This window comes from Chiloscyllium plagiosum, unplaced genomic scaffold (genome assembly GCF_037043375.1).
Source record: "Chiloscyllium plagiosum isolate Xiang-an unplaced genomic scaffold, Cpla_swu_hap1 HiC_scaffold_35, whole genome shotgun sequence".
Lineage (NCBI taxonomy): Eukaryota > Metazoa > Chordata > Chondrichthyes > Orectolobiformes > Hemiscylliidae > Chiloscyllium > Chiloscyllium plagiosum.
The window spans coordinates 21,599,194-21,671,282 of record NW_028270173.1 but is presented as its reverse complement, the minus strand read 5'-3'; the positions used below and the strand labels follow the sequence as shown (position 1 = coordinate 21,671,282).

The window sequence follows — 72,089 nt, the reverse complement described above, 5'->3', positions numbered from 1 at the left end:
AGAGATTGGTGGACATGCGCACCCATGAATTGTTGCACCTCCTAACCTCCCAATGTATTGTCATTCAGGTAATATTCTGCCTTCCTGTTTTTGTTATTAAAGTGGATACAGTCACATTTATCCTTCTGTCATGTTCATCTGCTGTGCATTTGGCCATGAAAACAAATTTTTCAAATTACGCTGAAACATCTGTGTATCCACATCTGTCCAAATGTCTTGCAAAATGGTGTCATTGTACTCAGCTCTCCATTTCCTCTGACTGTTCGTTCTATATGAACATCACCCTCTGTGTGAAAAATATACCCCTCAGGTCCCACTAAAATGTTTGCCTTTTTATCCTAATATCTATGCCCTTATGTTTTAAAATTCCATATCCTGGGGAAAAGACCTTGGCTATTCACTTTATCTATGCCCAGCCATGATTTTATAAACCTCTATGAGATCATCCCTATGGTCCAAAGATTAAGAAGTGTCACGACATATCCAGCCGCTGCTAATCGTCTTCCCTCCAATCTCAGTAATATCTTTACAATTGTTTTCTATGCCAATTCCAGTTCAATAACATCCTACCTATAGCAGGACTAACCGAATTGTATTCAGAACGCCAAATGTAGCTGTAATAATGATCTGCTCTGCCGCAACAAGATGTCCCAATTTTATACTCAATTTCTAACCAATGAAAGCAAGCATTCGAAACGTCTCCTTAATCACCCGTCTACCAATGTGCAACTTTGAAGAAACTATGCACCTGCCTCCCGAGGTCACTCCGCTCGACAACACTCACCAGTTCCCAACCATTAACCCTGCAATTCCTACCTTGGTCTGTGTCACATAAATGTATTAGCTCACATCTATCCAAAGTAGACCCCCTCTTCCGCTATATGCTCATATGTAGCAAGACACGCACAGTATTGATGCACCATCTAATGCCTTTAACATCCGATCCGTGTGCCAACGCACATATGCAGCAATGTGTACCCTACATAAGATGCAATTCAACAACTTATCCAGGCTCCTGGCATAACATCTTCCCAGCTTGTGATGTCTACCATTTAGATGGACATGACAGCATACACAATGGAACGCTACCACCGCTGGTCCCCATTCAAACCACACATCACCGTGACTTGGAAATATATTGCTAATACTTCACTGTCACTGTGTCAAGAAGTCTCCTTGTCACAGACTAAGGCCGTTGTTCAATATTGGCCTGGACGCTGCTGTCGTCAGTACCCATGAAAAAGCCATCTGTAGTTTTGATGGACATGGGTCACAAAGTTGTTGTGAATTCATCCAGTAGTACTTCCATCTCCTCTCTACATCGATCTCCAGTCCTCTGGACTTACTAACCATTGTATCTATCCACTTGGTCCAACCCTTCAGCGTTCTAACTGTTTATATCAATTCAGAATGAAAAAAGTAGAATATCAGGTTCGAACCTCCTAAAATATTTCACGAAGGTCGCCCATACTCTAACTCTTCCAGTTGTTTTAGGCAGATGTAAGGTACATATTCCAGCTTTGATGCACCTGGTAAAACCACTTGGCTTCAAATAAAACAATTTATTTACACACCACTGAATGAAACACAAATTGAAATATAATTGGACAACCGAACCAACACGACAAACCCCACAACTTAACAAAGGAGCGGTTCCAATTTGCTGCAACAACCCCATAAACACAGTCCTTGGAAAAAACGTTTAGTTCAAACTACAGGTTCTTACGGGAGAGATGTTAGAGAGAGGCATCTGTCGAATCAAGGAAGCCTTTTATTTTCCTCACAGCGTTCTTTGACCAGAATTGTGCAGCCTGTGAGCTGATACCTAAAACCAAACTAGAACAAAACCACCCTGAGCTGGTAGAACTGGCCACTCCCCTTTCATTGGACAAGTGTTTTTTTAAAACCAAAAGACCTTTTCCCTGATTATTGCTTGAGGCAGTATCTGTTAGCCATAATCAAAGTGGCCTAAACAGAGACAATTCAGAACCTCTGCCTTACACAATCCCTTTTGAAAAAAAAATACAATTATGACAGAACCCTGTTAAGGCAGCAGTATCATCACGAAAGACACAGTAAAATATCGGTCACTTGATGAATAATGACGTATTTTATTTTGTTCATTCCAGAACGTGGGCATCCCTGCCAAGGTTGGCATTTTCCCAAAGGGCAGCTAAGACTCAATCCTAATGCTCTGAGATCGACATGGCTGTGGATCGTACATCACATATACGATGGATATGCTTAAAAGCCGTCAGAGGTTCTTGCCGAAAGACAATCAGTTTTTGAAGACAATTAATTTTCCCGCATGTTAATCATGAATGGCGACATAATCAACATTAGGCTCGCGCTATTTGCATAGAAAATGCATCATTTGCCAGTGTGGAATTTCAACCTATGTCCCCAGGATATGAGTTTGGGTTTTAGAATGCTGGCCCAGTGAGGTTATCATTCAACCACCAACTCCCCCCATCAATATAAATTATTTTCATAACTTTCTGAGGAGAACATAAGGAGATTTCAGCAAGTTCTTCACCTCCTCTCTGAATCTCCTCTGGGTCAGTGCATAAATACAAGTGTTTGTGCAGGAGCTGGTGCACATCAGCAGGAACGCTGCCCTGATTGCCACATAGAGTGAGTTTGAAACTTGGAGAGACGTAATGTGGGCAAAGCTGACGCAGATATGGATGACAGTGATGGGGCCTGACAGCACCATGAAGCAGCCGGAGATGGTAAAGAGCAGAATGATGGAGGTCTTCCTGCTCTTCAGCTCGGGGTCTCTGCCCATTTCCCCAGCACCACCTCTGCTGTCCTTCAGAGCCCGGCGAACTCTGCTGGCTGCTAGGATATGGCCAGCGGTGAGAGTGTTCAACAGCAGGAGCAGGGGAATAGGAAGAAACATGTTTGAGATGTTGGTGAGCCATCGGTGAGCTGCCCAGGCCGGTGAAGTGAGGTAACCGGTGACGGTGCGGCAGCCCCACTGTACATTGTTCAGAACATGAGTGGGCTCATAGCGAAAAGACAAGGGAATGTTGACCATGACGTTAAGAGAACTCACGATGAATATGACCACGTTAGCCATTCTTTCAGTGCAATACATCCCCTTCAATTTGTTGCAGCAAATTGCTACAAAGCGGTCAAAGGTGAAGGCGATGGTAAACCAGATGGAGAGTTGGATGCTGAACCCTTGCAGGAAGGCACTGAGCCGGCAGGCGGGGGTGTAGTTCAGCAGGGAATCCGGGAAATGATACTTGAAGATCTGGCTCACAATCACGTTGAAGACAAGGACCATCATATCTCCTGTTGCCATGGCAATCATGTAGTGAGTGATTCCTTTGGAAAGGCCGCAATTCCCTTGGGAAAGAATCAACACTGTCATCACGTTTGCTGTAAGGAAAATCAAATCGTGAGATGTATCCAAACACCCAGAGATGTGCAGCGAGAAGGCCTTGGGTTAGACAAGACTGATGTGCTGCTGGCAATTTTAGACTTGAACTTCAATGGAAAACAGTGAAATCTCATTCGCAATACATTGTCTGTGTCATGGAAATAATCAAAGGGTAATTTCTGGACTGGTATATTCAATTGGTCATCACTTTGCACCGTTTGCTCTCCTGATTTCAAGGAAACAAATAGCATTATTTGAGAAGTCACTCAGAGAAGGACCACTTGCCACATTCCTGCGATTAAGGTCTTGTTGGCTAAAGTGAGGTTATGCCCATCTCCATTCGAGTCTGGAAGAATATAAGGCGATCTCATTGAAACATATAAGATCTTGCGGGGACGAGACAAAGTGGAACACAAAAAGAGATATTTTCTTTCGACTACAGTGATTAAGACTAGGGGACACGGTATCAGAATAAACTGTTTCCTTTTTCAAACAAACGTTAGAAATGTATTATTCTCCGAGAAAGTGGTTGGAGAGTGCAATTCTGTTCCCTTGAAGGTAATGGGATGTTGGCGTATAAGATTGTGTCAGACAGATTTGGATACACAAAGGAGTGGAAGGCTCTGGTTTCCAGGCAGAATAACTGTCAGCCATTGATGACTCATTTTAATGATTACAAGGATGAGATCGAGAATTTCTGTTCCAATTGTTTATGATCCCATTTTCTGCTTAAGCAGAAACAGCCAAAGCACTCTTCCATGAGGGGAACATCGTCTTAGCATTTACCCTGTCAAGATCCTTATGAATCTGATATGTCTCAATTGGATCACTGTTCATTCTTCTAAACTCCAGACAGTAGACTCCAAAACTGTTGAATTTATGACCATAAGACAGTCTTTCCATTCCTATGATCATCCTAATTGTACTCGTATGAATTGTGCCACAGGAAAATTTATTTCCTTTGTGACAGGACGAAATTGCTCACAGTGTTCCAAATCAATTCTCAGAGCTGCTTGGAACTTGCAGTAAGACGTCCCTATTGTTGTACTGCAACCCTCTTGAAATAAGAGTCCAGAATTCCACACGCCTTCATTATCACAACGTGTTCCTGTTTGCTAATTATCTGTGTTTTTGTATTTCTGAAGGCCCCATTTCCCTTTGTGTACCTGCTTCCTGATGCGTGTCACCATTTAAATAAAACTCGATTGCTTTTTCTCCCTTTTCAAATGAACAACTTGACATCTTCCTACATTTTACAGCATTTGCAAGATTTTGCCCATTTACTTTATCTATCAATATCTGCCTGAAAACACGTTTGTATCCCTCTCAAAATGTGCCTTTCCATACAGTTTGCTATCGTCTGCAAAATTCATCTTGATGACATTAAGATTTTCTGAATGTTCTGTTATCCCATCGTAATTACCCGATTCCAATGCTTTTTCAATTGATCTAGCTACCCGCATTTTGCTATCCTTCCTTTTGAATAGGATGATGCATTGACAGTTTTTTCATGCCTGTGCAACTTCTCCACAATAATAATGCAGACATTATTTCTGCACCTACCTATTTCAGAATGCAAGGTCGCAAGTCATCAGAGGCAGGAACGTTATTTGCCAAAAATATATCAATTCGTGAAATACTCCTCTTTAAATGGTGGTCTTCTGACTTACTCCCTCTACCTCATTCCTCGTAATTTTGGGATCTTCAAAGTTTCATCCAACGTCAAGACTGATGGAAAATAAACGTTTAACTCCTCTACCGTTTAATTTCGTTCCTTCAAACATAGTTGTTTCCAATTCAGTCAGCTAGGACAGGACAAACTGGACTCAAACCGAAATCAATGGTAATTAAAAGAAAGGAAAACTTAGCAGAAACCAAGTGTTCAATTCGGAGTGAATATCAAATTGCAAAGATTCAATTTAAAACAGAAGAGGTAAGCAAAATGTCACAGCAGCTTCTAATCACTTACCTGGAATTCCAAAAATTGCAAGAACAGGAAAGAGAATTTCTATTAGAAGCGCCTGCACTCGCATTTTCAGGTGTAAGCAGACAGAGTCCAAATGAGTTAATGCACTGAAACACACGTAATTTATACACAAGCCAATCCTCCAGTGAAACAGTAAACAGATCTCATTAAACATGCTATTTCTAACGAACAAGTTAACATCTCGCTAAACTGCGCAGCATTTACAGTGAGTTGTATTATCCCCCCTGGATCAGGACCAGTTCTCTCAGGCTCCACAGCTCTTAATTCTCAGGAGGTCATTCAAGACCTGAATGCTTCAGCTCAACTTTTACCAGGCACGGAGAGGTGGTTAGTTCAAGAGGAGGATGCAAATCACCAAGTTTTAGACTTTTAAATCAACCTGTGCTACGTCACGGCTCTGGACAAAGTCAGAGTTGAATCCAGGCCTTCTAACCCATCCAGAGTGATCCTACAAATGTGCGACGTGAGCCCTTAGTTACACATTTCTAGTCTCACCATAGTCTTTCTCTTTTTAGTTATTGCATTCTGTGAAAAATGAAAAAAAAAAACCTCTTTTTACAGCCATTTTCATTTTCGAACAGAAAGATTGTTTTAAACGTGATTTCGATGGTATTCATCGACAGCAGTGATAACATATACAATATACAGTTATACATTACAATGGTTGACATATAAAACACATTTTACTTAAGTCTGTTTAGACTAGGAGATCTAAACTCACATTGTCAGCAACAAAATCGATTTAAAACGAAGTTTCTATTGGAATATTGTTCTCTCAGGCAAATAAATTATTTTATGCAAGACAGCTCAAGTTTTAAAGTCCCAAAAATTCATTTCGTTCCCCACAATATCTCACCAGAAGAAAAATAATGCTTTAAACATTCCTGTGTTCATTCAATGTTTTTTTTTCCCTTTGTTCAATACATTTCAGGAAGGAGCCACTGCAGTTCTGCAGTTCCGAATCAACTACTGATAAAATATATTCACGTCAACATATCACCGGATTTTGCATTTCGCCTTAGGGACTAAGAAAACCATATTCATTTCATCTATTACTAAATAACAATCTGCCAACATCATTCTTAAATTCACTCAATGTTCCAGCATCCAACACACATTCCATAGAATCATGACCGTTGCAGGAAGAAATTTCTCCTGATCTCTGTTTTAAATTTTCTACTACAAATCAGAAAGCAGTTATCTCTCCACCCAGATTTCCCCATGTGAGGAAACATCCGCCATATGTCGATTTTGTCAAGTGTCAAGTCAAGTCTCAAAGACCCAAGATGCTGGAGTTTTGACGGAAGCCAATGATGTCTGGTATTTGGACTTGGTCATGAGGGGAATTCAGAAGGAGATTGGAGGGATAGAATACCTTGGGTTGGAAGGACCTTTCTGGAGCAAATGGGAGAATGCAAAAGTCATAAAGCTCCTGATCTTAAAATTATGTGAAGAAACTAACATCTATCCATTGAAATGATGCTAGGAACAGAACATCTCATTTTTTTAACATTCAGTGGGATATCGATTGTAGTGTTGAAATGTCTGAGGAATTCTCAGAATTCAGCGCATCTGGAAAGGAAATGGGTATTAAAACCATAATTGATACGGATTTGTTATTCTACCTCAACTCTTGATAAAGATGTTCACAAGAATGAAGGCTTTGATTCTTTATTTCAAAAGGAGCTGATTGTCTTTATTTTTCAAATGAAAAACACCTGAAATGATAGAAAAAAGACATTGGATATTGGATGGCACGGCTGGAGTGATCCAATAACGACGAAAGGAGTAACCTGGTGGCTTCAGGGAAGACGGGGAGGAAGAGGACACGAAGAGAAATATCGTGAGTGCGACAAGGTCCTCTACTTTCCAGGAATTGGTGATAATTACTAGTCTACACTTGAAAAGGTATGCCACTGTAAGGTCAGAGAAAGGTGATTCAGGCTGAACCACACCATTTATATTCTCTTGAACAGCTCTCAGGGGTTTCCACCAGCAGTCCATTATTTTGGAAAACTCTGTGCTGATGAAACTTGGTTTGTTTGGGAGATGCCGCAAAGTGAGAATTGGTGCCTTTGTCCTCCAAGAAATGTCGAGAATTCTACTCGAGGTAGTTTACAGCCGTGGAGGATCTTGTCGCTAGTTGTTGTGCCCCGAATGCTGAGTAGATTGCTACATTGTTCAATTCTCCCATTTCACGCAACACTGCCCCAACTCTCCCATTCAGTGCAACACTGCCCCAATTCTTCCATTCAGTGCAACTCTTCCCCAACTCTCCCATTCCGTGCTACATTTCCCCAACTCTCCCATTCAGTGCAACACTGCCCCAACTTTCCCATTTAGTGCTACTCTGCCCAAAGAGTCCCATTTAGAGTGAAACTGCACTAATTCTCCCCTTTAATGCTACACTGATCCATTTAGTGCTACACTGCCACAATTTTCCCACTTAGCGTGACACTGTCTTAATTCTGCCATTTCGCGGGACACTGTCCCAGTTCTCCCATTCAGTTGCTACATTGAACCAAATCTCAGTATTGAGTATTGTCTTGCACAAATTCTGTCCTTTACTCTGATACACATCTTCAACACAATGGTGCCCAGCTCAATGGTTTATTTTCCATTTTGTGGTGCCCTACGTAGAGTAAAATGGTGCAACTTTCAAACATTCCTCCGGCTTACAGATTCTCAGACTGTATTCTCCCATTTACATGTGCTGGTATTGTCACTCTGCAAGAATTCTCTTATTTACTGATGCCATGCACTAATTCTCCAATTCCCTGTTGTCCAACACCAACTTACCCATTTCCTGATGTCATGAACAGGTTCTCCACTCAGTGTTGCCCGACACTAAATATTAGTGATGCCCGAGCACAATTGTCCCGTTTAGGGATGCCCTACTCTAAATCTCGCATTCAGTAATGACCTTCCTCAATTCTCCCATTTCGTGCTGCACTGAACCCATTCTCCCATTTCAACCTATTCTGAGCCAATTCTCCCATTTAATGCTAAACGACCCAATTATCCCTTTAAGTTCTACTTTGCCCCAATTCCCGCATTTAGTGTCAGAATTCTCTAATTTTGGCGTCACCAATATCGAATTCCGAAAACTGATCCTGCACAAATCCCGCCTTTTGTGGTGAACTGTATCAACTGTCCCATTTACTTATTCCATGACACACACTTTCCACATAATGGTGCCTTGCTCAATTGGTTTTCATTTCGTGGTGCCCTGCATCGAATCTCGACTTTACCGCTACTTTGCAAAATGTCTCCGTCTTACGATTCCATGCGTGAGTTCTCCCATTTGTGTGTGTTCTTATTAGTACTCTGCACCAATTCTCTTATTTACTGATGTCATGAACCAATTCTCCAATTCACTTTTTCTCAACATCAATTTCACCGTTTCCTGATGTCCTGAACAAGTTCTCCACTCAGTGTTGCCCTGCACTAAATGCTAGTAATGGCCCAGCCCATTGTCCCATTTAGGGGTGCGCTACTCCAATTCTCCCATTCAGTATTTACCTTACCCAATTTTCCTGTTTAGTGCTACATTGCAGTCATTCTCCCCATTCACCCTATTCTGCACCAATGCTGCAATTTAGGGCTGGACTGCCTCAATTCTCCCATTTAATGCCACAATGCCCAAATTCTCCCATTTAGAGCTAAACTGCACCATTTCTCCCAGTTATTGCTACACTGCCACACATCCTCTATTTAGTGCGACATTGCTCCAATTTTCCCATTTAGAGTGACACTGTTCTAATTCGCCGATTTTGTGCGCCTCTTAGACTCCACGATTGAAGTCTCCCATTTAGTGCGACACCGCCCCAATTCTCCCATTTTGTGCTGTAATGCACCAATTCTCCCATTTGGGTAATACTGCCCCAGTTATCCCTTTTAGTGAGTCACTGCGAAAATGTCCCGATTTAGTGCGAAATGGCAACAACCGTCAGTATTAAGTATTGTCTTGCTGATGTGTTCTCTTTTACTCTGGTATACATCCTGAACAAAATGATGCTCTGCTCAACGTTTCTGTTTTCATTTAATGGTGCCCTGCATGGAGTGCTCATTTGCAACATTTCTCTGACTTACGGATACGATGCCTGTGTTCTTCCATTTATCTGTGCTGTTATTACCACCCTGCACCATTTTTTCTCATTTACTGATGCCATGTACCAGTTCTCCAATTTTCCAATATGCAGTAAAGTGGAGACTCAATACAGGGCACCACCAAATGAAAACAATTTCAGCAGGGCACCATTACGTGGAAAATGTGTGTCAGGGAATACCCAAATGGAAGAGCTGGTACAGTTCACCTCAAAAGATGGAATTTGGGCAGGATCATTATTGGGAATTTTATATATGTAACATTAAAATGAGAAAATTCTGACACTAACTGCGAGAATTGATGTAGATTAGGATAAAATGGGAGAATGGGTGCAGTGTAGCACTAAATGGGAGAATTGGGGAATATCAATCATGAATGGGAGAATGAGAGTAGGCCACACCGAAATGAAGCAATTGGGCTGGGGCATCACTAATATATGATGTAGGCAACACCGAGTCAAGAACTTGTTCAGGACTTCAGGAAATTGGGGAATTGGTGTTGGCAACAGGGATTTGGAGAATTAGTGCATGGCATCAGTCAATGAGAAAATTGGTGCAGGGTGGTAATAAGAGCACAGATAAATTGGAGAACACAGGCTGGATTCCGTGAGATGGAGAAATCTTGCAAAGAAGCACCACTTTACTCCATGTACCGCACCACTGAATGAAAAAAAAACATTGAGCAGGGCACCATTGTGTTGAAGATGTGTATCAGAGTAAAAGAGAGAATGTGGGTAAAACAATATTGAATACTGAGACTTGATGCAATGTAGCACTAAATGGGATAATTGGGGCAGTGTCATGCAAAATGGGAGAATTGGAGCAATGTGGCACGAAATGGGTAACTTTGAACATGTAGCTATAAATGGGAGAATCGGGGTGGCGTAGCACGAAGTGGGTGAAGTCGGGTGTTATCGCACAAAATGGGAGAAATGGGGCAGTGTTGCACTAAATGGGACAATTGTTGCTGTCTCGCCCTAAATGGGAGAATTGATGCAGAGTAGGATGAATTGGGAGAATTAGTGCAGTGTGGTACTAAATAGGAGAATTGGGGTAGGTTGATACTGAATGGGAGAATTAGACTAGGGCACCCCTAAATGGGACAGTTGGGCTGGGGCATCACTAATATTCGGTATAGGACAACACTGAGTGGAGAACTTGTTCAGGACATCAGGAAATGAGGGAATTGGTGTAGAGCAACGGTGAATTGGAGAATTGGTATATGCTGTCAGTAAATAAGAGAATTGGTGCAGGGTAGTAATAAGAGCACATGTAAAAGGAGTACACATGCATGGATTCCGTGAGTCGGAGAAATGTTGCAAAGGATCAGTAAAGTGGAGATTCGATGCAGGGCACCACTAAATGAGGCAATTTGTGCAGGGCACCATTATACAGAAAATGTGTGACAGGGAATAACTAAATGGGAGAGTTGGTACAATTCACCAAAAAAGGAAGGATTTGTAGGTTCCATTATTTGCAAATTTGATATAGGTGACGCTAAAATTAGAGAATTCTGGCACTAAGTGGGAGAATTGCTGCAGGGAAATACGAATTGGAAAAACTGGCGCACAGTGGAACTAAACTGGAGAGTTGGGACATGCCACCAGTAAATGGGAGAATTAGAGTAGGGCACTCCCAAGTTACAGAATTGTTCTAGGCATCAGTAAATGGAAGAATAGGGGTATGAATAAATGGGAGAATTATTGGGCATCAGTAAATGGGAGATTTTGAACATTGTTCACATTCGAAGATTGCTGGGTTTGATAATATATTAAAGAATTGGATCAGAGCGTGGGAGGATGGGAGCACAGAATCAATGCAAAGGAGAAATGTTGGAACCATCTTTAAATTGGAGATTCTGTTCAGCTCACCACTAAAGGAAAAAAGTATATGCATTGTATCAGGGAACAACTAAATGAGAGAATTGATACGGGGTCTCAATAATTGATGCCAGTGCCAGTAAATTAGAGAATTGGTGCATCAAGTTAGAGAACTGGAGCAGGATAATATTCAATAGAAGAGTTGAGAACGAAAAGAGGATCTATGCAAGAGTGGTAAATGGAGAAATGATGCAGGGATATGGAGCCCTAAATGGGAGAACAGGAGATGCCTGCACTACCAGCCCCAGGCCCCTCGCCTGAATTACTGTCTGTGTTCGAATTTGTGTGTTTAATGATATGTGTTCACACTCTCCCTGAGGATGGAGACTTGTGTATAAATTGAGTGTATTTAAATGCGTTGCCTCATTTTGACTGTTTCTGCTTTCACCAAAAAATGGGACCACAGGCGCTTCCACTTGAAATTCTCTTTCCCATTCTTGCCGTCTTTGGAATTCCTGGTAAGTGATTTGAAGCCGCTCTGACATTTTTCTTGTGTGTTCTGATTTGATTTGGGTATCTGCAATTTTATCCAGTATCCCCCAAATGGAATTCCTGCTTATTGCTGAGTTTGCCATCTCTTCATTACCTTTGGTTTCAGCCTCAGTTGATCAGTCCTGTCCCAGATGACTGAGGGTTGGAAACAACTGTGTTTCACTTAAATAAAGAAAACAACAAATGGCAAATGATTTAAATCAACGTTTTGCATCAATCTTTACGGTGGAGAATATTTCGAACATCTCATGAATGCTCAAGGATATGGTAGAGCAATCATGTCATTTCATCATCACTGGGAGAGGAGTATTCGAAAAACTAATGGGGCTCAAGGCAAAAAAGGTTTCTGACATTGACGACTTGCATCCCAGCAACCTAAAAGAGTTAGCTACAGAGATAGTAGAGGCAAAGAACAAAGGCAATTTACAGCCCCCAGGCCCTCCAAGCTCTCCAAGCCTGTCTAAATCTGCCAGTCCATTTCTGAGCATCTGTATCTCTCTGCTCCCCACATACTCATGCATTTGTCCAGACGCACCGCAAATGAATCTACCGTGCCTGCCTCTGCCACCTCTGCTGGCAACACGTTTCAAATGCCCACCACCCTCTGTGTGAAGCACGTACCGCATGTATCCCTCTTAAACGTTCCACCTCTCACCTTGAAAGCGTGACCTCTCGTTAGTGAATCCTTCACCCTGGGAAAAAGCTTGTCTCTATCCACTCTGTCGACACCCTCCATGATTTTGTAAACCACAACGTTGCCTGTAATTCGCAAAAACATCTTGGCGTGTCCAGAAATGCCAGAGATTTAGAAAACTGACAACGTGACACTCATGTTGAAAAAGTGAGGGAGGCATAAAGTGAATAAACATATGTATGGTTGAAAAAATATTGGAATGAATTAATAAGGTTGGGATAACAGCACATTTGTAAAACAAATATTTTATCAAGCAGAGTCAGCACAGCTTCATGAAAGGGAACTCGTGTCTAATGCATTGCTTGAAATTTCTGAGGATGTCTCAACCAGATTGGATGGAGTGCAAACAGGAGATGCGTTGGATTTGGACAATGAAACAGCACTCAATGATGTACCTCACAAACGGTTAAGTTATAAGATAACATTATACTGTATTGAAGGCAGCATAATAGTATGGATAGAGAAATGGCTGATGGAAAGGAAACAATGAATGGGGTAAAGGATTCGTCCGGTTCTGCAGGGTTAGTAATTATACAAATATATTAAGTATGTGCAGGAAGGAAGTGAATGTTCTATGGCCAAATTTGCAGGTGATACCAAACATAAGTGAAAAAGGCAGATTAAGAGAAGAATACAAGCAGTTTACCGAAAGATGTTGATCAGTTAAGTAAGTGGGGAAAGTGTCAGAAACTGGAGTATAACGTAGATCAAAGTGAAGTTGTTCATTTTGGAAGGGAGAACAAAGGACACAATTTTATTTTAACGGAGAAGAGTTGCAGAAAGCGGGAATTCAAAGCATCTTGGTTTTACTTCAGAATGAAGCATATAAAGTTAATACACAGGTAAATCTTAGTGTGGAAGTCTATTCACTGGAATCTAGAAGAATTAAAGTTGATCTCATTGAGACATATCGGATTTCTAAGGCAATTGACAGGGTGAATGGTGAGAGAATGCTTTCCTCTCATCGGAGTGTGCTTTGGCTTCACCAGAAATTAGGACAACAAACATTTCGAATAGAAATGTTCAATTTCATCATGAAAATCCTTGAAATGTTTGGGAAGTGCTTGAAAGATGTTGCGACATTTTCCTTGCCTGTTCAATGTTGAAATGTCCCAGAGGGGACAGTCTCAGCATAAAGGAGTGTCAACTTAATTCGTAGATGAGGAGAATTTTCTTCTCGCTAGAGGATTGTGAATGTTTGGAACCCCTTGCCATAGAGAGACATGTGGGGGCAGAGTCCACATGTACTTTTCAGGCCTGACATAGAGATATTCTTGATGGTAGTGCCATACATATAAGACACCTCAGAAATACGACTTCTTTGACGAAAGTTAGCCAAAGGAGAGGAATACAGATACCTATGAGTTCGGAACAGAAATAGGTAATGTGGCCCTTTGACACCTTTCCAAATTTCAGGAGGAGTACTATTGATGAGAATAAGATCCAGACTTCTGCCTGCATTCCATAGCCTTTGAATGCCTTGTGTGATCAAAACAATCCAACTCAGTCCTTCCGACACAGTCCCACTACCTTCAGAGGAAGAGCATTCCAAATACGAAACACCCTTTAAGAGAATAGAAATGTCCTTATCTCTATTTGATAAGGGGAACTAATTATTACTAAACTGTACCCCCAAGTGTCCCATGAAGAGGAGTATATTTCCAGTGATCCACCTTATCCTGTCTGCTTAATAACTTACATGGATGAAGCATAACCTTTCTTCACAGCAACATATTTTAATCCCTGGAATAAGGTAAATGAACCTTCTCCAAGCTTCTAAAGCAGCATTATTTATTTGCTTGGAATAGGCAGGCCAAGGTGTGCAAAGTGACAGTGAGTTCTATTCTACTCCTGAAATCACCTTCAGAATACTTGTATGAGAGAGATAATGTGTTGCCACTAAGATGTCAGTTTTGTTCATTGATGTACAAGTCTAGCACCACCAGGAAGCAGCCCACTATCTTGCAGAACCCTCCTTCTGTAATTCCAGGCCTTGTCTTTGCCCATTTCTGATCGGCATTTTGATACATGTGATAATTGGGATTCTATTTTTTCAGCAAACCTGATGACAGTGTTGATTCTTTCCCAAGGGAAGTGTGGCCTTTCCAAAGGAATCATTCACTACATGACCGCCATGGCAACAGGAGATCTGATGGTCCTTGTCTTCAATGTGATTGTGAGCCAGATCTTCAGGTATAATTTACTGAGCTCGCTGCTGAACTACACTCCTGCGTGCCGACTCACTGCTCTCCTGCAACGTCTGAGTCTCCAGCTTACCATCTGGTTTACCATGGCCTTCACCTTTGACCGTTTTGTAGCAATTTGCTGCAACAAGTTGAATGCGAGATGTTGCACTGAAAGAATAGCCAGCGTAGTCATGTCCATTGTGAGCGCTCGTAACATTATGGTCAACATTCCCTTGCCTTTTCGCTATGAGCCCACTCACGCTCTGAACAATATACAGTGGGGCTGCTGCACAGTCACTGGTTATCTCAATTCACCGGCCTGGCCAGCTCATCGGTGCCTCACCAACATCTCAAACATGATTCTTCCAATTCCCCTGATGCTGCTGTTGAATTCTCTCACTGCCCGGCAAGAGTGAGTGTCAATTGTCATTGAAGAATTAATGTCCTTTTGGGAAAAAAAATTCTTAATGCCAACATAGCCAGTGATGCCCATTTACCCCACTGAACAAAATACGAGATGCTAATTTCAATAGAGCGACTGACGTTGAACATTGTCCTTTTTTCTTGAAATTTTCGGTGCAATCCACAAAGGATTTGAATAAATTGAAGTGAGGTGGGGGAGGCGATGTACAGGGTATGCAGTAAATATGAAGATAAGGGTCAAGTGGTGCACTGGTAGTGCCCCTGACTCTGCTCAATAAAATTTGTGCCAAGACCTTTCTGTTTCAGAAGTGTGTTATAACACAAGTTACCATCATGGTTCAAATATCAAAAATGGTGGGACTAATAGTGAACCAGTCATTAGTGAGACCACAACTGTAGAGTTTTCTATGGACTTCGGAGCCACATTGGCAGGTTAGGTTTAATTCTGAGGGTGCAGAAGACATGCATTCAGATAATGCCAGGTTAAAAAAAAATCCATGTAACTTCGAACCAGAAACGGAAACAATGAGGTCATTTTCATTGTGTGCTGATAGAGGCAGTTAGAATGATAAAGGATTTGCGCAGAATGTACTGTAACAATTTTTGATGGTTTGAGATGTGGAAGAAATCGACTTAGAGATGTTCTGCTGAAAACAGAGGCAATTGATGACCTTTCACTATCCAAAAGTGCGGGATGGTTTTTCAGAATCACTGAAGGAAGCAGCGACCAGACCAATTTTGAAGAATAGGCTGAGACAAACGAAATTCTTGACGAAGTGACATTGAAGGAATAGCAGTACATTTCCAGGTCAGGAAGGCTTGTGCTTTGAAAAGAAACTTGCACTGATGGTATTCCCATGTATATGCTGTCCTGGAACTTTCAGCTAGTGGAGATCACAGGTCTGGCAAATGCTGCCCTAGGGGACTTACTAAGTTGTTGCGACCTATCTTATAGAGATTACACATAGCAGCATGTGCGTTTTGTTTTGTGTTTTATTCCTTTAGCAGCAAATTCCAAAATTCCATTTGGTTTCCTTGTTAAAACAAGGCGACATGCTCTGAACAGACCACTATCTGTGTCCCATTAAGCTACAGGTTCAAGTGAAAGAGCTTCAGAACCTGCTTGATTATTGTCGGTCCTAAATGGCTTTCCCTTACTCTGAAACTCTATCCCTTGGTTCTGCGAGGGGAAACCTCTATCCTGTGACCGTTCATAGAATTTTGTAAGCTGAAACAAGATTCCCTGTCATTTTCCCAAGCTTTAGAGGACGCAAGATTAGTGTCTTCATCAGGAGGGTTTTTGCCTGAAACGTTAATTTTCCCACTCCTCGGATGCTGCCTGACCTTCCATGCTTTACCAGCACCACTCCAATCGAGACTCTCATCTCTGACATTTGCAGTACTCACTTTCGCCTATTGTGGAGGATACAATCCTGGTTTTTGCAAATCCTCCACACAGGAATTTGTAATATTCCAGAAAACAGTCTGGGGAATCAACCTGCGACCCTCTTTGGGAAGATATGTTATTTCTCCTTTGTTGAGAGTACCAAAATGGTACAAAGTATTCCAAGTGGTCTCGCCAATGTTCTACATTACTGATGCACAACTTCCTTATTCCTGCACGTCCATCATCTTATGTTAAAGTCCAACAAACCATTTGCCTTCCAAATTGTTTGTGGAGCCTGTATGCTAGTTTTCAGTGACTTACAAACAAGAGCACCTATTGCCCTTTCGACATCAGACTTTTGTAATCTTTGGCCTTTTTATAAATAATCCACACCTCGATCATTGCTAACAAAGTGGACAACCTCACACGAACTGAAATGACATTCTCTTGGGATATTGTTAGCTATTCATTCAGTCTGTGGAATTCCTTTTGCAGCCTCTTGATTATCCTGACAGCACACATCCCCACCTCGTATTCTGTGATCCACACAACTGTAAATATTAGGTCTGTTCCCAAATTGTGATGCGGAGATTATGAACAGCTCAGGCTCAAGCAATGTTCTTGTGGTGCTCAACCAGTCACGGCCTGCTAACCTGAGAATGTCCCATGCATTTCTCCTGTCTGTGTTGTTTCTGCTGACCATTCCTCAATCCACCTCCTTCAACCAAGTGCTTCAATTTAGTTTAATTACCTTATCTGCGCAACTATATCAAGTGCCTTTTTAAAATCAGAGGACATGTCAATGACTTTTTTTAAATTCATTCATTCTCAGGATATGAGTGTGACTGTCTAGGCCAGCATTTATTCTCCATCCCTAATTGCCCAGAGGACACTTATGCATCAACCCCATCTGGAATTGCATGTAGGCCAGACCAGGTAAACCAGTCAGGTACTTCCCTAAAGGCCATTAGTGAATCACACAGCATCTTCTCACTATTGGCAAAGGATTCAATGTCATCAGTCGACTCCTAATTTCAGATTTTTAAATTCTCTCATCGGCTGTAGCAATATTTGAACCCAGGTCATCAAACTTTTTCTGTTTCTTTGGAATGATAGAGCAGAAACAGTATCACGAAGGCATTGACTTCACCACCTCATCTATACTGCCAGCAACAGACTCAGATAGCTCCAAAACTTTGCTGAACATTATTTCCATTTCATTGACCTCAGCCCAATCAGACCATCATTTTCTATCTGTCCAATTATACTTTTTTCAGAATATATTGTCGACCAGGATTTTCCCTACCAGTCATATCAGGCTAACAAGTTTGGCATTCTGTGTTTTCTCACTTCATTCTTTTTTCAACAAGGGTTCACATTTGCAATCTTGTAAATCTGTATTCCAGAAACCAGTTTCCAAGATGATCAGCACTGTGTCCAGAAACTGTTTAAACATCACTTTTGAAACACTGGGATGCATAATTTCAGATGTCAGAGATTTGTTAACCTTCTGCTTCATTGATTTGTACAGGAGTTTTTCTTAAATTGCTTTCAGTTCTTCATTCTCATTGATAGTTGTCATTTCTCTGAGATTTCTTGTAACATTTTCTGAGCAGCCAGACACACAGTAATTATTTTAATTCTAGCATTTCTCTGTTTGTTGTGATAAATAATCCCGTAACCAATTTTGTCTCTGCTAACCATTTACTTTTTATTACATGTTGAAGGTTTCACAACTTTTTTGTGTCCTGCTTTTTTAAATCAATATTCGACTCTTTTTTTATTGCTTCTTGGGCATCCTTTGCTCAATTCTGAAGTGCACCTAATCTTTAGGATTACAAGTTTTCATCACCTTTGTGATGTATTGATCAAATGCAATATTTGACTTAACTAGAAACAGAAACTGCTGGAGAAATTGAACAGGCCTAACTGCAACGTTGGAAAGAGAAATAGATTTAATGTTTTCAGTTCAATTCTACTTTCTAATATTTAAATTCCTTTGCTGCTTTCACTGACCTCACTTTCCCTCTTGTGTCTTTTTACTTTAAAGGAATGCATACTTGCTCAAAGCCATATGTTAATGATGTTAGCACGAGATCTTGCTCTTCCATCAGTGTAGCTTTTAATTTAACTCTTGAATAGTCATTATTGTTAAATATAGCATTTTACAACAAGATTAATAGTTGACTCTTTCTCATCGTTTAATGTGAGGCGTAAAATTGGAAAATAAACCCTTCCTTGATTGATTCCTCAACAAACGGCTCCAGAAAATCCATCTCAGCATGTTCTGGAGAAGAAAATAGCAGAGTGGTGGTAAAATCCTCAGACTAGTAACACTGGCTCCCATATTAATGTTCTGGGATCAGCAATTCTTATCCAAAGATGGCAGATGTTACCATTTCATTTCAATAAATATCAACCTAATACCAACCTTGTCATCTTTGCTGTTATTTGTAAAATCCCATCTGGATCACTGGTATCCTTTAGGTACCTGATCTGGCATACCTGTGACTCTGGACTAACAGCAAAATGGCTGAATCTGCATTGGTCTATTAAACTGGTCAGTTCATGGGCAGTTATGGACAGGCAATAAATCTGAACCAGCAAGCAATCCAGAAAAGAAATAAAGCAAGGTTATGTCAATCATATTGGTATGCATCAACTTTTCCCAGGTTATATAACATTATAATCACCTAAAAGGATTGCTTTTGCATTGTTAAATGCACTTCTCATTTCCGAATTAATATCCTTCCAAACAAACATTGCGAGTGTGTAGTCTATGAACAGCTCCAATTAATTATTGTTGCCCTTTATATTGCTGTTGTATTCATACTCTTCATCTTGACACTCTGTTCCAAGATCCTCAGTTTCCACAATTAGTCACCCTGAAACCATGTCTCTATAAAGGCAATTATATCCTTCCCACTTATTCCATTTGTGCCACCAATTCACATTGTTTATTGGAAATATCACAATACTTCATTTAATTAAGTAGGCAACATATTTTCACGGCATTTGGTGACAGACCCTCCTTCAAGAAAGATGTTGATTGTTGCTCAAAAAAAGCAAAATGATGTTGAAGATGGAAAGCTTTTAGTTCTAGATTGATGTATGTATTATCAGATTGTCACCGTGGAGTGTAGGAAGGACTGCGGGAAGAAATTATTTCAAAGGATGCTTTGGTAAAGCCAATAATTAGTTTTGATGCTACCAGAACATTTGGGCTTCAGACTTACTGAAAGCCTTGACTGAGATATGGATGACAGAATGGAAATCAACTGAGGCATTGTCATGAGTCACGTGCAAAAGTGAACTGATACATAAATCCTTCCATTTCCAGGCTGACACTAACATTAAAGGTTTAATAAATGACTAAATAGTCCTCAGTTTCCTTTTCTGACAAACTCAGGGCAACAGAACCCACTGACCAGGTTTTTGTACGTAATACAAAAGTACTAATCATTGCAGAATAATCAACTCTAACCACAGGTAAACTAAATATGATCTACCGACTTGTGAGTTTATTGGTTGGAACTTTCAGTGATAGTTTCACTTCTTTCATGTGTAAATCACAAAAACTTTTTTTTTAAAGTTGCTTTCTCGGGTTAGCTTTTAACAATGGTGATAGCTAGACAATATGTTGAAGCTAAGCCGAGAATGCAACTTTTAAAAAAATAGGTTTCAATCTTTAATCCAACTCTGTGTGCTGGAACTGAATGAAATCTGCATGCTTGCCTCAAAATCAGATTTCACTCATTCAGCAGGTATATAATCAGTCAACGTTAGTGACAGACTTGCTCCTGATGTTTCACCTAGCAGTTTGGGGAATACAATAAAATCGACTCCTTTTAAAATAAAAGATGCAAAGCCTGTATTCTTCTGATTCATTTTATCAAGAGTTGAGGAGGAATGTGCCCTGCACTGCACAACTAATTTTTGAATAGCCATTTCCTTTCCAGATTCACTCCACTCTGAGGACAAGCCCACAACTACAATTGGTATCCCACCTAAAGAGGTATTCTATGTCTAATATTACTTCAATGGATGCATGTAGGAATGTCGAAGATGCTTCCTCGAGCCGGACAGTGTGGAATGAAGTGTCATCGTTTTTGGAAATGTGGTAGCAGATATAATACAGGGATGAAGTGAAATTTCTTCCCACAAGAAGCATGAATCTGAGCAATGTGCGCTGGATGCTTCAACATTCACAGGAAATAGACAGATATTTAGTTATCAATATCTTAAATGGTATTTCATCTTGTGCCTAAGACGAAATGGAAAATTCTGTGATATGGACGAGTTCTTTCAGAAGTTCATTCTAAATTTCAGCAATAAAGTGGCACCTTCCAGAATTTTTTGACAGAAAAGAAAACCACTTGATTGGACACAGGAGAGTGAGAGGGGTTATGACAACTTGAAAGTTATGCCGACAATTGCATTTAGTTTTAGCAATAAACCAAGTTTTGTGAAGCCTTGCAAACTGACTGCGGATGCCAGAAAAATTGATATGGTGTCATTTTACTGCAAGAATATGAGGTGTGGGTTGAGCTTGTGAACATGGACGCAAAACTCAGCCATTCAGCACTTTGAATTTGCTCTGCCATTCAATAAGCTATTGGCTGATTTGATTTGAACATGAAGTCTACGTTCCAGCATGTTCTTGATGATCTTCATCCCAGTGATAATCAAAAATATATCTACTTACAGGTTAAAAAAAACGTAAGAATTCTACATTACATATTTTTTGAGGCACGGCATTTCCAAACTTGCATTCCTTTCAGAGAAATCAGTTCTCACCATCACTGTCTAAATGAACCACACCTTATTTTGCAACCCTTGCTCTAATATTCGGATCAGGGTAGGGTAGGGCTCCTCTGTTATTTTTCCAAAATAAGGCTGTTTTTCAATAATGTCTGCAGCGTGCAAAGAGACACCGAGGCTTGTGGTGTCTCTGCACAGATTCGAAATGTGCACAAGCAAATTTCTTAAGGTCTCATTGCCTAAATGAATTTTGACAGACTTATATTGACGACAATCCTTTCGTGCTTTCTTTGCTTTAGGAAAACCTGTGTGTAAAATGAAATGAAGTTTCTGGGAGTTTAATAATGCAGCTGTATAATATAAAAGCCATTCATTTTGCTGGAAAGAATAACATTTTAATAGATATTTTGGTAAAAGCTAATGTGAATTAAACCAATGTGTTATAACGTCCTGATTGAAGCAGCTTTAAGTGTAATATCACTGCTCTGGCAATCAATGTATTTCATTTCATTAACTTTGGTGAGCCATAGAAATCATGTCGAAAAGTTCTTTCGAATACTATGTCAAACTGCCTCTTAAGAATGCCTTTCCATTGTTCAACAGATGCATTAGATCACTAGAGAAAGAGAAGGGTAAGATTAGAAAGTTACAACTGAGGGCTGACATGACACTGTTGTACAATCTCTCACGCTGGGCGAGTTGGCCTGGTTCCAATTCTGTTTCTCCACAGCCCTCTCCTTGCACACGTTGATTTAAACGGCGGAAACGTGATGCTTTGTAGCTACCTGACAGAATAACTTACTCTCCGCATCGAATTAAAGTTAAGCCAAAATAATTGGGTCTCTCGTGTTTCTCTCAGAGATTAGTGCCTCTGGAAGCTGGGAGTCATTGTCCCTGATTCTCCCTGGATCACAGAGCTCACTTTAAATGCTGCACAGTGACTTGTTTGTTAGGAATAGTGTGTTTAATGAGATCTGCTCACTCCCTCACCAGAGGATTGGCTTCTATATAAGTCAAGTGCCTTTCAATGCTTTGCCTCATTTTGAATGCTTCCGCTTTCACCTGAAAATAGGATCACAGGCACTTCCGATGGAAATTCTCTTTCCCATTCTTGCAATCGTTGGAATTCCTGGTAAGTGGTTAAACGTTCTGTGACATTTTTATTGCTGGTTCTGCGTTGAATTTCGTTTCAGCAATTTGCAGCTGTACCCCACGAATTCATCTCCTGCATATTTGCTGCGTTTACCTGCTCTTCATTAACATCAGTTTCAATTTGAGTGCAGTTTGTCCTAACACATCCTCTGGTTTGGAAACACCTGTGTTTAGCCTGAACAAAGAGGATTGCAATGAAATGAAATAGATTTAGCTACAGTAAACTGGGTGGATAGATTCACAGAAATGCTTGCAATGGCAGACATTTAATGGACTAATTCATGACTCTTGGCAAAAACAAAATATATCCCAGTAAGGAGGAAAGATTCCACAAGTGCGATAAACCCGACATGTTAAACAAAGGAAGGTCAGAGCATATTGAGTTGAAAGATAAAGCACACACAGATGCAGCAATCAGGCCTGCAAACTGAGGTAAATTCAGAAGTCAGCAAAGGAGGACTGAAAAGAGAGAGAAAATAAACTGAGAGCCAGCTACAAGGAATATAAACACTGACTGTAAGAGCTTTTTTAAATATGTAAAAAGGAAGAGAGTGATCAGAGTGAAAATGAACTGGGGAGATAATCACAAGGTACCAGGAACTGGCAGAGCGCTTATACAGATATTTTGCATCACACTTTACAGTGGATGGTACTTCGAACATGTCATTGATTCTAAAGAATATAGTGGAGAAACTGATGCTCACCTCAATCACTAAAGAAGGAGGATGAGACAACCTAATGATGTTAAAGACAAATAAGTTCCCTAGCCCTGATGGTTTGCAGCCTCGGATGAAAAAGAGGTATGTATATAAATAATGGATGCATGAGATGAGATTCCCTACAGTATGGAAAGAGGCTCTTTGACCCAACACGTCCACGCTGACCCTCCAAAGAGTAACTCATCCCCTTAAGTTTACCACTGACTAATGCACCTAACACTATGGGCAATTGAGCATGGCCAATTCACTTGAACTTCATACCATTGGATTGAAAGAGGAGACCTGCATAGACACGGGGAGAATCTGCAAACGCCAGTCATGCAGTCACCTGAAGTGGGATTTGAAACCAGGTCCGTGGCGCTGTGAGGTTGCAGTGCTAGCCTATGAGCCACCATGCCGCATTGTGTGTAATTTCCCCAAATCCTTGGAATTGGAATAGCACCAGAATTAACGGTTTCATGCCAGCTGTATTCAAAAAGGCGGGGGGAGGTGTGAGCAAAGAATAACTATATCTATCGTAGAAAATGTATTGGAATCAATTACTAAAGATAGGATAGCATTATATTTGAAAAATATTAATCTCATCCAGCAGACAGGACAGCTTTATGAAAGTGAAATTTTGTTTGACAAATTGATTTGATTGTTTTAAGGAAGACTCAACCAGTATAGATATAGCGGCAACTGGAGATGTGTTCTACTTGATGTTTCAGAATCCCCTCAACAAGGTAGCCACCGAAGGTTCAACCATTAAATAAGATCCCCATGCTATTGGAGGTCGTGCATTGTTCTGGATAGAGAATTGGCCACACGCAAAGAAGTAATGATTGAGGATAAGGGTTTTTATTGAGTTTGGCGTTCTATGAACATTGGGTTCCACAGGGATCTGGGACTGCAACTCTTTACAGTATCCATTAATGGCTTGAAGGAAGAAAGTGAATGCATGATAGCCAAATTTGCAGATGACCCCAAACAGAAGTGGAAAGGCAGATTATGAGAGGTACGTCAGCAGTTTACAGCGAGATATTGGTGGGGATTGCGGGCAACAAGTTGGCAAATGGAGTCAAACATGCGATCAGGTGAAGATGTTCATTCTGGAAAGTAGAACAAGAGACAGAGTTTTATTTCATGAGAAAAAAACTGGAGAAATCTGGAACACAAAGGGATACTTATGCATCGAACATACAAAGCTAGCACACAGGTGCAGCCGGTAATCTGGAAGGAAATGGAATGTTAAGCCTAATTTCAAGAGTTGATTTGATTTGATTTACTTTAGTCGCATGTACATGAGTACAGTAAAAAAAAAAGTTTGTTTTGCGAGCAGTACGGACAGATCATAGCAAACAATACCATACAGATCATGGGTGTTCAGATGATCTGAAACATACAGGTTACAAATGCACAGGGATTTTACAACACAAGATCAACATTAGCAAAGTCAACATTATTTGAAGTTAGAGAGACCATTCAGCACTCGAATATTCAGAAACTTTTCTTGAACCTGTTCATACGTGTATTCATTGGAGTGTAAGAGTAGGGAAATCTTACTGCTATTGTACAAGGTATTGGTGAGACCAGATCAGGATTTCTGTGAGCAGCTTTGATTCTGTTATTGAAAGAAAGATAACATTTCAGAAAAATCAGATCAGATAGGGATTTTTAGGTCGATCACATATATGGAGGGAATGCACAATGACTAAAGGCTAAACATTTTGGGAGTCCACTAAATGGTTTTTAAAAGAACGAGAGGTGATCTCGTTTAGACATATCAGATTCTTCAGGGGCTTGTCGGGGTAAATGCTGTGAAGGTGTTTCCACTGATGGGAGAGTGCTTTCACTGTTCCTGCTTCCACCTGAAAATGGGATCAAAAGTACTTTCTGATGGAAATTGTCAATCTCACCCTTGTGATCCTTGAAATTCCTGTTAACTGGTGACGAGCTGTTGTGGCATTCTTCTTGTCTGTTCTATTTGGGGAGAGCCAAAAGGGCATAGTCTCAGAAGAAAGTTGTGTCAATTTCAGACTGAGGTGAGGAGGAACACTTGCTCTCCAGGGGTTGTGAGCACTGAGGGAGCTATGTAGGGAGAGTCCTTATGTATATTTAATGCTGAAGTCGACAGTTTATTGATGACAGTGGCAGACATTTTAAGAAGGCAACTTTTTTGACGGCCATTAACCAGAGAAAAGGAATGCTGGAACACATGGATTAGGAGTAGGAATAGACCAATTGGTCGTTTGAACACCTTCTGACTTTCGGGAGGATACTGGCTGATCTGAATGAGCTGCATCCTCCTGCCTGCATTCCATGGGGGTCGACTCACTGATGTATGCAAAATTTATCCAACTCAGTCCCGTAGGCCCAGCCCTCACGACCTTTCGAGGAAGAGGATTTCACATCATCACCATTCTCTGAGAGAAGACAAACTTCCTTATCTCTGTTTGAAAAGAGAAACTGCTCATCCTTAAACCGTGTCCCCTTCTTTATATCCTTCCTCTCAAGAAGAAACTCGCTCCTGGTATTTTAATTTTTGCATTCCCATCAAGGTTTTAGATGTTTCAGTGAGATCACAACATTCTTCTGGACTCAAACTCATATAGGCATAACCTTTCTTCGCAAAATTAGTCTTTAATCAATGGAATGAGACAAATGAATCCTCTCTGAGCTGCTTCAAAAGCAATAAGATGTGTTTTCTTGAAACGGGAGATTAAGTGGTGCAAAGTGTTAACCACTTTTATATTATTCCTGAAATCGTCTTGCAATTACTCTAACCTTATCCCTAACCTTAAGCCAATTACGCCCAGGACAGAGACCATGGATTACAAATGAAATGTCATTGTTCTTCACAGTTGTACAAGTATATAATTACATACAGCATCCCACAGTCTTGACTGTCAATCGCTGACAGTGTGCCTCCTGCTGGGCGTTTTGACACATTTCACGATTGGATTTTCTTTACAGCGAACCTGATGACAGTACTGATTCTTTCCCAAGGGAAGTGCGGCCTTTCTGAAGGAGTCACTCATGACATGACTGCCATGGCAACGGGAGATCTGATGGTCCTTGTCTTCAACGTGATCGTGAGCCAGATCATCAGGGATTTTTTCCCGGGCTCACTGCTGAAATACACTCCGGCCTGCCGACTCAATGTCTTCCTGCAAGGGTTCAGCATCCAACTCTCCATCTGGTTTACCATCGCCTTCACCTTTGATCGCTTTGTAGCAATTTGCTGCAACAAATTAAAGGTGTGTTATTGCACGAAAAGAACAGCCAATATCGTTATAATCATCATGAGCGCTCTTAACATCATGGTCAACATCCCCTTGCCTTTTCGCTATGAGCCCACTCACGTTCTGAACAATGTACAGTGGGGCTGCCGTACAGTCGCCAGCTACCACACTTCACCAGCCTGGGCAGCTCACCGGTGGCTCACCAACATCTCAAACTTGTTTGTTCCTATTCCCCTGCTGCTGCTGTTGAACTCTCTCACTGCCCACCACATCCTAGTGGCCAGCAGAGCTCGCCGGGCCCTGAAGAGCAGCAGAGGTGGTGCTGGGGAAATGGGCAGAGACCCTGAGCTGAAGAGCAGGAAGACCTCCATCATTCTGCTCTTTACCATCTCCGGCTGCTTTATGGTGCTGTCGGCACCCATCACTGTCATCCACATCTGTGTCGGTGTTTCTCAGCTTGTGGCATTCCAAGGTTCAAGCTCACTTTATGTGGCAATCAGGGTCGCGTTCCTGCTGCTGTGCATCAGCTCCTGCACAAACACCTGTATTTATGCACTGACCCAGAGGAGATTCAGGGAGGAGATGAAAAATATGCTTAAATATCCCTCCTCGCTGCTCTGTAAACCACGTTACTAATTTACATTGACATGGGGAGGTGCTGATGTAATGATAAACTCACTGGGCCCACAATCCAGAAACCAACGCTAAAATCCTGGATGCCTAGATTGAAATCACATCATTTGTGAAATTTCAATTCAATAAAAAAGCTATATTTACTGTCTGGCCATTAGTGATTGTCAAGCCTGAAAGTTAATTGCCATTTCAGAACGAAGGGATGGAATTCTGGTACCTTTACCTGGTCTGCTTACCTGTGGCATCAGGTCCATGGTCATCTGGGTTACTCATAGCTGCCCTCTCGGCAATAGATGTCAACTTCACTGGTGTTAACTGTCTCTCAAATGAACAAAACACATTTGTACCCCATCTATTTTTTGTAATTCTCAATGCAACTCATATGATCCTGAAAGCCTGGGCGAAGCCCCATCTATTTCAGAGTTGCAGAATAACACACGCACAGTCATGGAGATTAAGATTACGGAAACAGACCCTTCAGCCCAACGTGTCCATTCCAATCCGATGTCCTAACCAAATCTAGTCCCATTTGCCTGCATTTTGCCCATATCCTTCTGAACCCTTCCTATTCATAGACATATCCAAATGCCTTTTATATGCTGTTATTGTACCAGCCTCCACCACTTCCTCTGGCAGCTCATTCCATACAGGCACCGCCCTCTGTGTGAAAAAGTTGCGCCTTAGGTACCTTTTATATCTTTCCCCTCTCACCTCTAGTTAAGGACTCCCCCACCCCAGGCAAAAGACCTTGTCTATTCACCCTATCCATGCCCCTCATGATTTTATAAACCTCTATGAATTCACCCCTCAGCTTCCAGCGAAAACAGCCCCAGTCTATTCAGCCTCTCCCTTTGGCTCAAATCTTCCAAACCTAGCAACATCCTTGTAAATCTTTTCTTAACATATGACCAATTTGGTTCAACTATCTGCAAATGATGGGATGTACAGTAAATTTAAACCAGATGTTAGCAAGACCACAATTTTCAAGTTTAATGTGGTTTTTGCAGTCACATTGACAGTTTGGGGGTAATACTGATTGCATCGAAGAGATCAACTGGGATAATACCAGATACAAATTCCCTATAACTGTGAAGCAGAAATATAAGCATTGGATTTATTTCTTTGGATATAATCCATCTACCAGGTCGACTGTCAAGGAAAGGCCGCTAGAATTTTCAAAGATCCATCCTACCCCGGTCACAACTTTTCCTATCGAGGAGAAGGTAGAGAAGTCTGAACACACGCATCAGTTGGTTTTGTAACTTTTTCTACCCTACTGTTGTTAGAATACTGATTGGACTCACAAACTCTTGACATTTCCCTGTACCTGTGTTTTTGTTTTTGCTGCTTTTTACCTATTATTTACTATCTGTGCTACTTAACTCTGTGATCTGCCTGTACCGCTTGCAAGACAAAGCTTTTCACTTTGCCTCGGTACACGTGACAATAAATTCAATTCAATTCTAAATGAAAGAGACTCAATTGATAGAGGCGGTTAGAATGATGAAAGGTTGGCTCAGAGAATGCAGTAACAAACATTTACAGGTCTACATGTAGTAGGCATCAGGTTAGCGATGAGATGCAAGGACTTGCTGGCTGAAAACAGTGGAACTTGTTAACCCTTGGCTCACTGAAACTGTCAGATGTATTGTCAGAGTTGGTTGACGATGCAGCAACCAAATCAATATCAAAGAATGGATTAAGACTGACACCACGGGAATTATTGACCAGTGACAGTGAAGGAATGGTTAATATTTCCATTGCAGGATGGTGGTGCTATGAATGGGGATTGACAGTGGTATTGTTTCTTGTATCTGCTGTCCTTGTGCTTTTAAATCGGAGAGACCACCACTTTGGAGGATGCTGTCCTCGGAGCCTTCTTCAGTTGTTGCAGTGTGTCCTGAAGACAATACATGTTTGTGGGTGTGGGCATTGGGGGTGGAGTTAAATAGTTTTAATGGTTTTAGGTGGCACGTCAATGCTTGCCACTTATCAGCCAAGACCGAAGCTTGACCCGACCTTCTTACACGTGGAGTGGCAGATGGATTTTAATTTAGATAGATGTGTGGTATTGCATTTTTGTCAGACAGACCAGGGCTGGACTGAGACAGTTAATTTAGGCCCCCTGGCATTTAGTCTTGCACAGAGAGACTTTCGGGTGCAGGTATGTAATTTCTCCAAAGTGGCGTCACAGGTAGACAAAGTTGTGAAGAAGACATTAAGCATGCTTGCCTTCATTGGTCAGAACATTGCGTATTGGTGTTTGGATGTCATATTGAGACTGTACTGGATATTGGCAAGGCTGCATTTGGAGACGACATACAATTCTTCTCGCACTTCCATTAGTAGTTTGTCATTAAACTGAAAATGGTACAGGAAAGATTTACAAGAATGGTACCAAGACTAGAGGGTTTGATTTATAAGGAGATGCTGGATAAGCGTGGAAGTTTTTTTCCCCTCAAGCGTATAGAGGTTTATAAAATCATGAAGCGCGTAGATAAAGTGAACAGCCAAGTTCTTCTTCCCAGATATGGGAGTCCAAATTTAAAGGTTTCAGGTTTAAGATGAGAGGGGGGAATCACTTAAAAGGGATCTGAGGGAGGTGTGCAGAGAGATCGAGCTGTTCAAGAAAGTGGAAGAGGTGAGTACAATTACAACCATTTGAGAGATGTTTGGACAGGTACGTGAATACGAAATGTTTCGAGGGACATGGGCCAAATGCATGCCCGTGGGACGAGTTCAGTTTATGAAACTCGATCAGCATGGACATGTTGGTCCAAAGATTGTATTAATCTCTATGACTCTATGTATGTTTCAGATTCCGTGCAATTGTGAAAGGGACTGAGCATGGCTAATTGGCAAGGAACATCTCCAGTTTTCACCTCACTGTGGTGAGCAGGTAGTGATGAAAATGCTGAAGCTGCTGAATATTGATGAATCAATATTTTGTCCAATCGATTGCACAGAATTCTGAAGTTAGAGATTTGACTCTGTACTGATTGCTGACTGAACCTCCCCTAGTCTCCTGCACATTCGCCCAAAGTATGATGTTCCAATTCCTGGTGTGACTGAGGAGCATGGCCATAAACCTCAGGAGGATATCAGCAGGGCCAATGAGATGGGCAGATCTGGTAGTGGAAACCTACCCAGAAAAGTGTACTTTGTGGGACAAGGGTGACAAGGGAAGTTTTTTCCTGTTGCAGTATTGAATAATGCAACAATACGAATTATCAATCTTATAATGGATGATCCTTTGGGAAATAGTGATCATAATACAGTGGCTAGGCCAGACTGACTCAAAACATTTCACGACAGTAGCTCAGACGCAAACTTTGCTAGTTGTTTTAAATAGGTGTGACACAGATATTCCAGAAAGGATACAGCTGGTCAAGCCACTTAGTTTTAAACACAGCAGAATTTATTACCGAATGAAACACAAAGAGAACAGAATACAGAATAACAACATCCCTGAAAACCCAACAGATTATCCCAATTTAGTGAATTTGTGCGACACTGCCCCAATTCTCCCATTTAATGCGATTCTGTCCCAATTCTCCCATTCAGTGCTACACTGTTCAATTTATCCAATTAAGTGATACTCTCCCTAGATTCTCCCATTTACAGCTGAACTGCAACTATTCTGCCATTCTGATCCACACTGTCCCAATTCTCCCATTTAGCTCTACACAACCCCAATTCTCCCACTTAGTGTGACACTGCCCCAAATCTCCCATTAAGTCCTACACTGCACGCATTCTGCCATTTCATCCTGCGCAAACATTTTTTTTTCGTCGTCAACTCACCTATAAAGTATTATACTGCTCCAGCTCCCTAACGTTGTGGACCAACTCTCTAATTTACTGGCACTGGCACCAATTCCCAATTATTGAAGCCCTATTTCAATTATCTAATTTAGTTGTTCACTGATACATTTTTTATTTATTTATTAGTGAGCTGAATCCTGCCCCAGTTCTCCCACTTTATGGTACCTGCATAAATTCTCCAATTAGCGATGCCCTGCACCATTTCCTTCCATTTAGCTGGATACCAACCCAACCTCCACTCCCGGCACCTTCCCCTGCAACCGCAGGAGGTGCAAGACTTGCGCCCACACCTCCCCCCTCACTTCCCTCCAAGGCCCCAAAGGAAACTTCCATATCCGCCACAGATTCACCTGCACCTCCACACATATCATCTATTGCATCCTCTGCAACCGATGTGGCCTCCTCTATATTGGGGAGACAGGCCGGCTACTTGCGGAGCGTTTCAGAGAACACCTCTGGGACACCCGGACCAAGCAACCCAACCACCCTGTAGCTCAACATTTCAATTCCCCCTCCCACTCCACCAAGGATATGCAGGTCTTTGGACTCTTCCATCGTCAGACCACAACAAAACGACGGTTGGAGGAAGAACGCCTCATCTTCCGGCTAGGAACCCTCCAACCACAAGGGATGAACTCGGATTTCACCAGTTTCCTCATTTTTCCTCCCCCCACCCTGTCTCAGTCAAATCCATCAAATTCAGCACCGCCTTCCTAACCTTAGATCTTCTTCCCGACCTCTCCGCCCCCACCCCAGTCTGACCTATCACCCTCACCTTGACCTCTTTCCACCTATCACATTTCCGACGCCCCTCCCCCAATTCCCTCCTCCCTACCTTTTATCTTAGCCTGCTGGACAAACATTCCCCATTCCTGAAGAAGGGCTTATGCCCGAAACGTCGATTCTCCTGTTCCCTGGATGCTGCCTGACCTGCTGCGCTTTTCCAGCAACACATTTCCAGCCTGATACACTTCTGCCAAGCACTGGTGCCCTTCTGAATTATTTTCATTTAATGGTGCACTGAACCGAATCTCTAATTTAATGATGCTTGCAATATTTCTTCTTTTCACTGATTCCCAGCCTCTGCCCCCACACACACTCCAATTTAGAAATGCTCTGCTCAATTTCCCTAATAGTTTGTAACACCCACATATTTTATAATGTGTAATGACACTGTGGACCGAATCACCCATTTATTGATACCCACTAAATTTCCCATTCACTCAGACCCTCTATACAAATTCTTCCATTACTGATGTTCTGAACAAATCTTCCACTCACATTTGCCCAAGTGAATCAGCATATTGACTGATTCGCTCGCCCAATTTAGGAGTGCACTACTCTCATTCTCCCATCCAGCACTGTCCTGCTCCAATACTCTAATTTAGTGCGAAACTGTACCAATTCTCCCATTATCTGACGTGCTGTTCCAAATTCTCATATTTAGTTCAGCCTTTGCCCAGTTCTCCCATTTCGAGCTGCACTGCCCCAATTCTCCCATTTGATGCTACACTGAACCAATTTTCCTATTATCTGATGCTCTGTTTCAAATTCCAGTGGTGCACGGAACTGAGTCTCCGATTTACTGATGCTTACACCATTTCTTCAATTCTCTTCTCTTGGCAATCCTTTCTTCAAATCTCCAAATTATCCATCCTACACATATCCCGCTTTAGTGGTGAACTGCAGGGAATCTCCCATTTCCTGGTGCACTGTATTGAATCTCCACCACTAATCCTTTGCAACATTTGTCCTATTTACTGATCTACTCCCGGGTTCTCCCATGTGCAGCAATTCTCGAAGTTATCAGCAACTGCACAAGGTTTATCATTTACTGATGCCCCGCATCAATTCTTCATTTCAGTGTTCCTTACAACCATTTCACCCAATTACTGATCTCCTGAACACGTTCTCCACTCACTGTTGCCCTACACCAATCTTTATTTGATTGATGCCCTCGCCAAATTAAGGCGTGTCCTACGCTAAGTCAGACATTCTGCATTGTCCTGCTCCAATTCTCCCATGTCGTGCTACAACTGCCCCAAATCACGCATTTAGATATAAACGACACAATTTTCCCCATTATTTGATGCTCTGTCCCAAATTCTCATATTTAGATCATCCCTTGCCCAATTCTTCCATTTAGTAGTTACTTGCAATGATTCTCCAATTTAGTGAAGCGTTGCCAGCATTCTTAAATTTAGGTAAGTTGGACCAAAGTTTGTGTTTCTGCACTGTACACCTCTGTGGCTCTATTCAGGTCTCCACTGCACCAATTCTCCCATTTGACAATCCTGCACAAATCCTGGAAATGGAACAATTCTCCCTTTGACTATTATCTTGCCCCACTTCTCCCACTAAGAGTTTAATGGCACCTGCATGAATTCTCCAATTATTGATGCCCTGAATTTCCTTCCATTTAGTTGTTTCCAGAGACATTTCTTCCAAGTGCTGGTGCCCTGCTGAATAGTTTTCATTTAGTGGTGCACTGAACTGAATCTCCAATTCTCTGATGTTTGCAACATTTCTTCTTTTTCCTGGTTCCCTGGCACTATCCCCAATTTAGAAATGCACTGCTCCAATTCTGTAATATGTTGGCACTCCCACCAATATAATGGCACGGTGCACCAAATCTCACAATTATTGATTAACTCGTACCTTTATAGTAGTTCTTGAATTATGGACGTCCTGATAAGGTTTTCCATTCAGTATTGCCAACCGTCACATTGACCGGTTCGCTCGCCTAATTTAGGGGTGCCCTCCCTAATTCGTCCATCTAGAATAGTCGTGCCACAATTATCTCATTTAGTGCTGTACTGCATCAATTCTCCCATTATCTGATGCCCCATTCCAAATTCTCATATTTAGTTAAGCCTTTGCCAAATTCTCCCATTTCGTGCTCCACAGCCCCAATTCTCCCATTTACTGCTACACTGCACCAATTCTCCCATTATCTGATGCTCTGTTTCAAATTCCAGTGGTGCACGGAACTGAGTCTCCAATTTACTGATGCTTGCAACATTTCTTCATTTTGTTGATCCCTGCCAGTATTGCCCAATTTAGACATGCTCTGCTCCAAGTCTCTAAAATATTTGCTCTCCCACCAATGTTCTAATGTAATGGCACTGCACACCGAATCTCCCATTTATTGATTCCTACTAATTTTCCAATTTCCTCATGCCCCTGTACTAATTCTTCCATTTACTAGCGCTCGAGACCGACTCGACCATTTAGCAGTGCCCTACTCCAAGTTTCCCATTTACTCGTGCCATGCCTCAGTTCTCTAATATAGTTCCACTGCGCACCAGTTTTTCCATTCAGTATTTCTGTGTCAATTCTCTAATCTTGGAAATCCCTGCATCAAATTTCCAGAATTACCGATCCTGTACATATCCTGCCTTTAGTAGTGAACTGTAACAAATCTTCCATTTATTGGTACACTGTATTGAATTTCCACCACTAATCCTTTGTGACATTTTCCTGTTTACTATTTCACTGCCCGTGTTCTCCCATTTGCGCCATTTCTTGAAGTTATCGGCACTCTGCACCAAGTTTGTCATTTACTGATGCCCCGCACCAATTCTTCAGTTCAGTGTTTCTTACCACCATTTGCGCCAATTACTGATGTCCTGAACAAGTTCTCCACTCAGTGTTGCCCTACACCAATTTTTAATTTGACTGATGGCCTCGCCACTTTTAGGGGTGCCCTACTCTAATTCTGTATCCTGTATTGTCCTGCACTAATTTGTGCCACACTGCCCCAAATCTTCACATTTAGATCTAAACTGCACATATTCTCCCATTATCTAATGCCCTGTTCGAAATTCTCGTATTTAGATAAGTCCTTGCGCAATTATTCCATTCTGTACTTCCTTGCAATGATTCGCCAATTTAGTGGACAACTGCCAGAATGCGCTAATGTTGGTGATTCCCGCATCAAATATCCAAATTACCAATCCTACACATGTCCTGCTTTTAGTGGTGGACTGCAGGAACTCTCCCATTTCATGGTGCACCGTATTGAATTTCTACCGCTAATCCTTTACAACATTTTCCTACTTAGTGATTCACTGCCCGTGTTCTCCCATTTACACCAATTCTCCAAGTTATCAGCACCATGCACTAGGGTTCTCATTAACTGTTGCCCCGGACTGATTCTTCAACTAAGTGTTCCTCACCACCATTTCCCCCAACTACTCTTGTCCTGAACAATTCTCCACTCAGTGTTGCCCTCATATTGACTGTTGACCTTGCCCAATTTAAGTATGCCCTACTCAAATTCGCCAACCTGTATTGTCCTGCTACAATTCTCCCATTTATTGCTACACTGCACCAATTCCCCCATTATCTGATGCCCTGTTCCATCTTATCATATGTCGATTATCCCGTGCCCAATTCTTCCATTTAGTAGTTACTTGCAATGATTCTCCAATTTAGAGAAGCGCTGCCCGCATTCTTAAATTTAGGCAAGTTGGACCGAAATCTGCACTTAATATCCCAGATGTGGTCCCACCAAAACCCGAAATAATCACAACAAGATTCCCCTTCTCCATTTCTCAAATGCTTTTGCTATCCAGACAGCATTTATTTGCTTTCTTCATTACCTTCTTCACCTGCATGCTTACTTTCAGAGATTGGTGTACATGCGCACCCATGAATTGTTGCACCTCCTAACCTCCCAATGTATTGTCATTCAGGTAATATTCTGCCTTCCTGTTTTTGTTATTGAAGTGGTTACAGTCACATTTATCCATCTGTCATCTTCATCTGCTGTGCATTTGGCCATGAAAACAAATTGTTCGAATTACGCTGAAACATCTGTGTATCCACATCTGTCCAAATGTCTTGCAAAATGGTGTCATTGTACTCAGCTCTCCAATTCCTCTGACTGTTCGTTCTATATGAACACCACCCTATGTGTGAAAAATATACCCCTCAGGTCCCATTAAAATGTTTCCCCTTTCATCCTAATATCTATGCCCTTATGTTTTAAAATTCCATATCCTGGGGAAAAGACCTTGGCTATTCACTTTATCTATGCCCAGCCATGATTTTATAAACCTCTATGAGATCATCCCTATGGTCCAAAGATTAAGAAGTGTCACGACATATACAGCTGCTGCTAATCGTCTTTCCCTCCAATCTCAGTAATATCTTTACAATTGTTTACTACGCCAATTCCAGTTCAATAACATCGTACCTATTGCAGGACTAACCGAATTGTATTCAGTACGCCAAATGTAGCTGTAATAATGATCTGCTCTGCCGCAACAAGATGTCCCAATTTTATACTCAATTTCTAACCAATGAAAGCAAGCGTTCGAAACGTCTCCTTAATCACCCGTCTACCAATGTGCAACTTTGAAGGAACTATGCACCTGCCTCCCGAGGTAACTCTGCTTGACAACACTCACCTGTTCCCAACCATTAACCCTGCAATTCCTACCTTGGTCTGTGTCACATAAATGTATTAGCTCACATCTATCCAAAGTAGACCCCCTCTTCCACTATATGCTCATATGTAGCAAGACACGCACAGTATTGATGCACCATCTAATGCCTTTAACATCCGATCCGTGTGCCAACGCACATATGCAGCAATGTGTACCCTACATAAGATGCAATTCAACAACTTATCCAGGCTCCTGGCATAGCATCTTCCCAGCTTGTGGTGTCTACCATTTACATGGACAGGACAGCATACACAATGGAACGCTACCTCCGCTGGTCCCCATTCAAACCACACATCATCGTGACTTGGAAATATATTGCCAATACTTCACTGTCACTATGTCAAGAAGTCTCCTTGTCACAGATTAAGGCCGTTGTTCAATATTGGCCTGGACGCTGCTGTCGTCAGTACCCATGAAAAAGCCATCTGTAGTTTTGATGGATCCGGGTCACAATGTTGTTGTGTATTCATCCAGTAGTCTTTCCATCTCCTCTCTACATCGATCTCCAGTCCTCTGGACTTACTAACCATTGTTTCTATCCACTTGGTCCAACCCTTCAGCATTCTAACTGTTTATATCAATTCAGAGTGAAAAGTGTAGAATACCAGGTTAGAACCTCCCAAAACATTTCACGAAGGTCGCCCATACTCTAACTCTTCCAGTTGTTTTAGGCAGATGTAAGGTACATATTCCAGCTTTGATGCACCTGGTCAAACCACTTGGCTTCAAGTAAAACAATTTATTTACACACCACTGAATGAAATACAAATTGAAATATAATTGGACAACCGAGCCATCACGACAAACCCCACAACTTAACAAAGGAGCTGTTCCAATTTTCTGCAACAACCCCATAAAAACAGCCCTTGGAAAGAAACGTTTCATTCAAACTACAGGTTCTTACGGGAGAGATGTTAGAGAGAGTCATCAGAACCTCTGCCTTTCACAATCCCGTTTGAATAAAAGATACAAGGACAACAGAACCCTGTTAAGGCAGCAGTATCATCACGAAAGACACAGTAAAATATCAGTCACTTGATTAATAATGACGTATTTTATTTTGTTCATTCGAGAATGTGGGCATCCCTGCCAAGGTTGGCATTTTCCCAAAGGGCAGCTAAGACTCAATCCTAATGCTCTGAGATCGACATGGCTGTGGATCGGACATCACATATACGATGGAGATGCTTAAAAGCCGTCAGAGGTTCTCGCCGAAAAGACAATCAATTTTTGAAGACAATTAATTTTCCCGCATGTTAATCATGAATGGCGACATAATCAACATTGTGCTCGCGCTATTTGCATAGAAAATTCAACGAAGATTGGTGGAGTTGTGGATAGTGAGGAGGTCTGTTGTCGGCTGCAAAGAGACTTAGATATGATGCAGAGCTGGGCTGAGGAGTGACAGATGGAGTTCAACCCTGCCAAGTGTGAGGTTGTCCATTTTGGAAAGACAAATAAGAATGCAGAATATCGGGATAACGGTAGGGTTCTTACTGAGGTGGAGGAACAGAGGGATCTTGGGGTCTATGTTCATAGATCTTTAAAAGTTGCCACTCAGGTGGACAGAGCTTGTAAGAAAGCCTATGGTGTATTCGCGTTCATTAGCAGAGGGATTGAATTCAAGAGTCATGAAGTGATGTTGCAACTGGATAGGACTTTGGTTAGGCCACATTTGGAGTACTGTGTGCAGTTCTGGTCGCCTCACTTTAGGAAAGATGTGGAAGCTTTGGAGAGGGTGCAGAGAAGATTTACCAGGATATTGCCTGGAATGGAGAATAGGTCGAACGAGGATAGGTTGAGAGTGCTAGGCCTTTTCTCGTTGGAACGGAGAAGGATGAGGGGTGACTTGATAGAGGTTTATAAGATGATCAGAGGAATAGATAGAGTAGACAGTCAGAAACTTTTTCCCCGGGTGCAACAGAGTGTTACAAGGGGACATAAATTTAAGGTGAAGGATGGAAGGTATAGGGGAGATGTCAGGGGTGGGTTCTTTACCCAGAGAGTGGTGGGGGCATGGAATGCGCTGCCTATGGGAGTGGTAGAGTCAGAATCTTTGGTGACCTTTAAGCGGCAATTGGATAGGTATATGGATGGGTGCTTAAGGTAGGACAAATGTTCGGCACAACATCGTGGGCCGAAGGGCCTGTTCTGTGCTGTATTGTTCTATGTTCTATGTTCTATTTGCCACGGTGGAATTTCAACCTATGTCCCCAGGATATGAGATTAGGTTTTAGAATGCTTGCCCAGTGAGGTTATTAGATTAGATTAGATTACTTACAGTGTGGAAACAGGCCCGTCGGCCCAACAAGTCCACACCGACCCGCCGCAGCGCAACCCACCCAGACCCATTCCCTGACATTTACCCCTTCATCTAACAATACGGGCAATTTAACTTGGCCAATTCACCTAACCTGCACATTTTTGGACTGTGGGAGGAAACCGGTGCACCCGGACGAAACCCACGCAGACACGGGGAGAACGTGCAAACTCCACACAGTCAGTCGCCTGAGGCGGGAATTGAACCCGGGTCTCTGGCGCTGTGAGGCAGCAGTGCTAACCACTGTGCCACCGTGCAGCCCATTAAACCACCAACTCCTCCCATCAATACAAATTATTTTCATAACTTTCTAAATAGAGCATAAGGAGATTTCAGCAAGTTCTTCACCTCCTCTCTGAATCTCCTCTGGGTCAGTGCATAAATACAAGTATTTGTGCAGGAGCTGGTGCACATCAGCAGGAACGCTGCCCTGATTGACACATAGAGTGAGTTTGAAACTTGGAGAGACGTAATGTGGGTAAAGCTGACGCAGATATGGATGACAGTGATGGGGCCTGACAGCACCATGAAGCAGCCAGAGATAGTGAAGAGCAGAATGATGGAGGTCCTCCTGCTCTTCAGCTCGGGGTCTCTGCCCATCTCCCCAGCACCACAGCTGCTGTCCGTCAGAGCCCGGCGAACTCTGCTGGCTGCTAGGATATGGCCAGCGGTGAGAGTGTTCAACAGCAGGAGCAGGGGAATAGGAAGAAACATGTTTGAGATGTTGGAGAGCCACCGGTGAGCTGCCCAGGCCGGTGAAGTGAGGTAACTGGTGACGGTGCGGCAGCCCCACTGTACATTGTTCAGAACATGGGTGGGCTCATAGCGAAAAGGCAAGGGAATGTTGACCATGACGTTAAGAGAACTCACGATGAATATAACCACGTTAGCCATTCTTTCAGTGCAATACATCCCCTTCAATTTGTTGCAGCAAATTGCTACAAAGCGGTCAAAGGTGAAGGCGATGGTAAACCAGATGGAGAGTTGGATGCTGAACCCTTGCAGGAAGGCACTGAGTCGGCAGGCGGAGGTGTAGTTCAGCAGGGAATCCGGGAAATGATACTTGAAGATCTGGCTCACGATCACGTTGAAGACAAGGACCATCATATCTCCTGTTGCCATGGCAATCATGTAGTGAGTGATTCCTTTGGAAAGGCCGCACTTCCCTTGGGAAAGAATCAACACTGTCATCAGGTTCGCTGTAAGGAAAATCAAATCGTGAGATGTATCCAAACACCCAGAGATGTGCAGCGATGAGGTCTTGGGTTAGACAAGACTGATGTGCTGCTGGCAATGCTCGACTTGAACTTCAATGGAAAACAGTGAAATCTCATTAGCAATACATTGTCTGTGTCATGGAAATAATCAAAGGGTAATTTCAGGACTGGTATATTCAATTGGTCATCACTTTGCACCGTTTGCTCTCCTGATTTCAAGGAAACAAATAGCATTATTTTAGAAGTCACTCAGAGAAGGACCATTTGCCACATTCCTGCGATTAAGGTCTTGTTGGCTGAAGTGAGGTTATGCCCATCTACATTCGAGTCTGGAAGAATATAAGGTGATTTCATTGAAACATATAAGATCTTGCGGGGACTAGACAAAGTGGAACACAAAAAGAGATATTTACTTTCGACTACAGTGATTAAGCCGAGGGGACACGGTATCAGAATAAATTGTTTCCTTTTTCAAACAAACGTAAGAAATGTATTATTCTCCGAGAGAGTGGTTGGAGAGTGCAATTCTGTTCCCTTGAAGGTAATGGGATGTTGGCGTATAAGATTGAGCTAGACAGATTTGGATACACAAAGGAGTGGAAGGCTATGGTTTCCAGGCAGAATAACTGTCAGCCATTGATGACTAATTTGAATGATTACAAGGATGAGATCGAGAATTTCTGTTCCAATTGTTAATGATCCCATTTTCTGCTTAAGCAGAAACAGCCAAAGCACTCTCCCATGAGGGGAACATTGTCTTAGCATTTACCCTGTCAAGGTCCTTAAGAATCTGATATGTCTCAATTGGATCACTGTTCATTCTTCTAAACTCCAGACAGTAGACTCCAAAACTGTTGAATTTATGACCATAAGACAGTCGTTCCATCCCTATGATCATCCTAATTGTCCTCGTATGAATTGTGCCAGATGAAAATGTATTTCCTTTGTTACTGGACGAAATTGCTCACAGTGTTCCAAATCTATTCTCAGAGCTGCATGGAACTTGCAATAAGATGTCCCTACTGTTGTACTCCAACCCTCTTGAAATATGAGGCCAGAATTCCACACGCCTTCCTTATCACAACGTGTTCCTGTTTGCTAATTTTCTGTTTTTGTATGTCCGAAGGCCCCATTTCCCTTTGTGTACCTGCTTCCACAACTTGCTTTTTCTCCCTTTTCAAATGAACAACTTGACATCTTCCCACATTATACACCATTTGCAGGATTTTGCCCATTTACTTTATCTATCAGTATCTGTCTGAAAAAAAAACGTTTGTATCCCTCTCAAAATGTGCCTTTCCATACAGTTTGCTATCGTCTGCAAAATTCCACTTGGTGACATTAAGATTTTCTAAATGTTCTGCTATCCCATCGCAATTACCAGATTACAATGCTTTTTCAATTGATCTAGCTACCCGCATTTTGCTATCCTTCCTTTTGAATAGGAGTGATGCATTGACAGTTTTTTCATGCCTGTGCACCTTCTCCACAATAATAATGCAGACATTATTTCTGCACCTACCTATTTCAGAATGCAAGGTTGCAAATCATCAGAGGCAGGAACGTTATTTGCCATAAACCATATCAATTCGTGAATTACTCCTCTTTTAATGATGGTCTTCTGACTTACTCCCTCTACCTCATTCCTCGTAATTTTGGGATCTTCAAAGTTTCATCCAACCTCAAGACTGATGGAAAATAAACGTTTAACTCCTCTACCGTTTAATTTCGTTACTTCAAATATAGTTGTTTCCAATTCAATCAGCTCGGACAGGACAAACTGGACTCAAACCGAAATCAATGGTAATTAAAAGAAAGGAAAACTCAGCAGGAAGCAAGTGTTCAATTCGGAGTATATATCAAATTGCAAAGATTCAATTTAAAACAGAAGAGGTAAGCAAAATGTCACAGCGGCTTCTAATCGCTTACCTGGAATTCCAAAAATTGCAAGAACAGGAAAGAGAATTTCTATTAGAAGCGCCTGCACTCGCATTTTCAGGTGTGAGCAGACAAAGTCCAAATGAGTTAATGCACTGAAACACACTCAATTTATACACAAGCCAATCCTCCAGTGAAACAGTAAACAGATCTCATTAAACATGCTATTTCTAACGAACAAATTAACATCTCGCTTAACTGAGCAGCATTTTCAGTGAGCTGTATTATCCCCCGAGGATCAGGACCAGTTCTCTCAGGCTCCACAGCTCTTAATTCTCAGGAGGTCATTCAAGACCTGAATGCTTCAGCTCAACTTTTACCAGGCACGGAGAGGTGGTTAGTCCAAGAGGAGGATGCAAATCACCAAGTTTTAGACTTTTAAGTCAACCTGTGCTACGTCACGGCTCTGGACAAAGTCAGAGTTGAATCCAAGCCTTCTAACCCATCCAGAGTGATCCTACAAATGTGCGACGTGAGCCCTCAGTTACACATTTCTAGTCTCACCATAGTCTTTCTCTTTTTAGTTATTGCATTCTGTGAAAAATGAAAAAAAAACGTTTTTTACAGCCATTTTCATTTTCGAACAGAAAGATTGTTTTAAACGTGATTTCTGTGGTATTCATCGACAGCCGTGATAGCATATACAATATACAGATACACATTACAATGGTTTACATATAAAACACATTTTACTTAAGTCTGTTTAGACTAGGAGATCTAAACTCACATTGTCAGCAACAAAATCGATTTAAAACGAAGTTTCTATTGGAATATTGTTCTCTCAGGCAAATAAATTATTTTTATGCAAGTTTTAAAGTCCCAAAAATGCATTTCGTTCCCCACAATATCTCACCAGAAGAAAAATAATGCTTTAAACATTCCTGTGTTCACTCAATGTTTTTTTTTCCTGTGTTCAATACATTTCTGGAAGGAGCCACTGCAGTTCTGCAGTTCAGAATCAACTACTGATAAAATATATTCACGTCAACATATCACCGGATTTTGCATTTCGCCTTAGGGACTAAGAAAACCATAATCATTTCATCTATTACTTAATAACAATCTGCCAACATCATTCTTAAATTCACTCAATGTTCCAGCATCCAACACACATTCCATAGAATCACGACCATTGCAGGAAGAAATTGCTCCTGATCTCTGTTTTAAATTTTCTACTACAAAACAGAAAGCAGTTACCTCTCCACCCAGATTTCCCCATGTGAGGAAACATCCGCCATATGTCGATTTTGTCAAGTGTCAAGTCAAGTCTCAAAGACCCAAGATTCTGGAGTTTTGGCGGAAGCCAATGATGTCTGATATTTGGACTTGGTCATGAGGGGAACTCAGAAGGAGATTGGAGGGATAGAATACCTTGGGTTGGAAGGACCTTTCTGGAGCAAATGGGAGAATGCAAAAGTCATAAAGCTCCTGATCTTAAAATGATGTGAAGAAACTAACATCTATCCATTGAAATGATGCTAGGAACAGAACATCTCATTTTTGAACTTTCAGTGGGATACCAATCGTAGTGTTGAAATGTCCAAGGAATGCTCAGAAATCAGCGCATCTGGAAAGGAAATGGGTATTAAAACCATAATTGATACGGATTTGTTGTTCTACCTCAATTCTTCACAAAGATATTCACAAGAAAGAAGGCTTTGATTCTTTATTTCAAAAGGAGCTGATTGTCTTTATTTTTCAAATGAAGAACACCTGAAATGATAGACAAAAAACATTGGATATTGGATGGCACGCTGGAGTGATCCAATAACGACGAAAGGAGTAACCTGGTGGCTTCAGGAAAGACGGGAGGAAGAGGACACGAAGAGAAATATTGTGAGTGAGACAAGGTCCACTAATTTCCAGGAGTTGGTAATAATGACCAGTCTACACTTGAAAAGGTATGCCACTGTAAGGTCAGAGAAAGGTGATTCAGGCTGAACCACACCAGTTATATTCTCTTGAACAGCTCTCAGGGGTTTCCACCAGCAGTCCATTATTTTGGAAAACACTGTGCTGATGAAACTTGGTTTGTTTGGGAGATACCGCAAGGTGAGAATTGGTGCCTTCGTCCTCCAAGAAATGTCTAGAATTCTACTCGACGTAGTTTAGTGCCGTGGAGGATCATGTCGCTAGTTGTTGGGCGCCGAATGCTGAGTAGATTGCTACATTGTTCAATTCTCCCATTTCACGCAACACTGCCCCAACTCTCCCATTCAGTGCAACACTGCCCCAACTCTCCCATTCAGTGCAACATTTCCCTAACTCTCCCATTCAGTGCAACACTGCCCCAATTCTTGCATTCAGTGCAACTCTGCCCCAACTCTCCCATTCAGTGCTACATTTCCCCAACTCTCCCATTCAGTGCAACACTGCCCCAACTTTCCCATTTAGTGCTACACTGCCACAATTTTCCCACTTAGCGAGACACTGTCTTAATCCTGCCATTTCGCGGGACACTGTCCCAGTTCTCCCATTCAGTTGCTACATTGAACCGAATCTCAGTATTGAGTATTGTCTTGCACAAATTCTGTCCTTTACTCTGATACACATCTTCAACACAATGGTGCCCAGCTCAATGGTTTATTTTACCATTTTGTGGTGCCCTACGTAGAGTAAAATAGTGCAACTTTCAAACATTCCTCCGGCTTCCGGATTCTCAGACTGTATTCTCCCATTTACGTGTGCTGGTATTGTCACTCTGCAAGAATTCTCTTATTTACTGATGCCATGCACTAATTCTCCAATTCCCTGTTGTCCAACACCAACTAACCCATTTCCTGATGTCATGAACACGTTCTCCACACAGTGTTGCACTACACCAAATATTAGTGATGCCCGAGCGCAATTGTCCCGTTTAGGGATGCCCTACTCTAAATCTCGCATTCAGTAATGACCTTCCTCAATTCTCCCATTTAGTGCTGCACTGCATCCATTCTCCCATTTCAACCTATTCTGAGCCAATTCTCCCATTTAATGCTACATGACCCAATTATCCCTTTGAGTTCTACTTTGCCCCAATTCATGCATTTAGTGTCAGAATTCTCTAATTTTGGTGTCACCTATATCGAATTCCGAAAACTGATCCTACACAAATCCCACCTTTTGTGGTGAACTGTATCAACTGTCCCATTTACTTATTCCATGACACACACTTTCCACATAATTGTTCCTACTCAATTTGTTTTCATTTCGTGGTGCCCTGCATCGAATCTCGACTTTACTGCTCCTTTGCAAAATGTCTCCGTCTTACAGATTCCATGCGTGAGTTCTCCCATTTGCGTGTGTTCTTATTACTACCCTGCACCAATTCTCTTATTTACTGATGCCATGGACCAATTCTCCAATTCACTTTTTCTCAACATCAATTTCACCGTTTCCTGATGTCCTGAACAAGTTCTCCACTCAGTGTTGCCCTGCACTAAATGCTAGTAATGGCCCAGCCCATTGTCTCATTTAGGGGTGCGCTACTCCAATTCTCCCATTCAGTATTTACCTTACCCAATTTTCCTGTTTAGTGCTACATTGCAGTCATTCTCCCCATCCACCCTATTCTGCACCAATGCTGCAATTTAGGGCTGGACTGCCTCAATTCTCCCATTTAGTGCCACAATGCCCAAATTCTCCCATTTAGAGCTAAACTGCACCATTTCTCCCAGTTATTGCTACACTGCCACACATCCTCTATTTAGTGCGACATTGCTCCAATTTTCCCATTTAGAGTGACACTGTTCTAATTCTCCAATTTTGTGCGCCTCTTAGGCTCCACGACCGAAGTCTCCCATTTAGTGTGACACTGCCCCAATTCTCCCATTTTGTGCTGTAATGCACCAATTCTCCCATTTGGGTAATACTGCCCCAGTTATCCCTTTTCGTGAGACACTGCGTCAATCTCCCTATTTAGTGCGAAATTGCAACAACCGTCAGTATTAAGTATTGTCTTGCTGATATGTTCTCTTTTACTCTGGTATACATCCTCAACAAAATGATGCTCTGCTCAACGTTTCTTTTTCATTTAATGGTGCCCTACATGGAATGCTCATTTGCAACATTTCTCCGACATACGGATACTATGCCTGTGTTCTACCATTTATCTGTGCTGTTATTACCACCTTGCACCAATTTTTCTCATTTACTGATGCCATGTACCAGTTCTCCAATTTTCCAATATGCAGTAAAGTGGAGACTCAATACAGGGCACCACCAAATGAAAACAATTTCAGCAGGGCACCATTACGTGGAAAATGTGTGTCAGGGAATACCCAAATGGAAGAGCTGGTACAGTTCACCTCAAAAGGTGGAATTTGTGCAGGATTATTATTGGGAATTTCATATATGTAACATTAAAATGAGAAAATTCTGACACTAACTGCGAGAATTGATGTAGATTAGGATAAAATGGGAGAATGGGTGCAGTGTAGCACTAAATGGGAGAATTGGGGAATGTCAATCATGAATGGGAGAATGAGAGGAGGCCACACCGAAATGAAGCAATTGGGCTGGGGCATCACTAATATATGATGTAGGGCAACACTGAGTCAAGAACTTGTTCAGGACATCAGGAAATTGGGGAATTGGTGTTGGGCAACAGGGATTTGGAGAATTAGTGCATGGCATCAGTCAATGAGAAAATTGGTGCAGGGTGGTAATAAGAGCACAGATAAATTGGAGAACACAGGCATGGATTCGGTGAGATGGAGAAATCTTGCAAAGAAGCACCACTTTACTCCACGTAGCGCACCACTGAATGAAAAAAAAACATTGAGCAGGGCACCATTGTGTTGAAGATGTGTATCCGAGTAAAAGAGAGAATATGGGTAAAACAATATTGAATACTGATACTTGATGCAATGAAGCACTAAATGGAATAATTGGGGCAGTGTCATGCAAAATGGGAGAATTGGAGCAATGTGGCACGAAATGGGAGACTTCGAACATGTAGCTATAAATGGGAGAATTGGGGTGGCGTAGCACGAAGTGGGTGAAGTCGGGTGTTATCGCACTAAATGGGAGAAATGGGACAATTGTTGCTGTCTCGCCCTAAATGGGAGAATTGATGCAGAGTAGGATGAATTGGGAGAATTCGTGCAGTGTGGCGCTAAATAGGAGAATTGGGGTAGGTTGATACTGAATGGGAGAATTAGACTAGGGCACCGCTAAATGGGACAATTGGGCTGGGGCATCACTAATATTTGGTATAGGACAACACTGAGTGGAGAACTTGTTCAGGACATCAGGAAATGAGGGAATTGGTGTAGAGCAACAGTGAATTGGAGAATTGGCACATGGTGTCAGTAAATAAGAGAATTGGTTCAGGGTGGTAATAACAGCTCATGTAAATGGGAGAACACATGCATGGATTCCGTGAGTCGGAGAAATGTTGCAAAGTATCAGTAAAGTGGAGATTCGATGCAGGGCACCACTAAATGAGGCAATTTGTGCAGGGCACCATTATACAGAAAATGTGTGACAGGGAATAACTAAATGGGAGAGTTGGTACAATTCACCAAAAAAGGAAGGATTTGTAGGTTCCATTATTTGCAAATTTGATATAGGTGACGCTAAAATTAGAGAATTCTGGCACTGGACCACTAAATGGGAGAATTGCTGCAGGGAAATACGAATTGGAAAAACTGGCGCACAGTGGAACTAAACTGGAGAGTTGGGACATACCACCAGTAAATGGGAGAATTAGAGTAGGGCACTCCCAAGTTGCAGAATTGTTCTAGGCATCAGTAAATGGAAGAATAGGAGTATGAATAAATGGGAGAATTATTGGGCATCAGTAAATGGGAGATTTTGAACATTGTTCACATTCGAAAATTGCTGGGTTTGATAATATATTAAAGAATTGGATCAGAGCGTGGGAGGATGGGAGCACAGAATCAATGCAAAGGAGAAATGTTGGAACCATCTTTAAATTGGAGATTCTGTTCAGCTCACCACTAAAGGAAAAAAGTATATGCATTGTATCAGGGAACAACTAAATGAGAGAATTGATACGGGGTCTCAATAACTTATGCCAGTGCCAGTAAATTAGAGAATTGGTGCAGGATAATATTTAATAGGAGAGTTGAGAACGAAAAGAGGATCTATGCAAGAGTGGTAAATGGAGAAATGATGCAGGGATGTGGAGCCCTAAATGGGAGAACAGGAGATGCCCGCACTACCAGCCCCAGGCTCCTCGCCTTAATTACTGTCTGTGTTCGAATCTGTGTGTTTAATGATATCTGTTCACACTCTCCCTGAGGATGGAGACTTGTGTATAAATTGAGTGTATTTAAATGCGTTGCCTCATTTTGATTGTTTCTGCTTTCACCAAAAAATGGGACCACAGGCGCTTCCACTTGAAATTCTCTTTCCCATTCTTGCCGTCTTTGGAATTCCTGGTAAGTGATTCGAAGCCGCTACGACCTTTTTCTTGTGTGTTCTGATTTGATTTGGGTGTCTGCAATTTTCTCCAGTGTCCCCCAAATGGAACTCCTGCTTATTGCTGAGTTTGCCATCTCTTCATTACCTTTGGTTTCAGCCTCAGTTGATCAGTCCAGTCCCAGATGACTGAGGGTTTGAAACAACCGTGTTTCACTTAAATAAAGAAAACAACAAATGGTAAATGATTTAAATCAACGTTTTGCATCAATCTTTACGGTGGAGGATATTACGAACATCTCATGAATGCTCAAGGATATGGTAGAGCAATCATGTCATTTCATCATCACTGGGAGAGGAGTATTCGAAAAACTAATGGGGCTCAAGGCAAAAAAGGTTTCTGACATTGACGACTTGCATCCCAGCAACCTAAAAGAGTTAGCTACAGAGATAGTAGAGGCAAAGAACAAAGGCAATTTACAACCCCCAGGCCCTCCAAGCTCTCCAAGCCTGTTTAAATCTGTCAGTCCATTTCTGAGCATCTGTATCTCTCTGCTCCCCACAACCTCATGCATTTGTCCAGACGCATCGTAAATGAATCTACCGTGCCTGCCTCTGCCACCTCTGCTGGCAACACGTTTCAAATGCCCACCACCCTCTGTGTGAAGCACGTACCGCATGTATCCTTCTTAAACGTTCCACCTCTCACCTTGAAAGCGTGACCTCTCGTTAGTGAATCCTTCACCCTGGGAAAAAGCTTGTCTCTATCCACTCTGTCTATACCCAACATGATTTTGTAAACCTCAACGTTGCCTGTAATTCGCAAAAACATCTTGGCGTGTCCAGAAATGCCAGAGATTTAGAAAACTGACAACGTGACACTCGTGTTGAAAAAGTGAGGGAGGCATAAAGTGAATAAACATATGTATGGTTGAAAAAATATTGGAATGAATTAATAAGGTTGGGATAACAGCACATTTGTAAAACAAATATTTTATCAAGCAGAGTCAGCACAGCTTCATGAAAGGGAACTCGTGTCGAATGCATTGCTTGAAATTTCTGAGGATGTCTCAACCAGATTGGATGGAGTGGAAACAGGAGATGCGTTGGATTTGGACAATGAAACAGCACTCAATGATGTACCTCACAAACGGTTAAGTTATAAGATAACATTGTACTGTATTGAAGGCAGCATAATAGTATGGATAGGGAAATGGCTGATGGAAAGGAAACAATGAATGGGGTAAAGGATTCGTCGGGTTCTTCAGGGGTAGTAATTATACAAATATATTAAGTATGTGCAGGAAGGAAGTGAATGTTCTATGGCCAAATTTGCAGGCGATACCAAACATAAGTGAAAAAGGCAGATTAAGAGAAGAATACAAGCAGTTTACAGAAAGATGTTGATCAGTTAAGTAAGTGGGGAAAGTGTCAGAAACTGGAGTATAACGTAGATCAAAGTGAAGTTGTTCATTTTGGAAGGGAGAACAAAGGACACAATTTTATTTTAACGGAGAAGAGTTGCAGAAAGCGGGAATTCAAAGCATCTTGGTTTTACTTCAGAATGAAGCATATAAAGTTAATACACAGGTAAATCTTAGTGTGGAAGTCTACTCACTGGAATTAGAAGAATTAAAGTTGATCTCATTGAGACATATCGGATTTCTAAGGCAATTGACAGGGTGAATGGTGAGAGAATGCTTTCCTCTCATCGGAGTGTGCTTTGGCTTCACCAGAAATTAGGACAACAAACATTTCGAATAGAAATGTTCAATTTCATCATGAAAATCCTTGAAATTTGTGGGAAGTGCTTGAAAGATGTTGCGACATTTTCCTTGCCTGTTCAATTTTGAAATGTCCCAGAGAGGACAGTCTCAGCATAAAGGAGTGTCAACTTAATTCGTAGATGAGGAGAATTTTCTTCTCGCGAGAAGATTGTGAATGTTTGGAACCCCTTGCCATAGAGAGACGTGTGGGGGCAGAGTCCACATGTACTTTTCAGGCCTGACATAGAGATATTCTTGATGGTAGTGCCATACATATAAGACACCTCAGAAATACGACTTCTTTGACGAAAGTTAGCCAAAGGAGAGGAATACAGATACCTATGAGTTCCGCACAGAAATAGGTAATGTGGCCCTTTGACACCTTTCCAAATTTCAGGAGGAGTACTATTGATGAGAATAAGATCCAGACTTCTGCCTTCATTCCATAGCCTTTGAATGCCTTGTGTGATCAAAACAATCCAACTCAGTCCTTCCGACACAGTCCCACTACCTTCAGAGGAAGAGCATTCCAAATACGAAACACCCTCTAAGAGAATAGAAATGTCCTTATCTCTATTTGATAAGGGGAATTACTTATTACTAAACTGTACCCCAAGTGTCCCATGAAGAGGAGTATATTTCCACTGATCCACCTTATCCTGTCTGCTTAATAACTTACATGGATGAAGCATAACCTTTCTTCACAGCAACATATTTTAATCCCTGGAATAAGGTAAATGAACCTTCTCCAAGCTTCTAAAGCAGCAATATTTATTTGCTTGGAATAGGCAGGCCAAGGTGTGCAAAGTGACAGTGAGTTCTATTCTACTCCTGAAATCACCTTCAGAATACTTGTATGAGAGAGATAATGTGTTGCCACTAAGATGTCAGTTTTGTTCATTGATGTACAAGTCTAGCACCACCAGGAAGCAGCCCACAATTTTGCAGAACCCTCCTTCTGTAATTCCAGGCCTTGTCTTTGCCCATTTCTGATCGGCATTTTGATACATGTGATAATTGGGATTCTATTTTTTCAGCAAACCTGATGACAGTGTTGATTCTTTCCCAAGGGAAGTGTGGCCTTTCCAAAGGAATCATTCACTACATGACTGCCATGGCAACAGGAGATCTGATGGTCCTTGTCTTCAATGTGATTGTGAGCCAGATCTTCAGGTATAATTTACTGAGCTCGCTGCTGAACTACACTCCTGCGTGCCGACTCAGTGCTCTCCTGCAACGTCTGAGCCTTCAGCTCACCATCTGGTTTACCATGGCCTTCACCTTTGACCGTTTTGTAGCAATTTGCTGCAACAAGTTGAAGGCGAGATGTTGCACTGAAAGAATAGCCAGCGTAGTCATGTCCATTGTGAGCGCTCGTAACATTATGGTCAACATTCCCTTGCCTTTTCGCTATGAGCCCACTCACGCTCTGAACAATGTACAGTGGGGCTGCCGCACAGTCACTGGTTATCTCAATTCACCGGCCTGGCCAGCTCATCGGTGCCTCACCAACATCTCAAACATGTTTCTTCCAATTCCCCTGATGCTGCTGTTGAATTCTCTCACTGCCCGGCAAGAGTGAGTGTCAATTGTCATCGAAGAATTAATGTCCTTTTGGGAAAAAAAATTCTTAATGCCAACCTAGCCAGTGATGCCCATTTACCCCACTGAACAAAATACGAGATGCTAATTTTAATAGAGCGACTGACGTTGAACATTGTCCTTTTTTCTTGAAATTTTCGGTGCAATCCACAAAGGATTTGAATAAATTGAAGTGAGGTGGGGGAGGCGATGTACAGGGTATGCAGTAAATATGAAGATAAGGGTCAAGTGGTGCACTGGTAGTGCCCCTGACTCTGCTCAATAAAATTTGTGCCAAGACCTTTCTGTTTCAGAAGTGTGTTATAACACATGTTACCATCATGGTTCAAATATCAAAAATGGTGGGACTAATAGTGAACCAGTCATTAGTGAGACCACAACCGTAGAGTTTTCTATGGACTTCAGAGCCACATTGGCAGGTTAGGTTTAATTCTGAGGGTGCCGAAGACATGCATTCAGATAATGCCAGGTTAAAAAAAAATCCATGTAACTTCGAACCAGAAACGGAAGCAATGAGGTCATTTTCATTGTGTGCTGATAGAGGCAGTTAGAATGATAAAGGATTTGCGCAGAATGTACTGTAACAATGTTTGATGGTTCGAGATGTGGAAGAAATCGACTTAGAGATGTTCTGCTGAAAACAGAGGCAATTGATGACCTTTCACTGTCCAAAAGTGCGGGATGGTTTTCAGAATCACTGAAGGAAGCAGCGACCAGACCAATTTTGAAGAATAGGCTGAGACAAACGAAATTCTTGACGAAGTGACATTGAAGGAATAGCAGTACATTTCCAGGTCAGGAAGGCTTGTGCTTTGAAAAGAAACTTGCACTGATGGTATTCCCATGTATATGCTGTCCTGGAACTTTTAGCTAGTGGAGATCACAGGTTTGGCAAATGCTGCCCAAGGGGACTTACTAAGTTTTTGCGATCTATCTTATAGAGATTACACATAGCTGCATGTGTGTATTTGTTTGTGTTTTATTCCTTTACCAGCAAATTCCAAAATTCCATTTTGTTTCCTTGTTAAAACAAGGCGAGATGCTCTGAACAGACCACTATCTGTGTCCCATTAAGCTACAGTTTCAAGTGAAAGAGCTTCAGAACTTGCTCGATTATTGTCGGTCCTAAATGGCTTTCCCTTACTCTGAAACTCTATCCCTTGTGAGCACTCTTAACTCTTTACCAGCACCACTCCAATCGAGACTCTCATCTCTGACATTTGCAGTACTCACTTTCGCCTATTGTAGAGGATACAATCCTGGTTTTTGCAAAACTTCCACACAGGAGTTTGCAATATTCCAGATAACGGTCTGGGGGATCAACCTGCGACCCTCTTTGGGAAGATATGTTATTCCTCCTTTGTTGAGAGTTCCAAAATGGTACAAAGTATTCCAAGTGGTCTCGCCAATGTTCTACATTACTGATGCACAACTTCCTTATTTCTTCACGTCCATCATCTTATGTTAAAGTCCAACAAACCATTTGCCTTCCAAATTGTTTGTGGCGCCTGCATGCTAGTTTTCAGTGACTTACAAACAAGAGCACCTATTGCCCTTTAGACATCATACTTTTGTAATCTTTGGCCTTTTTATAAATAATCCACACCTCGATCATTGCTAACAAAGTGGACAACCTCACACGAACTGAAATGACATTCCCTTGGGATATTGTTAGCTATTCATTCAGTCTGTGGAATTCCTTTTGCAGCCTCTTGATTATCCTGACAGCACACATCCCCACCTCGTATTCTGTGATCCACACAACTGTAAATATTAGGTCTGTTCCCAAATTGTGATGCAGAGATTATGAACAGCTCAGGCTCAAGTAATATTACTTGTGGTGCTCAACCAGTCAGGGCCTGCTAACCTGAGAATGTCCCATGCATTTCTCCTGTCTGTGTTGTTTCTGCTGACCATTCCTCAATCCACCTCCTTCAACCAAGTGCTTCAATTTAGTTTAATTACCTTATCTGCGCAACTATATCAAGTGCCTTTTTAAAATCAGAGGACATGTCAATGACTTTTTTTAAATTCATTCATTCTCAGGATATGAGTGTGACTGTCTAGGCCAGCATTTATTCTCCATCCCTAATTGCCCAGAGGACACTTATGCATCAACCCCATCTGGAATTGCATGTAGGCCAGAGACAGGTAAACCAGTCAGGTACTTCCCTAAAGGCCATTAGTGAATCACACAGCATCTTCTCACTATTGGCAAAGGATTCAATGTCATCAGTCGACTCCTAATTTCAGATCTTTAAATTCTCTCATCGGCTGTAGCAATATTTGAACCCAGGTCATCAAACCTTTTCTGTTTCTTTGGAATGATAGAGCAGAAACTGTATCACGAAGGCATTGACTTCACCACCTCTATACTGCCAGCAACAGACTCAGATAGCTCCAAAACTTTGCTGAACATTATTTCCATTTCATTGACCTCAGCCCAATCAGACCATCATTTTCTATCTGTCAAATTATACTTTTTTCAGAATATATTGTCGACCAGGATTTTCCCTACCAGTCATATCAGGCTAACAAGTTTGTCATTCTGTGTTTTCTCACTTCATTCTTTTATCAACAAGGGTTCACATTTGCAATCTTGTAAATCTGTATTCCAGAAACAAGTTTCCAAGATGATCAGCACTGTGTCCAGAAACTGTTTAAACATCACTTTTGAAACACTGGGATGCAGAATTTCAGATGTCAGAGATTTGTTAACCTTCTGCTTCATTGATTTGTACAGGAGTTTTTCTTAAATTGCTTTCAGTTCTTCATTCTCATTGATAGTTGTCATTTCTCTGAGATTTCTTGTAACATTTTCTGAGCAGCCAGACACACAGTAATTATTTTAATTCTAGCATTTCTCTGTTTGTTGTGATGTATAATCCCGTAACCAATTTTGTCTCTGCTAACCATTTACTTTTTATTACATGTTGAAGGTTTCACAACTTTATGTGTCCTGCGTTTTTAAATCAATATTTGACTCTTTTTTTTTTTGCTTCCTTGGGCATTCTTTGCTCAATTCTGAAGTGCACCTAATCTTTAGGATTACAAGTTTTCATCACCTTTGTGATGTATTGATCAAATGCAATATTTGACTTAACTAGAAACAGAAACTGCTGGAGAAATTGAACAGGCCTAACTGCAACGTTGGAAAGAGAAATAGATTTAATGTTTTCAGTTCAATTCTACTTTGTAATATTTAAATTCCTTTGCTTCTTTCACTGACCTCACTTTCCCTCTTGTGTCTTTTTACTTTAAAGGAATGCATACTTGCTCAAAGCCATATGTTAATGATGTTAGCACGAGATCTTGCTCTTCCATCAGTGTAGCTTTTAATTTAACTCTTGAATAGTCATTATTGTTAAATATAGCATTTTACAACAAGATTAATAGTTGACTCTTTCTCATCGTTTAATGTGAGGCGTAAAATTGGAAAATAAACCCTTCCTTGATTGATTCCTCAACAAACGGCTCCAGAAAATCCATCTCAGCATGTTCTGGAGAAGAAAGTAGCAGAGTGGTGGTAAAATCCTCAGACTAGTAACACTGGCTCCCATATTAATGCTCTGGGATCAGCAATTCTTATCCAAAGATGGCAGATGTTACCATTTCAATTCAATAAATATCAACCTAATACCAACCTTGTCATCTTTGCTGTTATTTGTAAAATCCCATCTGGATCACTGGTATCCTTTAGGAACCTGAGCTGGCATACCTGTGACTCTGGACTAACAGCAAAATGGCTGAATCTGCATTGGTCTATTAAACTGGTCAGTTCATGGGCAGTTATGGACAGGCAATAAATCTGAACCAGCAAGCAATCCAGAAAAGAAATAAAGCAAGGTTATGTCAATCATATTGGTATGCATCAACTTTTCCCAGGTTATATAACATTATAATCACCTAAAAGGATTGCTTTTGCATTGTTAAATGCACTTCTCATTTCCTAATTAATATCCTTCCAAACAAACATTGCAAGTGTGTAGTCTATGAACATCTCCAATTAATTATTGTTGCCCTTTATATTGCTGTTGTATTCATACTCTTCATCTTGACACTCTGTTCCAAGATCCTCAGTTTCCACAATTAGTCACCCTGAAACCGTGTCTCTATAAAGGCAATTATATCCTTCCCACTTATTCCATTTGTGCCACCAATTCACATTGTTTATTGGAAATATCACAATACTTCATTTAATTAAGTAGGCAACATATTTTCACGCCATTTGGTGACAGACCCTCCCTCAAGAAAGATGTTGATTGTTGCTCAAAAAAAGCAAAATGATGTTGAAGATGGAAAGCTTTTAGTTCTAGATTGATGTATGTATTATCAGATTGTCACCGTGGAGTGTAGGAAGGACTGCGGGAAGAAATTATTTCAAAGGATGCTTTGGTAAAGCCAATAATTAGTTTCGATGCTACCAGAACATTTGGGCTTCAGACTTACTGAAAGCCTTGACTGAGATATGGATGACAGAATGGAAATCAACTGAGGCATTGTCATGAGTCACGTGCAAAAGTGAACTGATACATAAATCCTTCCATTTCCAGGCTGACACTAACATTAAAGGTTTAATAAATGACTAAATAGTCCTCAGTTTCCTTTTCTGACAAACTCAGGGCAACAGAATCCACTGACCAGGTTTTAGTACGTAATACAAAAGTACTAATCATTGTAGAATAATCAACTCTAACCACAGGTAAACTGAATATGATGTACCGACTTGTGAGTTTATTGGTTGGAACTTCCAACTCCTTCTTAATCCTCTATGTTCACATACACAGACAAACAAAGAAGATTGCTCCTGGTTCAAGAAAGCAATGAGAATGTACAGTTCAATAGCACCAGTTCACAGGATCAAATGATGTGTCCCTTTCACTTTCCAAAACCATTAATTCTCTGAGCTACTTATTTTTAGATTTCCAAATAATGTTAACAAGTATTATCATTACCAACAAATAAAAATCAACTTTTTTTCTCAGTAATATCCTTTGTAGGTATTCAAACCTAATGAAGCATCTTTATTCTTTAATTTCTTATTCAACTTTTCGGGTCACAAGCAATTCCTTTCTGTAACCTATGCATATTCATCAGGTATGGTTCTCTCTCTAACGCCCTCTCTCTCATCAAGGGACACAAACACAAGTTAACACTGTTTAAAAAAAAAGCCTCAGATTTCCCAGCCTATCTACTTGGACTATTAATACAGCTTAAAACTGCTTTCCACATTTAATAGCCTGGGGACGTTCAAATTTCCATGTCGTTTTGCCAGTGTGGATATTTTCTCTTCGATTTGAATCTCCTTCAGCTCCCTCACCTTCTACCTTGAGCTAGGTCGTAAATCTGATTTGAAGCACTTCAGCAAATACCTCACAAGGGAGCTTGTCGAATTACTTATCTTAAGTCACATGATTTCTCACAAATGTTGTTTTGACTAAATGCCAAAATAATGGTTTTCTGGCACTTAGTAAAAACAAGGCTCCTTCACAGAATGGAAATCAAAATCCCGCGTGGCTCTACTTTCGAACTCAATGTTTCGAAATGTAATTAATGCTTTGAAATTTTTTATCAAAGTCTCGTACACGTGTCAACCTTGGTGTGAAGCAGGCTGCATTAATGGTCAGCCAATATGTACCCAGAGCTGAACTGATTCAAGTCAAGTGCCTTCAATCTATTACTGACTTTCCTTCTTGTTTTCTGATTGATTGCACATGATTTTTGGAGGAAACGCTTGAATTCACAAAAACTCCAATAGTGCTAAGTTAAAAATCACACAACACCAGATTATAGCCCGACAGATTTATTTGGAAGCACACTAGCGTTTGGAGCGATGCTCCTTCATCATGTGGTAGTGGAGGGCTCAATCCTAACACACAGAATTTATAGCAAAAATTTACAGTGTGATGTAACTGAAATTATACATTGAAAAATTGATTCTCTGTTAAGCCTTTCATCTGTTAGAATACAGTGATAGTTTCACTTCTTTCATGTGTAAATCACAAAAACTTTTTTTTAAAAAGTTGCTTTCTCGGGTTAGCTGTTAACAATGGTGATAGCTAGACAATATGTTGAAGCTAAGCCGAGAATGCAACTTTTAAAAAAATAGGTTTCAATCTTTAATCCAACTCTGTGTGCTGGAACTGAATGAAATCTGCATGCTTGCCTCAAAATCAGATTTCACTCATTCAGCAGTTATATAATCAGTCAACGTCAGTGACCGACTTGCTCCTGATGTTTCACTCAGCAGTTTGGGGAATACAATAAAATCGACTCCTTTTAAAATAAAAGATGCAAAGCCTGTATTGTTCTGGTTCATTTTATCAAGAGTTGAGGAGGAATGTGCCCTGCACTGCACAACTAATTTTTGAATAGCCATTTCCTTTCCACATTCACCCCACTCTGAGGACAAGCCCACAACTACAATTGGTATCCCACCTAAAGTCCAAAAAAGAGGTTTTCTATGTCTAATATTACTTCAATGGATGCATGTAGGAATGTCGTAGATGCTTCCTCGAGCCGGCCAGTGTGGAATGAAATGTCATCGTTTTTGGAAATGTGGTAGCAGATATAATACAGGGATGAAGTGAAATTTCTTACCACAAGAAGCATGAATCTGAGCAATGTGCGCTGGATGCTTCAACATTGACAGGAAAAATACAGATTTTTAGTTATCAATATCTTAAATGGTATTTCATCTTGTACCTAAGACGAAAATTCTGTGATATGGACGAGTTCTTTCAGAAGTTCATTCTAAATTTCAGCAATAAAGTGGCACCTTCCAGAAATTTTTGGCAGAAAAGAAAAACACTTGATTGGACACAGGAGAGTGAGAGGGGTTATGACAACTTGAAAGTTGTGCTGACAACTGCATTTAGTTTTAGCAATAACCCAAGTTTTGTGAAGCCTTGCAAACTGACTGCGGATGCCAGAAAAATTGATATGGTGTCATTTTACTGCAAGAATATGAGGTGGGGATTGAGCTTGTGAACATGGACGCAAAACTCAGCCATTCAGCACTTTGAATTTGCTCTGCCATTCAATAAGCTATTGGCTGATTTGATTTGAACATGAAGTCTACGTTCCAGCATGTTCTTGATGATCTTCATCCCAGTGATAATCAAAAATCAATCTACTTACAGGTTAAAAAAAAACGTAAGAATTCTATATTACATATTTTTTGAGGCACGGCATTTCCAAACTTGCATTCCTTTCAGATAAATCAGTTCTCACCATCACTGACTAAATGAACCACACCTTATTTTGCAACCCTTGCTCTAATGTTCGGATCAGGGTAGGGTAGGGCTACTCTGTTATTTTTCCAAAAAAAGGCTGTTTTTCAATAATGTCTGCGGCGTGGAAAGAGACAACGAGGCTTGTATTGTCTCTGCACAGGTTCGAAATGTGCACATTCAAATTTCTTAAGGTCTCATGGCCTAAATGACTTTTGACAGACTTACCCATATTGATGACAATCCTTTCGTGCTTTCTTTGCTTTCGGAGAACTTGTGTGTAAAATGAAATGAAGTTTTTGGGAGTTTAATAATGCAGCTGTATAATATAAAAGCCATTCATTTTGCTGGAAAGAACAACATTTTAATGGACATTTTGGCAAAAGCTAATGTAAATTATACCAATGTGTTAAAACGTCCTGATTGAAGCAGCTTTAAGTGTAATATCACTGCTCTGGCAATCAATGTGTTTCATTTCATTAACTTAGGCGTGCCATAGAAATCATGTCGAAAAGTTTTTTCTAATGCTATGTCAAACTACCTCTTAAGAATGCCTTTCCATTGTTCAACAGATGCATTAGATCACTAGAGAAAGAGAAGGGTAAGATTAGAAAGTTACAACTGAGGGCTGATATGGCACTGTTGTACAATCTCTCACGCTGGGCTAGTTGGCCTGGTTCCAATTCTGTTTCTCCACAGCGCTCTCCTTGCTCAGGTTGATTTAAACGCGGAAACGTGATGCTTTGTAGCTACCTGACAGAATAACTTACTCTCCGCATCGAATTAAAGTTAAGCCAAAATAATTGGGTCTCTCGTGTTTCTCTCAGAGATTAAGTGCCTCTGGAAGCTGGGAGTCATTGTCCCTGATTCTCTCTGGATCACAGAGCTCACTTTAAATGCTGCACAGTGACTTGTTTGTTAGGAATAGTGTGTTTAATGAGATCTGCTCAATCCCTCAACAGAGGATTGGCTTCTATATAAGTCAAGTGCCTTTCAATGCTTTGCCTCATTTTGAATGCTTCCGCTTTCACCTGAAAATGGGATCACAGGCACTTCCGATGGAAATTCTCTTTCCCATTCTTGCAATCGTTGGAATTCCTGGTAAGTGGTTAAACGTTCTGTGACATTTTTATTGCTGGTTCTGCGTTGAATTTCGTATCAGCAATTTGCAGCTGTACCCCACGATTTCATCTCCTGCATATTTGCTGCGTTTACCTGCTCTTCATTAACATCAGTTTCAATTTGAGTGCAATTTGTCCTAACCCACCCTCTGGTTTGGAAACACTTGTGTTTAGCCTGAACAAAGAGGATTGCAATGAAATGAAATAGATTTAGCTACAGTAAACTGGATGGATAGATTCACAGAAATGCTTGCAATGGCAGACATTTAAGGGACTAATTCATGACTCTTGGCACAAACAAAATATATCCCAGTAAGGAGGAAAGATTCCACAAGTGCGATAAACCCGACATGTTAAACAAAGGAAAGTCAGAGCATATTGAGTTGAAAGATAAAGCACACACAAATGCAGCAATCAGGCCTGCAAACTGAGGTAAATTCAGAAGTCAGCAAAGGAGGACTGAAAAGAGAGAGAAAATAAACTGAGAGCCAGCTACCAAGGAATATAAACACTGACTGTAAGAGCTTTTTTAAATATGTAAAAAGGAAGAGAGTGATCAGAGTGAAAATGAATTGGGGAGATAATCACAAGGTACCAGGAACTGGCAGAGCCCTTATACAGATATTTTGCATCACACTTTTCAGTGGATGGTACTTCGAACATTTCATTGATTCTAAAGAATATAGTGGAGAACCTGATGCCCACCTCAATCACTAAAGAAGGATGATGAGACAACCTAATGATGTTAAAGACAAATAAGTTCCCTTGCCCTGATGGTTTGCAGCCTCGGATGAAAAAGAGGTATGTATATAAATAATGGATGCATGAGGTGAGATTCCCTACAGTATGGAAAGAGGCTCTTTGACCCAACACGTCCACGCTGACCCTCCAAAGAGTAACTCATCCCCTTAAGTTTACCACTGACGAATGCACCTAACACTATGGGCAATTCAGCTTGGCCAATTCACTTGACCTTCATATTATTGGATTGAAAGAGGAGACCTGCATAGACACGGGGAGAATTTGCAAACGCCAGTCATTCAGTCCCCTGAAGTGGGATTTCAAACCAGGTCCCTGGCGCTGTGAGGTTGCAGTGCTAGCCTATGAGCCACCATGCCGCATTGTGTGTAATTTGCCAAAATCCTTGGAATTGGAATAGCACCAGAATTAACGGTTTCATGCCAACTTTATTCAAAAAGGCGGGGGGAGGTATGAGCAAAGAATAACTATATCTATCATTGAAAAAGTATTGGAATCAACTACTAAAGATGGGATAACACTATATTTGAAAAATATTAATCTCATCCAGCAGACAGGATAGTTTTATGAAAGTGAAATTTTGTTTGACAAATCGATTTGATTAAGGAAGACTCAACCAGAATAGATATAGAGGCAACTGTAGATGTGTTCTACTTGACGTTTCAGAATCCCCTCAACAAGGTAGCCACCGAAGGTTCAACCATTAAATAAGATCCCCATGCTATTGGAGGTCGTGCATTGTTCTGGATAGAGCATTGGCCACACGCCAAGATGTAGTGATTGAGGATAAGGGTTTTTATTGAGTTTGGCGTTCTATGAACATTGGGTTCCACAGGGATCTGGGACTGCAACTCTTTACAGTATCCATTAATGGCTTGAAGGAAGAAAGTGAATGCACGATAGCCAAATTTGCAGATGACCCCAAACAGAAGTGGCAAGGCAGACTATGAGAGGAACGTCAGCAGTTTACAGCGAGATATTGACGGGGATTGCGGGCAACAAGTTGGCAAATGGAGTCAAACATGCGATCAGGTGAAGATGTTCATTCTGGAAAGTAGAACAAGAGACAGAGTTTTATTTCCTGAGAAAAAAACTGCAGAAAACTGGAACACAAAGGGATACTTATGCATCAAACATACAAAGCTAGCACACAGGTGCAGCCGGTAATCTGGAAGGAAATGGAATGTTAAGCCTATTTTCAAGAGTTGATTTGATTTGATTTACTTTAGTCGCATGTACCTGAGTACAGTAAAAGAAAGTTTGTTTTGCGAGCAGTACGGACAGATCATAGCAAAGAATACCATACAGATCCTGGGTGTTCAGATGATCTGAAACATACAGGTTACAAATGCACAGGGATTTTGCAACACAAAATCAACATTAGCAAAGTCAACATTATTTGAAGTTGGAGAGACCATTCAGCACTCGAATATTCAGAAGCTTTTCTTGAACCTGTTTGTACGTGTATTCAAGTTGGAGTTTAAGAGTCGGGAAGTCTTTCTGCTATTGTACACGGTATTGGTGAGACCAGATCAGGATTTCTGTGAGCAGTTTTGATTCTGTTATTGAAAGAAAGATAACATTTCATAAAAATCAGATCAAAGAGGGATTTTTAGGTCGATCACATATATGGAGGGAATGTACAATGACTAAAGGCTAAACATTTTGGGAGTCCACTAAATGGATTTTAATAGAACGAGAGGTGATCTCGTTTAGACATATCAGATTCTTCAGGGGCTTGTCGGGGTAAATGCTGTGAAGGTGTTTCCACTGATGGGAGAGTGCTTTAACTGTTCCTGCTTCCACCTGAAAATGGGATCAAAAGTACTTTCTGATGGAAATTGTCAATCTCATCCTTGTGATCCTTGAAATTCCTGTTAACTGGTGACGGACTGTTGTGGCATTCTTCTTGTCTGTTCTATTTTGGGAGAGCCAAAAGGGCATAGTCTCAAAAGAAAGGAGTGTCAATTTCAGACTGAGGTGAGGAGGAACACTTTCTCTCCAGGGGTTGTGAGCACTGAGGGAGCTATGTAGGGAGAGTCCTTATGTATATTTAATGATGAATTCGACAAATTATTGATGACAGTGGCAGACATTTTAAAAAGGCAACTTTTTTGACGGCCATTAACCAGAGAAAAGGAATGCTGGAACACATGGATTAGGAGTAGGAATAGACCAATTGGTCGTTTGAACACCTTCTGACTTTCGGGAGGATACTGGCTGATCTGAATGAGCTGCATCCTCCTGCCTGCATTCCATGGGGGTCGCCTCACTGGTGTATGCAAAATTTATCCAACTCAGGCTCATAGGCCCAGCCCTCACGACCTTCCGAGGAAGAGAATTTCACATCACCACCATTCTCTGAGAGAATACAAACTTCCTTATCTCTGTCTGAGAAGAGAAACTGCTCATCCTTAAACCCTGTCCCCTTCTTTATATCCTTCCTCTCAAGAAGAAACTCGCTCCTGGTATTTTAATGTTTGCATTCCCATCAAGGTTTTAGATGTTTCAGTGAGATCACGACATTCTTCTGGACTCAAACTCATATAGGCATAACCTTTATTCGTAAAACTAGACTTTAATCCCTGGAATGAGACAAATGAATCCTCTCTGAGCTGCTTCAAAAGCAATAAGATGTGTTTTCTTGAAACGGGAGATTAAGTGGTGCGAAGTGTTAAGTACTTTTATAATATTCCTGAAATCGTCTTGCAATTACTCTAACCTTATCCCTAACCTTAAGCCAATTACGCCCAGGACAGAGACCATGGATTACAAATGAAATGTCATTGTTCTTCACAGTTGTACAAGTATATAATTACATACAGCATCCCACAGTCTTGACTGTCAATCGCTGACAGAGTGCCTCCTGCTGGGCGTTTTGACACATTTCACGATTGGATTTTCTTTATAGCGAACCTGATGACAGTGCTGATTCTTTCCCAAGGGAAGTGCGGCCTTTCTGAAGGAGTCACTCGTTACATGACTGCCATGGCAACGGGAGATCTGATGGTCCTTGTCTTCAACGTGATCGTGAGCCAGATCATCATGGACTTTTTCCCAGGCTCGCTGCTGAACTACACCCCCGCCTGCCAACTCACTGTCTTCCTGCAAGGGTTCAGCATCCAACTCTCCATCTGGTTTACCATCGCCTTCACCTTTGATCGCTTTGTAGCAATTTGCTGCAATAAATTAAAGGCGTGTTATTGCACGAAAAGAACAGCCAATATCGTTATAATCATCATGAGCGCTCTTAACATCATGGTCAACATTCCCTTGCCTTTTCGCTATGAGCCCACTCGCGTTCTGAACAATGTACAGTGGGGCTGCCGTACAGTCGCCAGCTACCTCACTTCACCAGCCTGGGCAGCTCACCGGTGGCTCACCAACATCTCAAACTTGTTTCTTCCTATTCCCCTGCTGCTGCTGTTGAACTCTCTCACTGCCCACCACATCCTAGTGGCCAGCAGAGCTCGCCGGGCCCTGAAAAGCAGCAGAGGTGGAGCTGAGGAGATGGGCAGAGACCCCGAGCTGAAGACCAGGAGGACCTCCATCATTCTGCTCTTTACCATCTCCGGCTGCTTCATGGTGCTGTCGGCACCCATCACTGTCATCCACATCTGTGTCGGTGTTACTCCGCTTGTGGCATTCCAAGGTTCAAGCTCACTTTATGTGGCAATCAGGGTCGCGTTCTTGCTGCTGTGCACCAGCTCCTGCACAAACACCTGTATTTATGCACTGACCCAGAGGAGATTCAGGGAGGAGATGAAAACTATGCTTAAATATCCCTCCTCGCTGCTCTGTAAACCATGTTACTAATTTACATTGACATGGGGAGGTACTGATGTAATGATAAACTCACTGGGCCCACAATCCAGAAACCAACGCTAAAATCCTGGATGCCTAGATTGAAATCACATCATTTGTGAAATTTCAATTCAATAAAAAGCTATATTTACTGTCTGGCCATTAGTGATTGTCAAGCCTGAAAGTTAATTGCCATTTCAGAACCAAGGGATGGAATTCTGGTACCTTTACCTGGTCTGCTTACCTGTGGCATCAGGTCCATGGTCATCTGGGTTACTCATAGCTGCCCTCTCGGCAATAGATGCCAACTTCACTGGTTATGACATTCTTTCAAATGAACAAAACACATTTGTACCCCATCTATTGTTTGTAATTCTCAATGCAACTCATATGATCCTGAAAGCCTGGGCTAAGCCCAATCTATTTCAGAGTTGCAGAATAACACACGTACAGTCATGGAGATCAAGATTACGGAAACAGACCCTTCAGCCAAACGTGTCCATGCCAACCCGATATCCTAACCAAATCTAGTCCCATTTGCCTGAACTTGGCCCATATCCTTCTGAACCCTTCCTATTCATAGACATATCCAACTGCCTTTTATATGCTGTTATTGTACCAGCCTCCACCACTTCCTCTGGCAGCTCATTCCATACAGGCACCGCCCTCTATGAGAAAAAGTTGCACCTTGGGTCCCTTTTATATCTTTCCCCTCTCACTTCTAGTTAAGGACTCCCCCACCCCAGGGAAAAGACCTTGTCTATTCACCCTATCCATGCCCCTCATGATTTTATAAACCTCTATGAATTCACCCCTCAGCTTCCAGCGAAAACAGCCCCAGTCTATTCAGCCTCTCCCTTTGGCTCAAATCTTCCAAACCTAGCACCATCCTTGTAAATCTTTTCTTAACATATGACCAATTTGGTTCAACTATCTGCAAATGATGGGATGTACAGTAAATTTAAACCGGATGTTAGCAAGACCACAATTTTCAAGTTTAATGTGGTTTTGGCAGTCACATTGACAGTTTGGGGGTAATACTGATTGCATCGAAGAGATAAACTGGGATAATACCAGATACAAATTCCCTATAACTGTGAAGCAGAAATATAAGCATTGGATTTATTTCTTTGGATATAATCCATCTACCAGGCCGACTGTCAAGGAAAGGCAGCTAGAATTTTCAAAGATCCATCCTACCCTGGCCACAACTTTTCCTATCGAGGAGAAGGTAGAGAAGTCTGAACACACGCATCAGTTGGTTTTGTAACTTTTTCTACCCTACTGTTGTTAGAATACTGAATGGACTCACAAATTCTTAACATTTCCCTGTACCTGTGTTTTTGTTTTTGCTGCTGTTTACCTATTACTTACTATCTGTGCTACTTAACTCTGTGATCTGCCTGTACCGCTTGCAAGACAAAGATTTTCACTGTGCCTCGGTACACGCGACAATAAATTCAATTCAATTCTAAATGAAAGAGACTCAATTGATAGAGGTGGTTAGAATGAAGAAAGGTTGGCTCAGAGAACGCAGTAACAAACATTTACAGGTCTACATGTAGTAGGCATCAGGTTGGCGATTAGATGCAAAGACTTGCTGGCTGAAAACAGTGGAACTTGTTAACCCTTGGCTAACTGAAACTGTCAGATGTATTGTCAGAGTTGGTTGACGACGCAGCAACCAAATCAATATCAAAGAGTGGATCAAGCCTAACACCAGGGGAATTATTGACCAGTGACAGTGAAGGAATGGTTAATATTTCCAATGCAGGATGGTGGTGCTATGAATGGGAATTGGCAGTGGTGCTGTTTCTTGTATCTGCTCTCCTTGTCCTTTTAAATCGGAGAGACCACCACTTTGGAGGATGCTGTCCTCGGAGCTTTCTTCAGTTGTTGCAGTGTGTCTTGAAGATAATACATGTTTGTGGGTGTGGGCATTGGAGGCGGAGTTAATTAGTTTTAATGGTTTTAGGTGGCACGTCAATGCTTGCCACTTATCAGCCAAGACCAAATCTTGACCCTATCTTCTTACACGTGGAGTGGCAGATGGATTTTAATTTAGATAGATGTGTGGTATTGCATTTTTGTAAGACAGACCAGGGCAGGACTGAGACAGTTAATTTAGGCCCCCTGGCATTTAGTCTTGCACAGAGAGACTTCCGGGTGCAGGTATGGAATTTCTCCAAAGTGGTGCCACAGGTAGACAAAGTTGTGAAGAAGACATTAAGCATGCTTGCCTTCATTGGTCAGAACATTGCGTATTGGTGTTGGGATGTCATATTGAGACTGTACTGGATATTGGCAAGGCTGCATTTGGAGACGACATACAATTCTTCTCGCACTTCCATTAGTAGTTTGTCATTAAACTGAAAATGGTACAGGAAAGATTTACAAGAATGGTACCAAGGCTAGAGTGTTTGATTTATAAGGAGATGCTGGATAAGCGTGGAAGTTTTTTTTCCCTCGAGCGTATAGAGGTTTATAAAATCATGAAGCGCGTAGATAAAGTGAACAGCCAAGTTCTTTTTCCCAGATATGGGAGTCCAAATTTAGAGGTTTCAGGTTTAAGATGAGAGGGGGGAACACTTAAAAGGGATCTGAGTGTGGTGTGCAGAGAGATCGAGCTGTTCAAGAAAGTGGAAGAGGTGAGTACAATTACAACCATTTGAGAGATGTTTGGACAGGTAGCTGAATACGAAATGTTTAGAGGTACATGGGCCAAATGCATGCCCGTGGGACGAGTCCAGTTTATGAAACTCGATCACCATTGGACATGTTGGTCCAAAGATTGTATTAATCTCTATGACTCTATGTATGCTTCAGATTCTGTGCAATTGTGAAAGGGACTGAGCATGGCTAATTGGCAAGGAACATCTCCAGTTTTCACCTCACTGTGGTGAGCAGGTAGTGATGAAAATGCTGAAGCTGCTGGACAATGATGAATCAATATTTTGTCCAATCGATTGCACAGAATTCTGAAGTTAGAGATTTGACTCTGTCCTGATTGCTGACTGAACCTCCTAGTCTCCTGCACATTCGCCCAAAGTATGATGTTCCAATTCCTGGTGTGACTGAGGAGCATGGCCATAAACTGCAGGAGGATATCAGCAGGGCCAATGAGATGGGCAGAGCTGGCAGTGGAAATCTACCCAGAAAAGTGTTCTTTGTGAGACAAGGGTGACAAGGGATGTTTTTTTTCCAGTTGCAGTATTGAATAATGCAGCAATACGTATTATCAATCTCATAATGGATGATCCTTTGGGAAATAGTGATAATAATACAATGGCTAGGCCAGACCGACTCAAAACATTTCACGACAGTAGCTCAGACGCAAACTTTGCCAGTTGTTTTAAATAGGTGTAACACAGATATTCCAGAAGGGATACAGCTGGTCAAGCCACTTAGTTTTAAACACAGCAGAATTTATTACCGAATGAAACACAAAGAAAAGAGAACAGAATACAGAATAACAACATCCCTGAAAACCCAACAGATTATCCCAACTTAGTGAATTTGTGCGACACTGCCCCAATTCTCCCATTTCATGCGATTCTGCCCCAATTCTCCCATTTAATGCGATTCCGCCCCAATTCTCCCATTCAGTGCTACACAGTTCAATTTATCCAATTAAGTGATACTCTCCCCAGATTCTCCCATTTACAGCTGAACTGCACCCATTCTGCCATTCTGATCCACACTGTCCCAAATCTCCCATTTAGCGCTACACAACCCCAATTCTCCCACTTAGTGTGACACTGCCCCAAGTCTCCCGTTTAATCTGACACTGCCCCAAATCTCCCATTAAGTCCTACACTGCACCAATTCTGCCATTTCATCCTGCGCAAACATTTTTTTTTGTCAACTCATCTATAAAGTATTATACTGCTCCAGCTCCCTAATAGTGGACCAACTCTCTAATTTACTGGCACTGGCACCAATTCCCAATTATTGAAGACCTATTTCAATTATCTAATTTAGTTGTTCACTGATACATTTTTTTCATTTATTAGTGAGCTGAATCCTGCCCCAGTTCTCCTGCTTTATGGTACCTGCATACATTCTCCAATTAGCGATGCCCTACACCATTTCCTTCAATTTAGACTTCTGCCAAGCACTGGTGTCCTGCTGAATTATTTTCATTTAATGGTGCACTGAACCGAATCTCCAATTTAATGATGCTTGCAATATTTCTTCTTTTCACTGGTTCCCAGCCTCTGACCCCACACACCCCCCAATTTAGAAATGCTCTGCTCAATTTCCCTAATAGTTTGGAACACCCACATATTTTATAATGTGTAATGACACTGTGGACCGAATCACCCATTTATTGATACCCACTAAATTTCCCATTCACTCAGACCCTCTGTACAAATTCTTCCATTACTGATGTTCTGAACAAATCTTCCACTCAAATTTGCCCAAGTGAACCATCATATTGACTGATTCGCTCGCCCAATTTAGGAGTGCGCTACTCTCATTCCCCCATCCAGCACTGCCCTACTCCAATACTCTAATTTAGTGCGAAACTGTACCAATTCTCCCATTATCTGACGTGCTGTTCCAAATTCTCATATTCAGTTCAGCCTTTGCCCAGTTCTCCCATTTCGAGCTGCACTGCCCCAATTCTCCCATTTGATGCTACACTGAACCAATTTTCCCATGATCTGATGCCCTGTTTGAAATTCCAGTGGTGCACGGAACTGAATCTCCGATTTACTGATGCTTACACCATTTCTTCAATTCTCTAATCTTGGCAATCCTTTCTTCAAATCTCCATATTATCCATCCTACACATATCCCGCTTTAGTGGTGAACTGCAGGAAATCTCCCATTTCTGGGTGCACTGTATTGAATCTCCACCACTCATCCTTTGCAACATTTGTCCTATTTACTGATCTACTCCTGGGTTCTCTTCGAGCAATTCTCGAAGTTATCAGCAACTGCACAAGGTTTATCATTTACTGATTCCCCGCATCAAGTCTTCATTTCAGTGTTCCTTACAACCATTTCACCCAATTACTGATCTCCTGAACACGTTCTCCACTCAATGTTGCCCTACACCAATCCTTATTTGATTGATGCCCTCGCCAACTTAAGGTGTGCCCTACGCTAATTCAGACATTCTGCATTGTCCTGCTCCAATTCTCCCATTTAGTGCCCCAAATCACGCATTTAGATCTAAACTACACAATTTTCCCCATTATTTGATGCTCTGTCCCAAATTCTCATATTTAGATAATCCCTTGCCCAATTCTTCCATTTAGTAGTTACTTGCAATGATTCTCCAATTTAGTGAAGCGTTGCCAGAATTTTTAAATTTAGGTAAGTTGGACCGAAGTTTGTGTTTCTGCACTGTACATCTTTATGGCTGTATTCAGGTCTCCACTGCACCAATTCTCCCATTTGACAATCCTGCACAAATCCGGGAAATGGAACAATTCTCCATTTGATTATTATCTTGCCCCAGTTCTCCCACTTACAGTTTAATGGCACCTGCATGAATTCTCCAATTATTGATGCCCTGAATTTCCTTCCATTTAGTTGATCCAGAGACATTTCTTCCAAGTGCTGGTGCCCTGCTGAATAGTTTTCATTTAGTGGTGCACTGAACTGAATCTCTAATTCTCTGATGTTTGCAACATTTCTTCTTTTTACTGGTTCCCTGGCACAATCCCCAATTTAGAAATGCACTGCTCCAATTCTGAAATATGTTGGCACTCCCACCAATTGTATAATATAATGGCACTGTGCACCGAATCTCCCAATTATTGATTAACTCGTACCTTTATAGTAGTTCTTGAATTATGGACGTCCTGATAAAGTTTTCCACTCAGTATTGCCAACCATCACATTGACCGGTGCGCTCGCCTAATTTAGCGGTGCCCTCCTCTAATTTGTCCATCTAGAATAGTCGTGCCCCAATTATCTCATTTAGCGCTGTACTGCATCAATTCTCCCATTATCTGATGCCCTGTTCCAAATTCTCATATTTAGTTAAGCCTTTGCCCAATTCTCCCATTTCGTGCTCCACAGCCCCAATTCTCCCATTTACTGCAACACTGCACCAATTCTCCCATTATCTGATGCTCTGTTTCAAATTCCAGTGGTGCACGGAACTGAGTCTCCAATTTACAGATGCTTGCAACATTTCTTCATTTTGTTGATCCCTGCAAGTATTGCCCAATTTAGACATGCTCTGCTCCAAGTCTCTAATATATTTGCTCTCCCACCAATGTTCTAAGGTAATGGTACTGTGCACCGAATCTCCCATTTATTGATTCCTACTAATTTTCCAATTTCCTCATGCTCCTGTAGTAATTGTTCCATTTACTGACCCCCGAGACTGATTCTACAATTTAGGGGTGCCCTATTCCAAGTATTCCATTTACTAGTGCCATGCCTCAGTTCTCTAATATAGTTCCACTGCGCACCGGTTTTTCCATTTAGTATTTTTCTGCAACAATTCTCTAATCTTGGCAAACCCCGCATCAACTCCCCAAATGTCCAGTCCTACACAAATCTTCCCTTTAGTGTTGAACTGCAGGAATTATCCCATTTCGTGGTGCATTGTATTGAATCTCCACCACTAATCCTTTGCAACATTTACTCTATTTACTGATTCAATGCCTGTGTTCTCCCATTTGCTCCAATTTTCGAAGTTAACAGCACCATGCACTAGGGTTCTCATTTACTGTTTCCCCGCACCAATTCTTCAATTCAGTGTTCCTTACCCCCATTTCCGTCAATTACTGATGTCCTGAACCAGTTCTCCACTCAGTGTTGCCCTCATATTGACTGATGCCCTTGTCCAGTTTAGGAGTTCCCTACTCTAATTCTGCCATCGTGTATTGGCCTGCTCCAATTCTCCCATTTACTGCTACCCAGCCCCAAGTCTCGCATTTAGATATAAAATGCACAAATTTTCCCATTATCTGATGCCAATGTTCCAAATTCTCATATTTAGATAAGCCCTTGCACAATTCTAGATTTAGTTGTTACTTGCAATGAATCTCCAATTTACTGGAATGCTGCCATAATTCTTAAACTGAGACAAGTTTGATAGACGGATCTGTTTTTGTGATAAACATCTCTATGGTTCTAATCCGGATTCGCTGCATCAACTCCCCCATTTGACAATCCTGCACAAATCTCTCCTACTTCGCAGTGCCCTTATTGATTCTCCACGACAAATGCTTCGCAATATTTGTCGTAGTTACTGATCCTCTGCCCGTGCTCTCCCATTTGCACCATTTCACAAAGTTATCACCAGCCTCCAACAAGTCTCACATTTACTGATGCCCTGCACCAATTCTCCAATTCAGTGTTGCTAACTCCATTTCCCCCATTTACATATGTCCTGAACAAATTCTCCTCTTGGTGTTGCCCTACACTAATCCTCATATTGACTGAGGCCCTCGCCCATCTCCCATCTAGTTCTAATTCTCTAATTGTCCCATCCAGTATTGTCCTGCCCCAATTCTCCCTTTTATTGATACAAATTCTCCCATTGTCTGTTGCCCTGATTCAAATTCTCACATTTAGGTAGGCCCTTGTCCAATTCTTCCGTTTAGTAGTTCCTTGCAAGGATTCTCCAATTTAGTGAAGCGCTGCCAGCATTCTTACACTTAGGCAGGTTGTTTCTGCGCTG

General features: G+C 41.4%; 3 protein-coding genes across 3 annotated transcripts; 1 reads left to right on the top strand and 2 right to left on the bottom strand.

Moving 5' to 3' along the window:
• Nucleotides 1-2,488: 2,488 nt before the first annotated feature.
• On the bottom strand, nt 2,489-5,421 carry LOC148140439 (neuropeptides capa receptor-like). Its single transcript, XM_087978873.1, has 2 exons — nt 5,358-5,421; nt 2,489-3,354 (listed from the first exon to the last, which is right to left on the bottom strand). The coding sequence occupies exons 1-2, from the start codon at nt 5,419-5,421 to the stop codon at nt 2,489-2,491; spliced, it is 930 nt and encodes a 309-aa protein (XP_087834999.1).
• Nucleotides 5,422-38,930: 33,509 nt separating this feature from the next.
• LOC148140438 (putative G protein-coupled receptor 139) lies at nt 38,931-39,821 on the bottom strand. The gene has a single exon (XM_087978945.1). It carries the CDS (start codon nt 39,819-39,821, stop codon nt 38,931-38,933), a length of 891 nt encoding a protein of 296 aa, XP_087835071.1.
• A 23,732-nt stretch (nt 39,822-63,553) lies between these two features.
• Nucleotides 63,554-64,450, top strand: LOC148140437 (putative G protein-coupled receptor 139). Its single transcript, XM_087978944.1, has one exon. It carries the CDS (start codon nt 63,554-63,556, stop codon nt 64,448-64,450), a length of 897 nt encoding a protein of 298 aa, XP_087835070.1.
• Nucleotides 64,451-72,089: the final 7,639 nt, after the last annotated feature.

Bases quoted from the DNA above. Each gene is read 5' to 3' on its own strand.
- LOC148140437 (XM_087978944.1), top strand. From the start codon at position 63,554: ATGACAGTGCTGATTCTTTCCCAAGGGAAGTGCGGCCTTTCTGAAGGA.
- LOC148140438 (XM_087978945.1), bottom strand. From the start codon at position 39,821: ATGACAGTGTTGATTCTTTCCCAAGGGAAGTGCGGCCTTTCCAAAGGA.
- LOC148140439 (XM_087978873.1), bottom strand. From the start codon at position 5,421: ATGCGAGTGCAGGCGCTTCTAATAGAAATTCTCTTTCCTGTTCTTGCA. The intron at 3,355-5,357 runs GTAAGTGATTAG...TTCTTTCCCAAG, and splicing joins TGCAATTTTTGGAATTCCAG to GGAATTGCGGCCTTTCCAAA.